The sequence below is a fragment of the Saccopteryx leptura genome, chromosome 3 (assembly GCF_036850995.1).
Source record: "Saccopteryx leptura isolate mSacLep1 chromosome 3, mSacLep1_pri_phased_curated, whole genome shotgun sequence".
NCBI lineage: Eukaryota > Metazoa > Chordata > Mammalia > Chiroptera > Emballonuridae > Saccopteryx > Saccopteryx leptura.
Window position 1 is genome coordinate 291190822 of NC_089505.1, and position 60948 is coordinate 291251769.

Genomic DNA, 60948 nt, shown 5'->3' on the forward strand with positions numbered 1-60948 from the left:
TGAAGATAAACAAACACTTCAACTGAATGACTAGAGGTAAAAAATGCACGACAAGGTGACCCTGGATGTGAGATCACAGGGGCAAGATTAGCAAGCTTGCACACATAGCAATAAACTGTACAAAACAAAATGCAAAGAAAAAATAATTTAAAAAACTGAATAGGGTGTTGGTAAACTGTGGGACAACTTCAAGTGACCTGATATACATGTCATTGAGTTTCCAAAAGCATGAGGGAGATGAAGAAATGATCAAAAATGTTTCAAATTAGAAAAGAAAGAAACCTTTGAAAACCCAAGAAGGAAAATGAAAACTAAGCACAAGAAACAAAGAAGTTTATCCCTTTTAAAAAAATTTTATTTAGAAAATTAAATTTAACAAGGTGACACTGATCAATAAGAGTACATAGGCTTCTGGTAAAGATTTCTATAGCATTTGAACTGTTGATTATGTTGTATACCTATCGCCCAAAGTCAAAGAATTTTCCGTCACCTTATAGTTGTCCCTTTTAAAACAAGTTATCCTAAGGCATGTCATCACTGGACTTTTTAAACCAGTGACAATGAGAAACATGAAAGCAACCAAGGGTGGGAAAGACACTTCACATACAGAAAAAAAGAGATAAAGCAGTTGTCACCAAAACAAGGCAAGTGAGAAGACAGTGGAGTCATATTTTTAAGTACTAGAAAAAATACATTGTCAATAAAAAAATAAAAAAAACTAAGTAAAGGAGAGAATTTTTAACATTTGGGCACTCATATGCTAAACAAAAAGTTTCACACCTAAAAATTAACTCAAAGTGGATCATAGACCTAAATATAAAACCTAAAACTATAAAAATTTTAGGAAAAAGTAAAAAAGAAAATCTTTATGACCTTACACTAGGCATAGGTATTTTTGCTACAACACCAAATACATAACCTATAAAAAAAGATACTGTTAAAATAGACTTCATCAAAAATTCTGATCTTTGGCCCTGATCAGTTGGCTCAGTGGATAGAGAGAGCCTCGGCCTGGCATATGGATGTCCCAGGTTTGATTCCAGGTCAGAGCACACAGGAGAAGTGACCATCTGCTTCGCTTGCCTCCCTCTTCTTCTTCTCTATCTCTTCCTCTCCTGCACCAGTGGCTCAATTGGTTTGAGTGTTGGCCCTGGGCACTGAGGATAGCTCTGTTAATTCAAGCATCAGTCCCAGACTGAGGTTGCCAGGTGGATCCCAGTTGAGGCACATGTGGGAGTGTGTCTCTCTATCTCCCCTCTTCTCACTTAAATAAATAAAAAAAATACTGATCTTCAAAAGACAGTATTAAGAGATTTAAAAAACAAACCACAAACTGAAGGCGATTATTTGCAAACCTGTGGCTTGGAGTGCTGAGTTAACCAGAATGTGAATAAAGAGCACACTGGGGGATGTGAGGGCTGGTATAACGAGTTTAATTTAGGGGTGAATTCAGTGAATTTAATAACCCAGAGTGTATGGGAGTCTATACACTCCCACAGCCATTAGCTTTAATGAGTTTCACACTGATCTGGAATGATTGGTGTGCTTTCGCCATGAACTTCTCCTCACCCCCTCTCTTAATTCCTCCCTACCAACTGGAAGTTCGAATGGCTGAACATAATTTTAAAAATATGCAATGCACTGAAGGTTCAGATATGTAATTAAACAGCTATACATCTTTGTATTTAACAACTCATAGTTTAAAATATTTATGGATCATGTACTATGTACCAGGCACTTACAGAACCGTGAAGAAAAAGAAAGACTTGGTCCTTGTCCTCACAGAACTTGGAACTTGTAGAGAAGAGATGTCACCAGTTAAGAGTGAAAGATACCACGACAGGGAATGCCCAGGGTGCCGTGGGGTTCCCTGGAAAAGTAATGTTTACTTGTATTTCCATATGACAGTCAGGAGTTACCCTAGCTAAGAGAAGGCATGGAGAAGAGGGAGCAGGTGTGCAAACACCTGGATAAAAAGGAGTCAGTACAGACAGGGCACAGAACACCAGAGCTGTGTACCAGAAGGAGTGGACTTGGAGAGAAGTCAGACACCAAACTCTGTGCTTTTGACCTTCGACCTGTACACACTCATGTCATTGATTAACTACCTATCTATTTTCAATTTCTTATTACATTTTTTAAAGCCTATTTTTTTAACTCATTGCTTGTATTGATGAGAAATTTCCACCCTGCGTACTTCGAAAATTTACAAAAGTCAATTGGGGGGAGTACAATTATAAATTCAAAGATATTAACATATAATAGCTTTCGTCTAGTCTGGTATTAATTCCAATTAAAATCAAGATGTGATCAATTTTCTGCCAGTTATTAGCCAAATTTAATTCCGAGATACAATCTCTGTTATCTGGGCCTTTAAACCACTTTATAAATAACTGCATGATCCATTTGAGAGACCAGACAGAGAAGGCAGGGGAGCTCAAGCTACTCGAAATCACTGCACAGACAGAAGCCATATCTCATGGGAGAGACCCAGAGCCAGCAGCCTGGCCGCCTATAGCAGGCAGCTCTCCAGCAGTGAAGCATGGAGGCAGGACAAGGCAGGCTTCCCAGAGAAGATGCATATGCATTGGATCTGCCTGGAGAGCCAGGTACTGTGGGGATGGCTTTGGAGAAAAGGGCGGAAACATACCATCTTTAGATTCCAGGATGAGAGATTTACATTCCATTCTTCATGTCTATGGGTACTCACTGACATTTTTTTTAAGGGAATTAACCATTTCCATCAGGGTTAAAATGCCATTGATTTACGAAGCATGCATATTGCAGAACACGAATTATAAGATGCATCGTACCAGTATCAGAGACAGTAACGTGAGAAAAAATATGGAGTTCAGTATTCATGAGAGTTATTATCAATGGCTCTTGCTATTGATGTCAAAGAAAAAAAGTTCATTTTTCTATCTTTTTCTCTCCATAAATCAGATGATTCTATATCTTTTAAAAAAGTGAAAGTACGGTTAATGAAAATGAAAATATTTGTGGTGGTGTTCACTAGCATCTGTAACTCAAGAGGTGAGATCATGGGTTTAATGAAGCCAAGGACTTCAGAATTATCCTAAGCTAGCCAGTTAGTCACCAAGAACATCATTTTTACTCAAACCACATACTCTTCACTAGATATCTATTTTGCAAATGCATACAAATACTTCTAACAAAAACCACCAGGCCAAGTAGAGTCACTGAACTGAAGAGCTGGGAAGGATCCCAGAAGTTATGAAGTAAAATGTCCCTCCCACCACTGCCTGGGGTCAGCCTCCACTCAATGTCCTCTCCAGCTGAACCTGAGCCCCCTAAGGAGAGAGGCTCTGCCTCATCACCACGTGGCCCCTGAATGATACCCTGTGCTCAGGAAATACTGGTGAGCCAGTGAATGGCTGTTCTTTGGGAGAAATGTACTAACCATACAGCCTATCTGTATGAAGAGCTCAAATTGGTGAAATAGTTTAAAAGACACTAAAAGTTATCTCTGGGACCTTCTAATGATGTCTGCCCGCCGCCCACATGCGAGCCTTGCAAATACTTTCTGGCAGCTTCTTTTCCAAGACCCATGTTCCTGTGTCACTCCACAGTCAGACACCTATCTTTGTTTCCAAGACTTTCTACTGTCCCCTCTGGGCTACATTGGGTCAGTTTCTCTAAAACTTGTGGCACCGGCCCTGGCCGGTTGGCTCAGCCGTAGAGCGTCGGCCTAGCGTGCGGAGGACCCGGGTTCGATTCCCGGCCAGGGCACACAGGAGAAGCACCCATTTGCTTCTCCACCCCTCCGCCGCGCTTTCCTCTCTGTCTCTCTCTTCCCCTCCCGCAGCCAAGGCTCCATTGGAGCAAAGATGGCCCAGGCGCTGGGGATGGCTCCTTGGCCTCTGCCCCAGGCGCTAGAGTGGCTCTGGTCGCAACATGGTGACGCCCAGGATGGGCAGAGCATCGCCCCCTGGTGGGCAGAGCATCACCCCTGGTGGGCGTGCCGGGTGGATCCCGGTAGGGCGCATGCGGGAGTCTGTCTGACTGTCTCTCCCTGTTTCCAGCTTCAGAAAAATGAAAAAAAAAAAAATTAAAATTAAAAAAATTAAAACTTGTGGCACCCAGGATGAAATATATTTCTTCCCCATTGTTGTCTGCCTGGCCCAGAGTGGACGTTTCTGTGACTAAATCTTTCCAAGTTCTTCACACCTCATGAAAATCACATCAAATGGCAAGATAACACGGAGGAGGCCACACAAGTAGGTACCACGAACTCCTCTCAGAAGCTGATTAGTCTGTTAAGGAACCTCTGTGAAGGACCAGGACATGGGGAGAGAGGTTCATTCCATTCCCCACACAATTGGACCCTCAGTAGGAGATCTCTGAAAGCTGCCTTTTCTGAATGGAGACTCAGTGAACATTCAGCCACCTGGGAAGTTGAGGCTCCCGCTGCATGGGGACTTGAACCGCAACAGTGATCAGAATGTCAATGCAGACACGGTAACTTAGCATTTGAAATGGGGAATGGGTTTGATTGCCCCCAGAGATTTTTTTTTTTGTAAATAAATTGCTTTTACTTTTATGGCAATATTGGATCACGAACCCATTTACCTTATCATTGCGTAATGAGACCTCTAAAACAAGCCATAAAAATACTTTGCTTGCAATGCTATTTTTAGAAACTCCAATCTTATGGAAAAATCTTTCTCACTATTAAAAACATTTGTAACTCTTCAAGAATCTTAGAAAAGAAAGAATTCCCATACACTTAAGATCCGATGATAATTATAAAAATCAAGGGATTGGAAGACAGTAGTGAGAAGTATTTTTTCAAGTTACTTAAAATCTGGCACTAAAAAAAGTAGAATGTAATCTAGAAATGGCTGAAAGTAGTCTGAAAAGAGACATTGTTTTGACATGACAGTCTGGGAGGTAGACCAATAATAGTTCCAAGAAAAATATTTTCCATGAAATTATATTTCTTCTATTGAAAATATATAGAATAAAAATCCTACCTTAAAACACTAAAAAGTAAACTTTAAGAATTAATAGTGAATGCAATTTAAGAGAAAAATAATAACCTATTTTTTTAACCATCAGATTATACAAAGTTGATAGCATTCATAGTTGATGAGAATAAGTCATCATCAGACTTTGTCATTTGAGGACAAGTTGCTACACTGTTGAAGAAATCACCTGGAAATGTGTAGTATAATATAAAAGATGCATACTACTGAACTAGCAGTACTACTTTTGTATCTAAGATGGGTGTATGAGGTGTTTGTTGCAGTATTATTTGTCCCAGTAAAAACTAGAAATAATCTGAATGTCTTTAGTTATTATGGTAAAGCAACGAAAAATATTATTTGACTGTAAAAAAAGAAGGTATAAATTAGACATTGATGTGAATACTGGATGGATGATCTTGAATTTAAAATAAGAAACTACAGAGTAATATAAAGACTGTAGTCTTTTCTGAAAAACCAAATAACAACAACATACGAGTGTAATTGTATGCTTGTACAAGCATAAGCCTTTGATGCTTATTTCCTCCGGTGGTGAAGGCACTAAGAAGTGATTAAAAAAGGGAGCTTTAGAGCCCCCTAATCAAGAGCTGCTCCATATAAATATGGAAAGAAGTAAGAAGACTGCTTGCTATTTGCACACAGGTCCAAGTCATCTATTCTTTCCATCTCTCCCCGCACTGTCACCACACCTAAATATTTCATGGAAATTCTGGAGTCACTGTAGCTTCAAAGACTTGATACAGGAAAGAGATTGCTTTCTTATATACATATCTATTTCTAATTTTAAAAATTATCATGTACTGCCTGACCTGTGGTGGCGCAGTGGGATAAAGCGTTGACCTGGAAACGCTGAGGTCGCCTGTTCAATACCTTGGGCTTGCCTGGTCAAGGCACATATGGGAGTTGATGCTTCCTGCTCCTCCTCTCTCTCTCTCTCTCTCTCTCTCTCTCTCTCTCTCTGAAAATTGAATAAATTAAAAAAAATATGAAACTCTAAAAACAAGTTGTGGTAGAACTATTTAGGAACACTTACAACTCCGTGTGAGCTGGGGTAGTGGCAGGGGTGGTGGGCAAGAAGGAAATTAGTTGTAATTGCCAAAAGGAATAGAAGTGTTAATTCCCTTTCCATTTGTTTGTTTATGTTTCCTTGTTTCCTCTGACCTTTCTGACTCTACTAAACCCAAGTCTAGGCATTGTTCATTGTAAGGACTAGAAAGGGTCAGAGTGCTTCTCAAAATCATTCCCTAGTCAATGCTTCCCCAGCCAGTCTTCAAGGTTTATCCGCTAGCATTGGCTTTCAAGTCCAGACAGTATATTTCTCATTTGAAGATCCTGCTGTGAGTATAGTGGAGATCAGTGCCTTTCAATGAATTATTTTTCCAGGAGTTCTGATGAGCCGGCAAAGTTATTGGTCTTCCATTCCCATGGCAGTTTCTCCTGAGAACCAACAGAGCCCACCATGCGAAGCTGTGTTTATTCTCTGAGCAGTTATATAACTCTAGCTTTAAGTCCACACATGCAGAGAGATTAGGTTTACACACCCATGGTAATTTGTGCAAACTTTCGTTATATCACTGTGTCTTGTTGTATGTCCATTTGGCTGTATCTCAATAAGTGTACGCTTTCAGAAAGCAAGCACTGGGTCTTTTACTTTATTATTTGCAGTGTCTTGCAGAGTCCTTAACATAATAACTACTCATAAATGTTTATTGGGTGAATGGAAATATAATGTTTATTTAGTCCAAGAATACAGTTTTATTTGCCTCTTGTGTAAAACAAGAATACAAGTATTGTTCTGCATAACAGCCTCAGAGACTAAATGTGCGAATCACTTAAGGTAACTGAAGAGCAAATTACTTGTGCAGTGCAAACTATTATGGAAAAGAGAACACTGTTGACATAGACCAGCTTTGAAATGATAGGTTTCTGAGGAAAAAAATACACAGAAGCAGTTTCCCAAATTCACTACGGGAAAGAGGCGTAGTCTCAGAAACATGAGTCTGAGCATAAAAATCAGAGCATGGTGGGTTCACTTTAATTCACGTGAAATCTGCATTGGCTGTATTTGGACTTCCTTTTGTGCTTCCACGTTGCTTGTGTGCCCCTGTAATCACAAGGAACATCTTCAGTGGACCTCAAGGTCTCAGAAGATTAAAAGCCAAACGCTACTTTAGAAGTATTTATGTAAACAAGAAATCATCTTAATATATCATTTGTTATATTAAAATGCATAACATGTTTTTCCAACTCTGATGGTAACTTCCAGTTTCTGCAAAACTCTTTAGCAGGACTTGCTCAGCGCAGAGAGAAGGGGGTGGGGTACGTGTGTTCAGCCGCCTACAAGACCTGGGCGGGTCACAAACCCACGCAGCTATGAGCTTGGACTAGATGCCTGGTTTTCCTTTGCTTTACTCTCTTTCCACACTCAAGGAGGTAAGCGCAAGATCATTTCCTTCTCTAACATTTTAAGATGACATGGTTTAATTCTATTACTCCCAAATTATAGTTCTACTTCAAGCGTAAAAGGAACATCATCCCACGGTTTTGGTTGGCCCAGCTTGTTCACACAAACCAGCCTAAGAAAGGTGTGTGCGATGGCCTCACAAGCACGAAGTACAGTGGCCACTGATGCCAACAACGTCGCTGTCCTCGTTCATCAGACCAATCTAATACTTACCGGGTTTCTCCCCGACTTCGTCCAGATAACACTTGAGTGTCAGAGGTCACGCTCCCACACGCGCGCACACACTCGCTAGGAGCACCGTTCGCGTGGGACCGCCCTTCAGCGGCTCTCTCCCTCCACCTGAGTCTCAGAACCTGTGCAGGTGCGTTATCTCCCTGCCATGCTCAGGATTGGGACGTTTTCTGGGCCAGGCGGACGCGGGGGGCTGAGTGTCCCAGCTGGGACCCCCGCCTGCTGCGCCAGGGAGGGGAGGGGAGGGGAGGGGAGGAGACCGGCAGGGCCGGAGTGGGCGGGGCGGCGGGCGGGGCGCGGGCGGGCGGGGCGGGGATAAAGGCCGGAGCCGCAGGGGACACGAGGCGCCGAGCCGAGCTGCGCTGCGCTGGGCTGAGCAGCACCGCGGACAGCGTCCGGCCCGCTGCCCCTGCGCGCACCGCCACCCTCACGCTCCGCTGCACCATGGCAGAGTCCCACCTGCAGTCGCCCCTCATCTCAGCCTCACAGTTTTTCGAGATCTGGCTTCACTTCGACGCTGACGGTGACTATCTCCTCTCTTACCTGTCTACCTCCGCCCCCCACCTCCAGCCTTCGATCTCATTTCCTCCCTTGACTTCCCCACCCCATCCCGCTCCCCAAGCTTGCCTCCCGGCTGGCACAACTGTCAGCTTGTAAGTTAATATGTTGCTTCTACGTTACTCCACACCATAAACTTTCTTTCCAAGAAAGTGGGGGCAGGGATTAGGGGACACTGCTCCCAAAGGACCCCTGGCCATGCTCAGCATCCCCACCTCCGTGGTAATCCAGGGCCGGGCAGGAGACAGACTCTGGGGTGTCCAGAAAGACACCCGTCCTGGACGTTGAACGGGGAAAGGACCGGGATGTCTGACACCTGGCGCCTCTGTCCTTGCAGGAAGTGGGTACCTGGAAGGGAAGGAGCTGCAGAACCTGATCCAGGAGCTCCAGCAGGCGAGGAAGAAGGCCGGGCTGGTAGGTTCAAGTTGCAAAGGAGGAAAATATAGTCTATGCTCTCATAAAGAACCAATGTGGTCCAGTGGGTTTCAGGGCATGCAAACCTCTATTGAGTGAGAAAGGAGAGAAAGAGGACCTTTCCAAACTGTGTAGGGGAAAGAGAAGGAGAGACAGACAGAGAGACAGAAGGAGAGACAAGGAGACAAAGGGAGACAGAGAGGGAGATAGGGACATAGAAAGGGAGAGACAGAGAGAGAGGGAGAGAGGGGGAAAGACAGAGAGAGCAGTAGATGTAGAGAAAGACAAAGAGAGTAAAGGAGAGAGGGAGAGATAGAGAGCCAGAAAGAGGGAGAAAGAGAGAGAGACAGAGGGAGAAGGAGAGAGACAGAGTCAAAGAGAGGAAGATTCGCTAACGGGAAGAACCGTGCCATCAGAAACCTAGTATTCGAGTCCAGCTTCTGTATGCACTGTATGCACTGCTTTAATAGGGCATAAGAGTAAAGTGTCTGTGTGGGAGACCTAGCAGGTCAGTACCTCCGAGACTGAGTTTGGTTAGGTCATTTTTAACTTCTCTTTAACTGTGTGAGAAGCAAGGGGGTGGAAAGGCATCTCTGCCCCTTGGTGGTCAGGAAGCAGGTCTGCAGATTATGCATCTTTTTTCTATTTCAGCTATTGCTGTTGTGATGTCGATGTGGTTGAAGAGATGGGAAAATGCCCTGTCTTGGCCTTCCTCACTTGGGGGGGGGGGGCGTTGAATGATTTGCAACATGACAATAAACAAGAATTTAGCCAAAAAAAAAAAGGTGTTTATTTCTGTCAAAAGAAAGAAACCCAAAAGTTAGGCCAAAAGAAAGCAAATATAGTTATATATAATGCACAGACAACAGTGTGGTGATAGCCAGAGGGAAAGGCAGGTGGGGGGATTAGGTGGATGTTGGCAAAGAAGGGAGAATAGGAATGGAAAGACGCTTTGCTTAGGGCAGTGTGCACACAGTGCAGTGTGCAGATGATGTTTTATTGAGTTGTACACTTGAAACCTGCATGGTTTTGCGAGCCAGTGTCACCCCAATAAATTCAATAAAAGAGTAAAGCAATTTTAACAACTGAATGTGTTTTTAAAAAGTGATATTCTGATGGCAATTGATGGCATTTTGAAAATAAGTTATATTTGTCAAGTAAAGCCACTGTTCATTAAACAAATGACAATTCTTACTAATTCTGATTACTTCTTTTGATCAGAAATCAACCTGTTAAGAAAAGATGTTTTCAGCATAAAAATAAATTATACCCAGCTTTAAATTATGGATGAGATGACTGTATATGTATAAAGAAAAATAGGTTAAGAATTTTATTAATCTATTGGGATTTATGTAAGACTGTTTTTTGGAAGCAGTGCTGGATTTGGGCTAGTTAGATGTTAATCTTTGGCTTTTTTGATTACCAGTATAAAAAGATTATAAATAACAGATTATATATACAGGATGGGGTAAAAGTAGGTTTACAGTTGTTCATATGGAAAATAAAACAATAAATAATAATACAAGAATAAACTGTGTCTTGTGCACTTACAACTGTAAACCTACTTTTGCCACATTATATACATACAGGTATGTGTGACCCTTAGCAGGTCATTGAGTTATATATAATTATAAAATTATGTATATAACTTACTAATAGAGTTACATTTTGTTCTATGTGTGATACATCTCTGTTAAAATATTTAAAAGAATCCCAGAGGACTTTGAAATGCCATGTATTACATACAGAACTATCAATTGCTAAAATCATTGACTGAATTTATATAAAATGAGACAAAGCTCTAGGGATTGTTCTACCCATATTTAATATTCTATAGATATGAAAGTATAATTGAATAGGATCAGATAAAATAGAAAATGTCTCATATATTTTTTCTCTCCACACCCTCCCTCACCCTACACATTACCATGTAAATAAATTCTTGTAATACTATTATTAGGGTTCTATATATCTTTGACCAATAAAGCAAAAACAAATCACTTTGTCATTTAAAAATACACATTTAAAATATCTAATTGGAAAAATATTACTTGTTAAAAAATTTCAAACTGAAACACTGTAAGATGCTTCCAGCAGCTAAATGATTATATTTTAATTTTTCTAGAAGTAATTTTAGTATTGATATTTATTTTTATCCTAGAAAATCAAATATTTAGAAATTACACATTTTTTCAGATTTTTCTTTTCCTCTTCCCATTTTAATATTTGTACCTTTTGGAAATAATGAGTTTACATTAGCATTTTAAAGATTTTAGAGCTTAATTATTATTTTTTCTACTGTCTGGACTTCAATTTTAAAATATTGGAAACTCTAATTATTAGATTGTAATCCAACACTACCACATCTAAGCCCAAGTTGCGGGATAGTATAAAGTTACCTGGGACCTTGTTTACTGACTGTTTTTATGGATTGTATATATAGTCTTTGGATAGTTAAAATCTAAATAAAGATCTGGAATGAGAGGTTCACATACAAGAAAAATAGTTCACTATTCTACTGGCCTCATTGCAATAAACCTACTTTTACATTCTTCTCTCTCTTTTTTTTTTGTGACAGTGACAGAGAGAGAGACAGAGAGAGGGACAGATGTTGTTATGAGTTGGGGGCACAGAGAGAGAAATCAGTAGATGAAACCATTGTGAACTAGCAAAGGACCACCGCTCGCTCAGGCAAATGGCACTGAGTTCCCGTTGTGTTCTATTTTTATTCCCAAGATTTCAAAACGCTTGTTTACTTAGAAATTGGCATAGCATCAAGCATAACCTTTACTTAAAGCTACATGGAATACATCTGCATGATAGCTTAATAACAATACAATATCAAAAGGCATTAACTGTTATTGCTTCTATGGTTCCCACAACATTCCTTTCTTTTATCTCAAGGGATAGCCTTGAAAGGAACAGAAATCTTATGAGAATGTTTTACTGAGAAAAAAGCTCAGCAACCGCCTTCAGTCACATAGACCTGTTTCAATGACTCGCCTTCAAGTCACAAAACAATTCTCTTGGCAAAACATTATTTTCTTGTTGGCTGTGTTCCCATCCAAGGCCATGCAATGGATTATTCCACTACAGACAGATAGGAACAGACAGACAGGAAGGGACAGAGATGAGAAGCATCAATCCTTTGTTGCATCTCCTTAATTGTTCATTGATTGCTTTCTTATATGTGCCTTGACCAGGGGCTATAGCAGAGCAAGTGACCCCTTGCTCAAGCCAGCGACCTTGAGCTTCAAGCCTATGACCTTTGGGCTCAAGCTAGCAACCATGGGGTCATGTCTCTGATCCCATGCTCAAACCAGCAATCCCACACTCAAGCTGGTGAGCCGGTGCTCAAGGCAGCAACCTCAGGCTTTCAAACCTGGGTCCTCTGTCCAACACTCTATTTACTGCACCACCGCCTGGTCACTGGTCAGACTTTTCTCTCTCTCTCTCTCTCTCTCTCTCTCTCTCTCTTTTAGAACATAAAGATTGACCTTATGAGCCAACTTTCTTTGCATTTCTGGAGTTAGGATAACATTGTTTGGCTCATCATATGAATAATGTGAAATTTAAAAAATTTTGCTAATATTAACTTATAAGTGAATATAATGTTAATGAAGTACAACAACCCAATATACCTTCTAGCTGTTTATACCAAACATATTTAGTTCTTAAATTTGCATTCATTTCTTAAAAGATTTAACTTATTAGCATTATCATTATGTTTTGCAGCATTTAAAACATTGATTTTGACACATTATCACCCAGAAAGCTGACAAACTAAATGTCACATCTGCTCTTTAAGCTAGTGGTATTATATGATTTCAAGATTTAAGAATGAGTGCTTTCTTTTGTTTACTTTAAGGATATTTATTTCACTTTAGAACTTATAGCCTCAGCCTTGCAACTTTCATTTTCTTACAGCTGTTGCTTACAGCAAGTTGAAATGAATCCATAATAGAAGAGTTTTTAAAAAGACTACATTATAATAAAATTGCTTCATTACTATCTGCTATCTCAGGTCTAGCAACAGTATTTACTTTGATTCATAAGGATTTTATAAAACTTGTAATGATATTCAACCTTGATATAGCCTTAAATTACATTAACTAGCTCATCCCTAGAACAAATGGCTGTTAAATACCATCATCTCTTTAGTTATGACACAAATGGAGACCTTAATTTACTGTGCAAGGACAGAGAGCAGGACATTAGTAAAGGCTGACCTATTTTAAACAGGCTTCAGTGAACGCAACAGGGCTGTTTTCAACGGGCTGTGTTGGAGCCTACGGGTCTACAGTCAACCTCTGACTACTAGCTCTGTGTTCAGATCACTGCTGCGCAGTTCATGGGTCTCTAACCTGTCCACATGCAGAGAGAGTGTAGACGCCACAGAACAGACAGAGGTGGGGAAGCCAAGTGACAAAAACACTTATTTTTGCATTCAAAGGCAAAATATAACTCAAATATAACATGATAAGATCCATTTGGAGAGGCTTATTTTGCCTAAATAACAGTCACTCTTCCACATGTCTCATTGAACTAGAGGTCACAGGTGAGAGAACATCAGCTCAGAAAAATGGAGACAAGGGAATGCTGGAACGGTGCACACGAAATCAGTGCCCTAAAATAAGACCACCAGTGTTGTCCATCTCTAATGAAAGCCTTGATTGGTCAAGTCTTTTTTTTTTATCTGCAACATAGTTTTCTGATCTTTCATTTTTTTACTTATTTAATCAATGAATGCCACTTTCTTGCTGGGAACAGTTTTTGCTTACAAAGTGAGTCACTCCTCAACACTCACCTTTTTTGTTTGTCTGAACTAAAAACATATATTATTATCTTCCACAGAGAAACATGTCGGAATAAGGACAACGCTATAGGAAATTAGTACAGCAATCTTAAAGACTCTCTTCTGAAGCAATGTTTAAAAGTCCATGAACAGTAATTATTATATTTAAGTTCACTAACGGTTATAAACTGAATCATTCTGATGACATTTTAAAGGATAGCATATTTTGAAAACTAATAACAGAAGATAAATCATATGATTGATTCAGAAATTATCATAATTATAACTCCTTAATTAGAAATCAGCAAATACTATATACCAGTTATGTCTTTAATTTTCATGAAATAGTTAATCAGTATACAGAATTCTAAATGGTTCCAATCCTGGTGTTTGTTTGTAATACAGTATTAACACCATCACAAGCTTATTTAAACTTGGGTTTTATTTTTACAGATGTTTTACTTGCTTTTATATAATTTTAGGAGTTATCACCTGAGATGAAAACATTTGTGGATCAGTACGGACAGAGAGAGGATGGAAAAATAGGAATTGTAGAGGTAAGAAACATGTATTTTTCAGACACACTTGTGACAAATGGCTTCATTTTGTAGCTGTGTCCAACTCAAATATAACATGATAAGATCCATTTGGAGAGGCTTATTTTGCCTAAATAACAGGTTATCTTTTGTTCAGAAATATAAGATCAAACACTGTTGGGAAAAGAAAGGAATCTAAGAGTCTGCCGAGTCTGTAGCCTAGATTTAGCATGCAGCAATGAGGCCCAGACCAGAGAAGGGACCTGCTCACCCAGGCCAGTCCCCCGCTCCCAGGCTCCCAGGTGCATAACCATCCCATGACCTTACCTGCCTCTCTCAACACCACACCTGCTGTGTGCATGGTTCCTGGGTTTTTCCTATCACTCAGCAGTGCAGAGTTTTCTGTTCAATCTAAAATGAAATGTTTGCAGTCCCTATGACAATGTCATGGCCAAAAGCGGTATCCTAGTTTCTGAAATTATATTATAAATTGGCAGTGGGTCTTAATGAGTATGTTATAATCTGTTAGAGGTCTCTAACAGTTCAAAATGTGGGTGTCAAATCTTATTCTATGAACCAAAGATGCAAGACCATGATCCCACACCAGAGTTTTCGCACTTTCCACCAGTCTTCCAAATGCTGGTGCCTCAGCGACTCCTTAACATTGCTCAACCTAGTTTTTATCTCTATTCCTATTACGGAAATTGAGTGGACAGCTTTCAGAAAAATTAATAAGCTCCTATTTTAAGATATGCCAAATCACAATCATAATTATGTTCTTTTTATATAACATTCTTAGTGCATTAGATTGTGACATCTGGATGTTAACAACACTTAGCTCTGATTTACCTTTGATGCAGAGAACTAACCTGGTTTTCAAGCAAGTGATAGGACAGCTGTGATGTCAATGTGAAATATACTCACTTTTAAGTAGATACTACAAATGGAGTTAAGGAAGGACACACTATTATTATCTTTGTAATTAAAGTATTTCCCTGGAGTCGGCACTTCCTCTTTGCCTCTGTGTAACTCATGACTATATAAAGAGATGGATTTGTAGTAATGGGACTTACAGGTTGAGAAAGAGGCCAGCTGATCCAGATGTGGGATCATGGAGTATAATAAGGCAGCTGAGACAGAAAAGTCAGAGGGAGACAAGTGAGATAATGGGATGGACTAGAAGGCTTAGGTATGCCAGCACATGGAACTTTTGCTAGATGAGACCATTGGGAAAAACTAGCCAAAATTCCTCAGGTTTCATGATGAGGAAACTGAAGCCAGAAAGGTCAAATGATGTGTCCGAGTTCCCACTGGCAGGGAGTGAGAAAACCTAGGTCTGACTCTAACTCCAGAATGTTTTCATCAATCTGCATTCATTCCCATAGGCTCAGGGGGTGGGGGGTGGGGTGGCAGGTAGAGAGGAGGAATCAGGGACCTAGAGGAGAGGAGGCAGCACAGGAGGAGGGGAGGACAGGGGTGAGATATGGTTCCTGTGAATGTCGGTTCTGCCCAGGGTGGTTAAGTTGAGGTGAAGAGAGAAAGGAGAGGTTCTGAAAACAAATGGTAAAAAGAGACTGAAATCTATAGATCACAGGTAGAAAGTGGGTCAGGGAGTGGGTGCACCTACACTTACAAGGTGCCCTCTGGTGTCACAGGGAAGTAGTATTAGATCAGGTTTATCACTTCTGTTTTTCAACCTGACATAGGGTGTCACTTGCTGAGAAATCCAATTTATAACGTGGGACACAAACACAGAAATCCCAGCCAGCTATGAAAGAAAGGAAAGCCCTATGTTGTCCAAAATTAGTTCTTACCTACCCACTCATATCATGCACCATAACTTCAACGTTTATAGGGGGAAAGGTTGGACTTGCGTATATGTTATGCCCACTTAATAGGTGACTTGTGGCTCATCAAAATTTAATCTAAGAAAACCAAATGACATTCATGCAGCAGTCTGCTCTCCTGGTGGGGACAGGCCAGACTGATTGGCTCTAACTGAAATATGTTGTGGGAAGAATCAGGAAACATGGTGGTTAATTTTCAAAGTTCTGTCCTGATAAGGGTGACTTGACACTCTCCAACAACATGTGTGAGATACCAGAAGCACATAAAAGGAGTGTTTTCTTCTGAAGTTTCTAATTACATATCTTTAAATAGATTTTAAAATTCCCACAAACACAATTCAGTAACAAAGGGCTTGTCAACATGAAGACAAAACAGGACTATTGAAATTCTGAGACAATTTAACAAATACCATGACAGTCAAAAATGCTCCAAATTGAATAAGACTAATAACTTTGTTGCAGACTCAATTAAAATAATTAGTGAGGAAGATGCATGATTTAGCAGATAATGGAAATTCTTCTCCCGTGCTTACATGAAGTGTATAGGTGCTTCCCTTGGTGGGATGTAGAATCTGCAAGCTTGCCCCGACCCCTGGGCATGAAGGCACCTAGCCACCTCCCTGCTCCTGTCGTGTCTGTTTGTCCAGGTCACTGCATCCACTGAATTGATAGATCTAAAAGCTATTTTAGTCTCAGAACTGTAACAGCCCTCCCAGGGAAGCCAGCATTCCTAGCTGTTCTCTCCTCCCACAGTGGATGTGAGCGTGTGAGTTCAAACACAGTGAAGGTGATTTTTCTGGCAGGTTATTTTTTTACCTGAGGACTTGGGGGCATGATGGTCAATGAAATCTGACTTAAAACTGCACTCTGGGTTGATTTTTTTAAATGGTTTATTCAGAAAACTTTTTGATGGAATGTTTTAACTGAGGGTGATGATGGTAAGGGACCAGCATCTCAAAATCAAGAAAGTGAGGCCGTCAAACTCCAAATCTGGCTCAAACTAAAAGCTATGTGATAGCTGCCCATCTGCCCTGCGAGCCTTTGTCTCCTGGGCTGTGAATAGGGGTGACATCTGAGTATCTACATCAAATGTGACAATACATGTCAAGCAAGTAGATAAACCCTGGCACACTGCAAAACTCAATAAATGCATTTGCTCTTGTTATTTGAAATAAAAATAATTCATTGGGAAATCTATTATATGCTTCCGAATGCTAAGCCTTTTTTCTACTTCTATATAACTTGTCAAATTATGAAATTTACCTTATCTGTATAGGAGATGGTCTGCCTTCCGCATTTCCTGGACCCGCTTCTCACTGACTAGAAAAAATGTCCCTTTGGTTCCCAAATGTAAAGCGAATGTTTTGCTGTTATGTGTGGGAGGAGGTCAGCACGTGCCGGGATTGTCTTAACCATTAGGGTCACGCCCTGTGTGTGTTGTGATGTGTCTCACTCAGTCCCTGTTTCTAGTGAAGTCGTCCTTCTGGTATTGAGCTCTCTCGCTCTACCTCCCTCCTGCTTTGACCTTTGTGCCTCCCTGTAAGAGTCTTCCCAGGGCGACAGAGCCCCCAGCACTGGGCATAGGCACAGCCCAGCCCACTGTCACAGCAGGACATTCTGCTGACTACAAATATAAAGGGACATGCCAACAGAAGAAGGATGTAGAGACCCATGGCAAGGTTGGGCTCGCTGGGAAGCAGGCCTGCCTTGAAGATGAGCAGTGAGGGGGTTTATCAGAAGTGCTCTTGGGGTCAGTACCTGTTGAGGGAGGATGGGGGCGGGTGGTGAGAGCAGGGCTGGGCAGAGGGCGGCGCTGGGCTGTGAGAGCTTTACAAAGACTTCAGCAGAGCTCACAGTGCACTCAAGCTGGGGAGATGTCCCAGGTGTCGAGTGAGAGGGCTGGGCCTTTACATGTCCTTGTATCTTTGGGGACACAGCTCTCTTCAGCACAGGTCACTTCCCAAAGAGACCTGACAGCAGAGGCCACAGCAACACACCCAGCACATGAAAGCAGCTATGGATGGTCTGTCCCTGTCCACCCTGCCCCCATCCACAGCTCAGTAATGTCTGCAAAGGGACTGGATGTCCCTTATGCTGACCATAAACAGAAACAGCAGCCTTCGCTCACCAGGTCAGTACAATATTATTGACTGAAATGTTTGCAGGTGCTGGCTAAGGAAACAGTAAGTGAGCACAGACCCTGTCCTCCAAGTGTGTATAGACTAGTAGGGCAGTCAGGCAAGTGGGAAGAGAGGTTTGTTTCCCCACGTTCGGTGACAGGCCACCCATCTTCACAGATGAGTCTCTGGGTGGCCACAGCTATCTGCCCTCCACTCATCCCCTTGACATCACCCACCTCTTCTCTAGCCCATGGACTTCTCCAGCCCATGAATGCTTTGGAGTTCATAAAAGAACAGACAGGCAGCCCAAGGACTAAGAAATCATTAATCTTGGGATAAGTAACAGGACATTTCTCTGGTCAGTAGTGACCTAGCAGATCTGAGACAAAGGCAGACCTGCTAACACCTGTCATGGGAGACTCTGTCCTCTGCAGATGTGGTCTGAGATGTGGGGCCACCATGTGGAGCAGCCCATCTGGAAAAGGTTGTGTGTGTGTGGTCACAGCAGCTCCAGATGACTCACATAGTCACTGGCTGCCTCTTCATGGCTGGTGTCTTATTATCTCTTACACATTTACAGTTAATGTCTAATGTCTATAAAACAGGGTAGTGCACATTCAGTTTGACATGAATAGGTCCCTGAGATCAAAGGATACCATATGTTACATGTAGATATCATGGGTTTTTAAAAAATAATTAAAACAAGTAGGACTAAATGGCATGGGCAAAGAAATGTACATTTACACTAGAATGAGGAATGATTTTGCCATTTCATTTTGACATTCGGAGATCTCTCAACTTCATGTGAGTTATATGAATTTTAATTTTGAAAAAAGATGGTTAAAAGTTTCCTAATTTTACCCTTGGTCACCGCTTACTAGCTTATTCTTTTGTTATTTCTTTTTTTTCATGTATTTGGTGGATTTTGATAAGTAGAATTTAAGAAAAATTATTTTTTGTTGTTCAAAAAATACAGTAATTATGAAAACTCAAGCAATACAGAAAACGACAATGAACAAACATAGTAAAACAAATTATTCGCTATAACTCATAGAAAATGGGTGTTTTCATGCAGTAAAAGTATCAGCCAATCTGCCGCATCTATGTCAGGCAGCCCCACAGGGCGTTCAGGGTGTGGAGACACCAAGAGTAACATCTGCCCTCCTGGGGTGGACAGTCTGGAGAATGTCCACCAAAACCTTGCAAAGTGAATCTCACAATCTCACAAGTCCCCTACCAACAACACAGAGGCTTGGCTTTGGCTAGTTCCTGGTTCCTAAATGAATGCTTATGTTAAAACTCGACCAGGTAGGGACCTTTGTTCAGAATAAATAAGCAGATGTTGTCTAACTCAGCCACACTGAACATCCTTATAGATGTTTGGGCCCCGTCCCTTAGTGACTATAAATGGAGTGGGTCTAATTGGAGATATTTCAAAGATCTAAAAACAAGGTAAGTTAAAGGACATTTTATACAGGCATATAGAAGCTGAAATTATTTGCATATAAGGTAGAATGATACATTTTATATTAAATTTTAAATTTTTAGTGGATGAAAAAAAATTTTTTTAAGTGTGACTCTCTTCAATAGTTTTGTAGAACTTCTGACTGTATGCTGACTGTAAGGTTAATCTAGACCCCAGGTTCTCGGTCTGACACCCAGGGAGGGATCAGGGTCCATGCCTGCAGTGCAGGGCTCTTCAGCTTCTGGAAATTACAGGTGCAGTGTGTGTGCATTCTTCAATTGTGATGATGCAGCCATTCCAACAGATCCCCACTGTGCTTTCGTACCCGCCACATTTGAGAGACGCTGGGTTCTATTTCAACTTCTTCTTTTAGTGATGAGGGTGGAAATGGCCCAGGGAGTTGTGGGGACCACAGCTAATTAGCAGCTGAGCCAAGAATAGAACCCGGGTTGCAGGGAGGCCATCCATCCACTCCCTCCCTCCCTGCACACAAGAGATAGATTATATTCATCTTAGAATGGAGCTGAGCCCTTTTTTCTAAAAAAAAAAAAAAAAAAAAAAAAGGAGCATTGAAGTTATGAAATGAGATCTAAGGAGAAATGTCACAGGTTCATGAAAGGGGGTTATGAAATAAGCCCAATCCCTGTGTTCAAGCAGCGGACGTCCCTGTCACTCCTCAGTATTACTGTTGATCAGAGTTGTCCTCCCCACCTCTTGCTAGAGCCTCAGAGTTGCCTTGAGCTCATCTTCCTCCTCGAATTTGGGCATATGCTCCTTCTTGGGGTTCCCTGCCTGCGTGCACACTTCTGTTTCTTTCCTGCTCCGTGCAGTGCAGGGCTCATGCACCCCATCCTGTGTACTCGAGAGGGACGTGTGTCAGAGCAGAGGGAGATGCCAGCCCCTGGCTGCACTGAGTGAGGTCCAGCAGGTGGAGTGGCCGGCTGCAGCCACCGCCCTGGCCGGAGAACAGCCCAGCAGGGAGAGCCTTGCCAGGAACACGGTGGCTTTCTAGGAGCAACGAATAAGGAAGGGACAGCTGAGTCCAACGTATCTCTTCTCCTGGTCTCTAGGCAGTGAAGCCACCCCCAGTGGCACGCCCACCAGGGGAAACTGGGCAGCCGCAAACACCACAGACGTGCCGCGGCCGCTCACACACTTCCTAAATCTTTTGCAGCTGGCTCACGTACTACCCACGGAGGAGAACTTCCTGCTGCTGTTCCGATGCCAGCAGCTGAAGTCCTGCGAGGAGTTCATGAAGGTAAGAGACAGAGGTCACGGGGCCGAGTCGGCGGACGCTGCTCAGAGCCCGGAGAGGGCGGGCTTGTTTTCACCTGTTCTTTTCCTTGTTCACGATTACAGACATGGAGGAAGTATGACACCGACCACAGTGGCTTCATAGAAACTGAGGAGCTTAAGGTGAGCAAGGAGGAACCTGTCTGAGTTTCTTCCTTTCAAACACAATTACGAACTCGGTAGCTTTTTAAACGCCTCCCATAAAAAAATAAAAAAATAAAAAAAAAACCGAGGGTGAGCAATGGCGCATTTCACATTGTTAATGGGGAACCAGATCCAAAAAGAGACAGCAGGTACTTGAAATTCTCTCCACAATGCAAGAAATAAACCCTTGCCTAAGCAGGTGGTGGCTCGGCGGATAGAGCGTTGGCCTGGGACACAGAGGACTGTTTCAAAACCCAAGGTTGCCGGCTTGAGCGAGGGCTCACCAGCTTCAGCATGGGGTTGCTGGCTTAAGTATAGGATCATAGACATGACCGCATGGTCGCTGGCTTGAAGCCCAAGAGCACTGGCTTGAGCCAGGGGTCACTGGCTCAGCTGGAGCCCCCCAGTCAAGGCACATATGAGAAAGCAGTCAATGAACAATTAAGGTGCCGCAAAGAAGAACTGATGCTTCTCATCTTTTTCACTTACTGTCTGTCTGTCCCTGTCTGTCCCCACCACCCCTCTCTCACTAAAAAAAAGAAGAAAAAAAAAGAAATGAGCCCTCTCTGTGGTGCACACAATTATTGTATAAAAGGGAGAAAGAGAACGGGTAGTAAGCTGACTACACCACTGCTTTCCATTGCAATTGGATAGTTTATTTTATAAATTACACACCTATATAAATAGACTTCTATCTCAAGAGAAAGAAAAATTAACACCAGCTCTGTGGGATCAGTTTTACTCCCAGGAGGGAAAGGTGAGGAGGGGTGTGAGGCCCTGGTGGCCTCACAGAAAGCAGACACAGGGCTGGTGCTTAGACCTGATCTCATAGCCTCACGGGCTGCACATCCCAACGCCCAGCCTCCTCTCCACAGCAGAGTCCTCAGATGTGTAACATATATGATTAATCAGACTGCTGAAAAACACAGCTTGGAAAACACATATTCGTTCACATCGCCCAGACCACAGAGGAGCTGGGGAGGAGGGAGGAAATACACGGAAAGGCCAGGAAACCTGAAATTGTCATCCTCTGGACAAATCCTTGCATCATTCTGTCTGATTTTTACATCTGTACTATGGGGGGGATAACGATGCCTTCCTCTCGGATTTATTGTGAAGCTCCTGTGACATGTTGCACATGAAAGATTTTGTAACATTCAAGGAATCATACATTCTATCAACCAGGAACCCAATAATTTACTAGCCTCTCAGACATATACAAGTGTCTTTCTTTAATTTCTTTACACTGACCCCAGGACTTCTCGGTCCAGGAGACCCTATTTCCACCATCTTCAGAATACGGTTACTCCAAAAAGTACCTTTATATTTATTGAGCACCTACTATGGGGCAGGCATGGCATGGGGTGCTGGAACTGTATTTCAACATGGAATCCTTACAGGAAATTTGCCAGGCAAGTGTTATTATGACCATTATACAAAAAGAGAAACTGAAGTTCAGGGATGCTGGGTAATTTTCAAGATCACAGAGGTGCTAGGAAAAGAACCACGTGTGGACCCAGACAGAATGCACAATGCTGTTATGTTTCCACCACCTCAGGCTGTCAGGCCTCTGGCCCACGAGCTGCCTTCATCTTGTAAATTAATATATTAGTTCACATATTAATATGAATATAAGCACAGGTTCCTGGTCATGTTGGGCATGGCTCATGGCACACACAGCTTTAGAGATGAGACTTGGACCTGCAAAATTGCTAAGACATGTCCAACTACAGCTTCTTAGAAATGTACATTTTTTTTAAGTGAGAAGAGGGGACACAGAAAGACATACTCCCCCATGCACCCTGACCAAGACCTACCCAGCAACCCCTGATCTGGGGCTGATACTCAAATCAACCAAGCTATCTTCAATGCTTGAGGCCAATGCTTGAACCAACTGAGCCACTGGCTGCAGGAGAAGAGGGAAAGAAGGGGGGAGGTGGAGGGGTAGAGAAACAGATCGTTACTTCTCATGTGTGCTTTGACTAGGGATCGAATCTAGGACGTGTGCACACTGGGCCAATTCTCTATGCGTTGAGCCAACCAACCAGAGTCAAATGTAAACATTTTTAATGCAAAATCACCAAAAACAACGTCTTTGAGAAACTTGCAATTTAGCAACTTAGAGCTCACATGGTGACAGCTAAGCTATTGTGTTTTTGTCCCATTGAATTCATATGAAAATTACTTCAAGTTCATAGCAAAAAGCTTAGCTCATTTCCAACCCTGACCTCCAAATATTCTTAACGTCTCCTTCTTTGTTCTAAATTTTATTTTCAGAAAGAGATTCTAAATAGAAGTCTGCCTCTCTAGGGAATTTTGCAGATAAGTTGACATTCTTTTTTAATGGATCTTTCAAGAAAGCTAATTTTAAGATCTATAATAAAGAAAGCATCACTTGCTCTCAGACTCGACTCTGAACCTCAGTCCCAAGATTTCTTCCAGGCTATTTTTGTGACCGCCATTTTTGTCTCTGATGAGGATATTTAACCCACTTAATCTCTGACAAAAGACTCCTAAGACTCAGAAATGAAATTCACCCCTAACAGATAACTTTAAATTTTCCATGCTTCACTTTGGATTTGAGGTAAAAATAAATTTACCACCCTGCCCCCCCCCCAAAGAAAGCCTCCTGTGTGAAAAAAATGAAGTTACATCAGCCTCGCTGAGCTGGTGCATTTGGGAGGGACAAAAACCTCTGCAGAACCAAAGACACCCCATCTTCCCATCAGGTTCGTGCACAGATCTGCCCATTTCCCACAACAGCATTAGTGTCTTAGATAAGGAGTCAAGGACAGAAAGTACTGGACAAGAATGAAATACTGTACGGGTACTTGCTCACAGTTACCCTGTCATTTTTATGACAAGCTTTTATACGTCTGTTAAGAAAAATTTACACTCACTCCTAACCTCCACCTGTGAATTAACAGTCATTATTTTCAGCCTCCCCGTATTCATCTCTGTGTTAATACGATCACATATCCTCCAGGGATGAGATGACATCCCCTTACAGTGCCCAAGGTGCTGTGACTACATCTGGAGCTGATGCCAGCCCTCTGGGGAGAGAAGCTCTGGCCGGCTATACATGATGCACTTGAAATCAGGGTCACTGACAGTCGCTCACACAGGTTGAGTACAGTGAGGGGCCTCATGTCCCTGCAGAGTCATATGAGTACTGGGGAGGGTGTCGTTACTTGGAGATGCGTCCACTGAGCTACCTGGGGTCGCAGGTTTTTGCTCAGGTTCCCCCACAGGGCACAACCCAGATACCCTTTCATCAAAATCATAGACATGAGTGTCACTCAGACCAGGATGGCCGCTCAGGGAAGGGCAGGCACTGTACCCGTCTAGGGCAGTGTTCCTGCTGGAGTGCCAGGAGGGCTACGTGGTCTTGTCTCCTTCCTAAGCGCCTCCACAGCCCCTCAGAAGGAGACATTCTTTGCACCCCACGGATGTTATGTCTCTCGGCACATGAATGGTAGCATGGCATGCTGTGTTACTGAGGAGACTCACCTGCATGTTCTCTGTTTTAACAGAACTTTCTGAAAGACCTGCTGGAGAAAGCAAACAAGACAGTGGATGACGCAAAGCTGGCCGAGTACACAGACCTGATGGTAAGACTGGTATGGTGCTGAGGGCTGCAGCCCAGAGCCTCGCGCCTTCCCAGGGCTGCAGGGGTGGAAGTCAGTAACCCATGTGGGCAGCGCATCACATAGGCACCCTCTCACTAGAGCAACTGAAGGCTTTAGTATGCCAGCACCCGGTCAGGCTCAGTGTGGCAGGCCCTGACTTCCAGTTCACAGACGAGCATTCCCTTTGTGGGGAGCTGGCAGTTTCGTCTATCGAAAGATCGTTTGTTTTTCTTAGAAGCCAGTGTCTTTTGGCCACTAAATTCTATAACTTACACATGTGTAAGTTACATTAGATATACATTATATCACAAAAGACCCATTTATTATAGAAGTTCTGAATCAATTTTTATCATGAGTTAGGACACCATACGCTTTGTTAGAGTTTAATGGGAACTTACATCTACCTTACTCACTGAGCAACTAAGAAGAGGTATTTCTACCTTTTCCTTTTGACTTTTGCTGTTTGAAAATATTATCCTGGTGGTTTGGGTGAGGAAATTAAAATATACATTTGTTCTGATGTTATGGTGAATAGTATGAGTGAGATCTATTGTAGAGCGTTGAAAATAGAGCCAAGAAAACTGCTTAAAACACAATGTTTTAGGAATGAAAGTTCCTGATAAAATCATCCTGTGCCCATGAATTTAATTTATTTCAAGTGAGTAAATGTTGCTAATTTTGACTCATTGTAGTGTTAGGACTATAAGGATTTTTCCTGAACTGCTTAAGCCAGGGACCAATATTTTGGCAACATTGTTTTAATTGTTTACATCTTGACAATTCTAAGTTTTATTACTCAGATCAGTATATGTTTCTATGTCCATGCTTTAAAGACTGTAAAGTTACAGTGATCCTTACCTCATGGATTTAAATAAATAACCCAGAAAACATAAGTGCATATTATAAAAATGATGTTGTATTAGATTGAGTAAAAAGCTAGACTTTTTAGTTACCCTAAGAAATTGTCTTATAAAGGATTTGATTGAATTTGACATAACTGAGGTTTACTTTAGCCTGTCAGGCTACTTTTATGTGGGGGAAAAAAAAACCCTGAGAGCTTAGCTGTTGCCTTATTCACTATACAGTGATATTTATTATAAAATGGGACTAATCTCGAGTTTCAAAACAACTAAAAAAGTTTTCACAGTAAGGAAGTGTCCTCATTTCATCGCATTTATCATAGCATCAGCATATAACTGTGTCACAGAGGGCAGATTTAAGCGCTGAGTAACTTTGGGGAAAAGGACAATAACCTACATTTATCAATTTTCAGTTTTGTGCCAATCTTATGGGATATCTATTTAAAGTTTCCTTTCCAGGCAGAAATTTGAAGCATCCTTTTAAAAACCACTCAGATGGGAGTTTTCCCCTGTTGGATTGGCCTGGCATATCTGATTAAGTGTCATAAACCAGTTCAAATCTGGGAAGTAAATTAATCAAGAACTAATTATGATTTAAATATATATGTGGGAAATATTTCCCTGTGGGACTAAACTGTGTGATCTGGTGTCCAGTGTCTTGGTACGGATATTAGTGACAATTTTAGACCTGTTGGCCAATGAATTATAAATTGTGTAAGCATCAGACCCTGAACAAGTCTTGCCTTCCACCACAGCACACCTTTCATTCTGTCCCTAAACAGACCCCACTCTGACCCTAATCACATTCCTTTACAAAGAAAGTTATGCACTTTTCCACATATTTAGTGTACATATTTGATATAATTCTTCTAATATAGCATAGTAGTATTTCTACCTGCCTCCTGGTGCAGGGGTGTGGGTGCTTACGTCAAGGGTGTCTGGGATGTGGTCTGCGTTCACATGCTGCGGGACAATTGGAGCCACTCCAGGGCTCCTAGCATCCAAGGGAAACTAAAACAATTCCAAATGACTCAAAATTTCTGTTCTCCAATGATTTATTCATAGTATCTTCCTATTGTTTCTTTTTGTACCCCATTATTCTCTAAAAGAGAAAAAAGATACTGATTTTCATACTATTGACAGCATCTCCCCCACACCTTGATACATATATGCACGTATTTGCAAAAAAAAGAAATGAGAGTATTCTAGAAGCTTAGCCAAGATCATTGCTACTGTCTATTCTGAATTCTAAATTGTGTATTTGGCAACTACATGAGTTGTAGAATTAAAAATCTCCACTGAAAGTTTAATAAATGCTACTTTCTACAACCTTGCTATCTATATAAGTAATTGGTAACTGAAACTGCTTTATTTTTTATTTTCTTCTTCTTCCTGAAATAAACCACTCTTCAATGGCTCCAATAATGACATTCCGTCTTCCAGCTGAAATTATTTGATTCAAATAATGATGGGAAGCTGGAATTAACTGAGATGGCCAGGTGAGTTTGGGGACTGTGCCAATGTTATTATTATAAGCTGAACCTTGTCAAAAAATCTAATCTATTAACGAATGTTTTTCTCTCAAAAGATTACTACCAGTGCAGGAGAATTTTCTCCTTAAATTTCAGGTATTTCTCTTTTTTCTTACCATCAATAGTATTTTCCTTAACAGTTAGAATGTGGGAGAGCTGAGAGAAACAAGATTAAACCTAAGAGCAGCATTCTAACCTCCGCTCTCTTCTCTTTCCTCCAGGGAGTCAAAATGTGCGGGAAGGAGTTCAATAAAGCTTTTGAATTGTATGATCAGGTAAAAGCTGTTTTTCTATATGGTTCTTTAGAATTTGGGGAATGCTGACTGAGGGAGAAACCTTCAAACACAAGGTCTGTGTTAAAAGTGACACCAGCTATTAAGTTACCCAGCCAGCTCATTCTCATCACAGGAAGTGTGTTGTGCTGTACCCCAAATTAGGTAACCTTGATGAAAATCTACACTGATTTACCCTCTGCAAGGCTCTGAATAAGATGCCCAACTCCTCTGTGCCTCAGTTTCCTCACTTGTAACAGCCACTCTGCAAGTGAGATCAGGGTTAATCTGGATGAAAATATGCAGTAGATTGTGTACGTGTGTATGCATGTGAATGTGTGCGCATGTGTGTATGCATGTGTGTGCAAAGGCTGTTTTCAAGGTCCTGTTAACCTCCTTTATTTGCTCTAAAGCAGGGGTCCCCAAACTTTTTACACAGGGGGCCAGTTCACTGTCCCTCAGACCGTTGGAGGGACCGCCACATACAGTGCTCCTCTCACTGACCACCAATGAAAGAGGTGCCCCTTTCGGAAGTGCGGCGGGGGGGGGGGGGCAGATAAATGGCCTCAGGGGGCTGCATTTTGGGGATACCTGCTCTAAAGTCTCTACTCCTGGACCAACCGGTGTGACAACACCAGGCTGGTCACATGGCTTCCCCAGCCCTCCATGTCCTTCCTCAGTCACATGAACACATTGGCGACTGCTTCCTTTAACAGGAGATGTGAACATGAAGAGAAACATTAAATGTGAATTCTTTGAAAAGTTCAAAGTATGTTACAAATGTAGTGTTAACAACAGGCAATTCAGATCTGGAGCAGCACAAATGTTGGGGGTCTGACAGAAAGGCTAGAACTCAACACAAAGGGGACTTTCTGAGCATTCCAGCTGTTTGCATTGTCCCTCACATGACTGTGCGGGACCTGCTCTGTTTCTCCTTCCTCAGGATGGCAACGGATACATAGATGAAAACGAACTCGATGCTCTACTGAAGGATCTGTGCGAGAAGAACAAGCAGGTAACTGGCGACCGTGTACTTACTTCCTGGGCGGACTTCCATGGGTCCATCCAGGAGCAACCAACCACACACCATGTTTCAAACTCCAAACATGTACAGAGGAGCAGAGGTAGATTTCCATTCCTAACCTGATTTGGTAACGGGAATTGATCAATTTTAAAACAACCTTGTGGTCACCCACATATGTGTAAGAATGGGACCCAGCTCCTCCCAATGGCTCCACATAAGGAGCAGTTTCCATGTCACATTTCATCCCTTGGCCACAGCTACCTCACTTCCCATGTAACCGGACCGCATGCCCTCTGTGTTCTGTGTAGGACCTGGACAGTAACAGCATCCCCTACTACAAGAAGAGCATCATGGCCTTGTCAGATGGGGGGAAGCTGTACCGGACGGACCTTGCTCTCATCCTCTCTGCTGGGGACAACTAGAGGCGACCACAGCCACTACTAGCGATACACCGTATCTAAAAATAACTGTGCATTAGGCTGTATTTCCTTTTATATCTGTAAATTTAATTGCGTATAGATAACTGTCCAGGGTGTGTGACACTATCTTTTCCGCTTGTTTCTATACTGTTTGTAATGTACAGTTTTTGTAACTACATGACTGAAAAGGAGATTATCTATATTTAGCCCAGTCAGTACACCTATTAAAAAAATAACCTGACATATTCTTGCTTTCATCCACAGAGCTGGACAAGATTTCCCTAAAAATTCCACCAGAATTAACTTCTAAAATTCTAATATCTGATGAGTTCACGCAAATATTTTTTTCTTTTATTTAGAGATTAAATATAATGGGGTGACATTGATCCATAAGAGTACATAGGTTTCAGGTGAACATCTCTATATCATACGAGCTATTGATTGCGTTGTGTGCGATTTTTCACCGAAGCATTTATTTCAAACAATCATAAGTCTATCCCAATTTCCTAGCCACATTTCCAGTTATTAGGAGAAATGTGCTTTTGCATCTGAAATACCAAAATATCCATCCATAGTTAGTTAACTGTGGCACTGTGGAGACAAGATGTAGCGAATCAGCAACGTTTCCTGCTTGAACCCTCATTCACCTCCTGGTTCAAGGTGATGTGATGATGAGGCGTGCTCGGCGAAGCACGGGTGTGTCTGATTCTGTGTCCACAATTCCAGCGAGCCCATGGTCGGAGAGAATGGCCTCTCCCATTTTCTAAGCTGTGTTCATGTTCTGCAGGTAATTATTCCAGTAAAACGCTGTTGTATGTCATGTTCTGTGTCATCTCTGATTAAATTACATGTGCTGAATATCCTAGTGTCCAGTGTGCGTCCTTCCTGGGTTTTCTTTCCACACAGAACTGCTCACTCCCACCACGCGTCTCTGCTGCCTCGGGAACATTTTCTAGTTGTAACAACTCTTTTTGCTTCATCACTGAATTCTAATGGAAAGTCCATAGCACTGGGATTGCTGAGTGTTACATCGATAACTGTGTATCCTGTGAATTCTCTATTTCGTGTTAAGGTGAGCATTTAAATTAATTGTATTTCTATCTGCTAATAGTTTCAAATGAGTTAAAAATAACACTTGGAGAGAAATATTAATGTAATCATTTCACCTGATGGAGATTTCGTACATCCTTTGACCCTGAATCACCGTCCAGGTGTCTGTCGCTAGAAGGTCCTACGCAGGGTACCACGTGGTGGTGGTGGTTATGACATTCTGGCTGTGAAAGTCGTCACATGCCCACAACTCTGAGTGAGTCCGTGGTCCTGAGTTACCTTCTGTGCCCCCATTCATGAATTCAGCATGATTTTTTCAATTCACAGAAATAACAGTAAAAAAGTGACATGTCTCTTTTCCTCCGAGAACGGACAGAGAGGACATCCACTCAGAAACGAAATTTATGGGACAACGCGGGAAGCCGGTGCTCCGCTGCTGGTGAGTCACTGACGACGAAAAGGACAGTGAAGCTCATCTCTTGTGTTTATGTTGAAACTGACTCTGCACCCATCACAACGGCCATGATTGGGGTTTGGTCGCCGAGGATGGTGTGTATGGGCATGAGGACACAGCCTGCTCAGGGGGACATTAGATGGAGAAGACGTTGGACCAGGTGGCAGAAATGCTGAATCTGAAAACCTGCCCTCACCCCAGCGTCCCTCCCAGTCGTTGGCCCCATGGACAAGGCAACTGTATCCCTCACTCACACTGGGAAGTTGTGACAATGAGGACGTACCTCTAACCTCTACACACAGGAAAAAAGCAGAAACGGAGAACTCAGTGTGATTCCACTGAGGTTGGCTCCCAGCAGCCGGCCTTGTTGTCGGGGCAGCACGGTTCAGCCTCAGGGACAGCAGGGTCCTCATGGGGACACAGCAGAGCTTCCACTCCTGGTGCCATTCTTTCCCTGGGCAGGGGCCACTCACATGTATTCATTTTGTGATAATTCATGATGTGTCCTTTTTCATCCCACATCAAGGAAAAGCTAAACCATTGATGGTGTGTAACCTCAGTGGAGGGGACAGTGTGCCAGAGGGAGAGTCTCCAAGATCTTCCCCGAAACCATATAATCCATATAGTCTGTCCTTAACCTATGATTATTTACCCCACAGTTGAGAAATGTGAGGCCTTAGGACAAAATTAAAGGGACTGATTTGAGAATGAATCTATAAAGTCTGATTATTTTCACATGCAGGGAAGAAAATAACGTTGATCAAGAACAAAAGAAAAATAATGGGTTTTTCTCCTGGAAAGACGTTTGCAATAGAACCACATCTCATGAAGACCCTATTATGGTTGGTTTAAATCAGGATCCCAAGAATCCGGTCCACTTGGGGAGAGATGAGCCCAGCTGACTTTGACCTCAGTAGGTCATGCCTGTGGTTCCCTCAGCTGTCCAGTCAAGGGGTTGAGAAGTATCTTCCAGGTGTTCCAGATCTAACATGCTATCATTCAACGTCACTTAAATTCCCACTCACTTAGTTTTCCACAAGAAGCATAATGAAATACCTGTTACTCCACACCTGGAACATTTCCTGGAGGTGATTTCATACATTGTCGGACAAGTGATGTTGTTGCCAGTACTCTCACTGTCACGTTCTGGATATTAACTCTTCCATCAGCACAGTAGAAGCAAGACTCATAGTGAAGGTACTAATCAGAGCAACAAAGTCGTGATTCTTCGGGTGAACACTGACATGGTTATAGCCCAAAGGTGGTATGCCGCAAAATACAGTGACTACATATCAGGAATGTTTCTCTGCTGAAGACATTTCTTTCTTGGGGACATGTTTCAGTCAATTGATATCTCATCCCCTCTCTGTCCTCTCCATGTTTGCAAACTCTGCCCTCTCACTCATCATTTGTAATAACTCAAATAATGAAGCAAATGCTAAGAGATGATTACTCCAAGAAAAAGTCGTATACAAACTTGGACCAAAAATTTTTACCCGGCCCTGGCCGGTTGGCTCAGCGGTAGAGCGTCGGCCTAGCGTGCGGAGGACCCGGGTTTGATTCCCGGCCAGGGCACACAGGAGAAGCGCCCATTTGCTTCTCCACCCCTCCGCCGTGCTTTCCCTCTCTGTCTCTCTCTTCCCCTCCCGCAGCCAAGGCTCCATTGGAGCAAAGATGGCCTGGGAGCTGGGGATAGCTCTGTGGCCTCTGCCCCAGGCGCTAGAGTGGCTCTGGTCGCAACATGGCGACGCCCAGGATAGGCAGAGCATCGCCCCCTGGTGGGCAGAGCGTCGCCTCTGGTGGGCGTGCCAGGTGGATCCCGGTCGGGCGCATGCGGGAGTCTGTCTGACTGTCTCTCCCTGTTTCCAGCTTCAGAAAAATGAAAAAAAAAAAAAAAAAAATTTTTTTACCCTTCCTCATTAAGGCACTGATAGGTAAAAAGGCAAACAGGACATTCACAAGTATAAGAAAGTTTTCAATAACTAATAGTTAAAGAAACACATGTTTAAAGGAGCTATCATTTTTTACTCATGAAACTGGTAAACAGTTTGAAAGTGAGAAGCCCCCACACTGGTAGGGACTAGTTGACACTGGCATTGCCATGCTGCTCAGGGCATCTGAAACCCACACAAACCTAAGCAGTAACAAGTTGGAAATGTACATCAAGGGTCTGTAAAAGCTTCATAACCTTTGGTGAACAGTATTACTTACAAGAATGCATCATGAGGAAGCAATTCTAAACTCTAAACTTATGCCCAAGTTCTTCACAGGTTTATATATTATATTGGTAAATAAAAATAACCTAAATCCAAGAATAATGAATTGAATATGATAAACAATGACTATGAAAAAAATATTTATGAAAAAAATCAGGATCTAATTCGTCACACAATCTTAACTATTCAAAGAAAAAGGAGCTTGCAAAAAAGGTATTTATAAAGTTATAAAGATGTGAACACAATATTAACCAAAAATAGGGATATAGTTATGTTATAGAATTAGTCGTGGGGAAGAGTATATACTGTAGGGAAAAAAAAGAGAAACAGTTGAAAGAGCTGAAAATGGTTACTATGGGAAAAGATCTTCAGAGTGGGCACTACAGTAGTACTTTCCTATGTAAATTATACAAATTACTTTCAAATAACTAAGAATTAAATTAAAAAGCGAAGGCTGAAAAAAACATATCAAGGTATGGACAGAAGCTTCCTTTAGAAAGTTAGTTTGTGGCCCTGGCCGGTTGGCTCAGGGGTAGAGCGTCGGCCTGGCGTGCGGGGGACCCGGGTTCGATTCCCGGCCAGGGCACATAGGAGAAGCGCCCATTTGCTTCTCCACCCCCACTCCTTCCTCTCTGTCTCTCTCTTCCCCTCCCGCAGCCAAGGCCCCATTGGAGCAAAGATGGCCCGGGCGCTGGGGATGGCTCCTTGGCCTCTGCCCCAGGCGCTAGAGTGGCTCTGGTCGCGGCAGAGCGACGCCCCGGAGGGGCAGAGTGTCGCCCCTGGTGGGCGTGCTGGGTGGATCCCGGTCAGGCGCATGCGGGAGTCTGTCTGACTGTCTCTCCCCGTTTCCAGCTTCAGAAAAAAATAAGAAAAAAAAAAAAAGAGTATAAAGTTAGTTATCCCTCCTATTTTGTGTTGTCCCGCCATCAGTGACACTCACGTCTCAGGAGCACAGGAGGACTTGCCTTGCAGGTGCATGTTTTACACTTTCCTGTGTTGTTACTTCTTGCATCTCACTTCATCCTCATAACAGCCCGTGAAGCAAAGGTTATAATCCTGCATTTACAATGATGAGACTAAGAAGTGACAAAACTAAAACAAGGTCATTTATGTAGCTCCCGGCACTGTATTTTTTCTACACTGCTACTGACAGCTTAAGGAAGAGGTGAAGACAGGTAAGAGTTGGGGTTAGTACTAAGGGGCTGGAGACTGAGCACCTGCACTGCGAGAGTGTGAAGAATAGGTGACATCCTAAAAGGCCATGTCAGAGCTGGAGTAGCGGTGAAGTCGAGGCCACTTCTTCCAAACCTAGAGCCCACTGGTCTGTGCACACAGCTAATGCCAGTGCAGGAAGGGTTTTCGTGTGGGCTGATATGATAGCATACACACACAAACAGAGGAACTAGGTGCCTGGGCAGATTCATTCAAAGGAGGTTGGGTGGAAGCCGGCCCCTCTCCTGGGCAACTGGGCAGTGGGACAGTCCGTCTGCTGAGTGTGCAATAAGTAAGTCCTGTGAAAGTGAAACAGACCTCTTTAAAACATGAGCTCAACAGTGGTAGAGTGTTGGCCCAGGGTATGGAAATCCCAGGTTCGATTCCTGGCCAGGGCACACAGGAGAAGTGTCCATTGCTTCTCCACCCTTCCCCCTGTCCTTTCTCTCTCTCTTTCCTTCCTTCCTGCAGCCAAGGCTCCCCTGGAGCAAAAGTTGGCCTGAGTGCTGAGGATGGCTCCGTGGCCTCCGCCTCCGGTGGTAGAATGGCTCCCGTTGCAATGGAGCAATGCCCCAGAGGGGCTGAGCATCGCCCCCTAGTGGGCATGTCGGTTGGATCCCAGACAGGCACATGCGGAAGTCTCTCTGCCTTCCTGCTTCTCACTTCGGAAAAACACAAAAAATAACAACAAAAACATGAGCTCAAAATTATAGCTACATAGATGTGAGACTGTGGCTTTCTCATGATTAGATTCTCAGGATGACACCTTAGTCAAGCAAATATGAACTAAAATGAAACAATACACAAAAATATCTTACAAGCTTTGTGAGTGTTCTCTAGAGAGAATCTGCTTTTCTTTTTCTTTTATATTTTTTAAAAGATGTATTGATTTTTACAGACAGAAGAGGGGGGGAAATGAGGAGTTTCTTCACTCTAGCTGTTCATTGGTGGTTTGTCGTATGTGCCTTGACAGGGCAAGTCTGGGGTTTCAAACCGGAGACCTCAGCGTTCCAGGTCAACGCTTTATCCACTGTGCCACCACGAGGATCTGCTTCTGTTTTGAAGCTGAGGTGAAGTGTGACCTCCTCAGTGTCACCTTCTGTGAACTTTGGAGACAGAATGCGTTGCCTCCTCCTGCACACACAATCACTGGTGGAATGGTATTTATCACAACACATCGTAAATAATTATTTATTGGTCTGTCAATCTTGTTAGTGAGTTTCTAGAGGGCAAAGGCTGTAAGTTAGTCATGTTTTATCCTCAGCACCAAGCAGAATGCTTGGCTACCTGACAGTTGCTAGTAAGATTTGCTTGAATTAGTATTGCGCTGTCCCAAAAAGACAATGCGCAGGCCCCATGGGAAGGAAACAGACAGGAAAGACACAGTCCTTCTCTGCACTGCAGATCCTCGCTGTCTTCCTCCCTGCCCCCACCCTCAACATTATGTGATATGTAGCTTAAATGCTACTTCCTTCCACCCTGAGTCTGACTGTCCAGGGTCCTGCCCCACGCTCCTGGGCACTCTGACCTCTGTCAGGGCCCTCGAGCGCTTTCCTCTTCTTACTTTAAAAATAATGTTGAAGGGAGAGGTCCCATCTCATGTCCCTTGTAACACACCCTGTCACCTGACATTGGCCTGGCACACAGCACATGCTCAGTGAGTGTTTGTTAATTAGCAATTTATTAGACTTCAAAGTACTCAGAAGATTATAGGCAGTTTATATCATTTCCATGGTAAGCAGAATGAAGGCCACAGCATCTTAGGAGCCCTTTGTCTTCCTGATGAGTCCTTCTATGGTGTCCCACTGCTCCTTGGTGACCTGACACAGGAAGAGAGAGAGGCCCATTGAATGTGGTTCCTGCATGTTCTGAGAGCTTTGTATCCTAGCTGCTAATGCTATATTATATTCACAAAATGGCATTACCTTCCCGAGGCTGTTGAATTCTCCTGAAATAAATGCTTCCTCTCCACCGTCAAATCTAATGACCTAAAAATAAAAATAAAAACTCTGAAACTAACTCCTTTTTAAAGTTTCTAAACCATGAGCCACTTTCCCGTACTTGGCACCTTCCATCAAATCCCAAATTTTAGAGACAGAACTGATGATTAAACCTAAACTGATTTATTTTGTTTAGAATCTTCTTTCCATCATCTCCACAATTTCAAGTTCTACCCACTCTTAGAGATCCCCTCAGAAGCATGTCTACCAGAGGAATTTTCATTGAATAAAATTAATTTATTGGTGAATCAATTCTATAGGCTAAACAATGATTATTATTTTGATATTATTTGAAATACTATTTGAAATGTTTTAAATATATTTACATGCAACATTGTCACAACTGGTTCTGCAATAGGCCATCCCTCCCTCGAAACCCACCTCCCTAAAGTGAAGAGGAAACAATGCTTACAGCCCCACTAATCCAGGAAGCATAATCGCTGACCAGGAAAGCAGCCAGATTGGCCAGCTCCTCCACAGTCCCCAGCCGGCCACAGGGGATCCTGTTGATCATTTCTTTCTCAAATTCTCCAGTTGGGTCTAGGCGGCTAAAGGCACCCTTAGATATTAAGAAAATAATTAGATTGTATTTCTTTTAATGCAACTCATTTCTGATTTAAGAAACAAATTTGCATAACATGGAATGTTCCTATGGCAGTGTGTTCGTACCTTAGGCCTTGCAAGCAACAAAGAATTTTGCCAGATTTTTCTTTAGAAGAATTTTTTTAACTTTAGCTCAAAACAGGTCATTTTATCTAATATTGACCTAAAAACAGCACTGGAAAGTGTAACCATTTAAATCTTATTTCTGCATCTGTAAAATCAGGATACCTAGCTCAGCTGCCTCATACAACAGCCAGAAGCATCAGATTAGAAAAACCATGGCTGTGCTCTGACATGCACAAGCTCAGGCGTGGGGGCTGGGGGCCACTGTCAAGGCAAACAGAGGTGATGACTCAAGTAGAAATGTGTAAGAGGAAAGTGCTTTTCTTCTCCTTTCTCCTCAAATAAGAGGCACGGAGGAAAACAAGTGTGTAGGGGTACTGATTCAGGTAGATCCACACAGAGGAAAACTGTAACTAAATTTGCAAATAATTCCTGCCTCCTGTGATGGTAAGGAGCAGACCAGGGTGTGGACGTGACCTGAGGGACAAGAGGCTTGGACTTTGCTGCACTGGAGACTGGAGGTGACAGCTGTCCTTGATGACACAAGTGATCCCTGAGCTACCAGCAGCCCCCGAGCAGGTGAGAAACACCAGGGACAAAGGGGGTGGCGGTGCCCATCCTGGTTCCATCGGTGCTGTAGGCATTTCTGCATTTTGTTTTTCTTCACTCTCGGTGACACTGCGTGTTTGTCATTCATCCTCCACTTCACACACTGTGACAAGGTTTCACCTCTGCACACAATCGGCCCTCAATAATCCTTCCTAGATTAAGTACTAGGAAGATGCTTCTGTGACTAGAGCTCATTTCAGAGCTCATTTCACATACCCTGATCGTGTATGTGTGGACAGAGGCTCTGGAGTTATTTCCCATCACCTTCATTAGACTGTTTATTGTCGCAGGGCCCAATGAGCTAGTCAGTGATGTTTCACTCACCAGGGTGGTTTTCCTTTACGTTTCCACTTTTTAAACGGCTGAGTAAACTAATCCAGCTGTCTCTGTGTTAACATTTAATACCCCAGACCACCTACCACCCAAATGCTCCTTAGCATTATCTTCCGTGTTTACACACCTGGGACAAGTTACTAAACTTCACCTTGGCCTTCAAACTACATTCCAACTGGGACTATAAACCTCTGTTTTACATGGAAACAAAAGGTGTGAGAGACATCACTGGGGTGGCGCGATAGAGCAGTGCACCGTCCGGGACCCTTCCGTGAGGACCTGCTGCGCATGCGTCTGCAGCGTGAGTGCCGCAGGAGAGGGCCACCAAAGGGCTAATCAGACGGCAGTCACGTGACATGCACAGGGAACAGGCACAGACAACGGTCACAAAATGCTACCTAGAGCAAGACCAGGCCTCCTCTTAATACTAAAAATAAACACTTTCACTATTTAAAAAAAGCATGTCAAAGTGAGATTCTTTAAAACATGGTAAAAGCTAAGAAGTATAAGACAGAAATAGATCTTCAAAGCAAGACAAAATGGCAAAAGTAATAGCATAAAAGATTCTGGAAGATTAAGACACTGAAACCGATGTGATGAAGTGGTCACACATGGCCAGACCCCTCCTCTCATTTCTCAGACTGGATAATGCAAAGCCCCTCTACCACCATGCGCCACACCCAGGCCTCCCCGGAAGTCCTTCACACACAGGCAGAAAACATCTGTCCACGTGTCCTTCCTTCACGGCTCACAAGGTGACAGCAAGCAAACCAAAACTCACTTTGGTTTTTATAGGCCCGGGCTGAATCACATTGAATCGCATTCCATATCGACCCCACTCAGCTGCAAGGGACCTAAAAATGAAAATGAACAACACAAAATTTAGACTGTATGTTACAAGGATAACACCTATGCCTGGTACACGGCAGAGACTCCAGCCCCAGGTACTGTCATCCACCCCATGTTGCAGAGCAGGCACGGGAGCACACAGGTCAGTCACGGGTCACTGAGGCCAGTGCTCAGGCTCAGGGCTCACTCCAGGTCGCACCCTTGGTCACAGCTGCACTGTCACGTACATGTTGTGTCTGTAACCACTCTGCTATTCACATGTCAGAACCGAGTCTAGTGTGGAACCCACGTCTCTAGAGCAGGTACAACACCTGGTGGAAAACCCTGAGGGAAGCAAAGCCCCTCGTGCTCGGGAGTCAGTCCTGCATTTATAGGCTCAGGGTAATTGGTGCGGCGCATGACGTCAGCAACCTCACAAACGCTTTGATGAAGTAAGGGATGGAAGACAAAGATGTAAAATGCTGACCATGGACACGGTGAGCTCAACTGGGCTTTCATACCATTGCTGAGCTGCATTCAAAAGGAAATAGTAGCCCTGGCCAGTTGGCTCAGTGGCAGATCATTGACCCATATGGATGTCCTAGGTTCAATTTCCAGTCAGGACACACGGGAGAGGTGACCATCTGCTTCCCTTCCTCCCATTTTCTTTCTCTCTCTCTCTTTCTTCCCCTCCTGCAGCCATGGATCAATTGGTTGGAGCATGTTGGCCCAGGCACCGAGGATGGCTCCATGGAGCCTCTTTCTCAAGCACTAAAAGTAGCTCAGTTGCGAGCATGGTCCCAGATGGGCAGAGCATCAGCCCCAGACAGGGATTGTTGGGTGGATCCCAGTCAGGGTACATGCAGGAGTCTGTCTCTGTATCTCCCCTCCTGTCACTTCAAAAAATAAAAAATAAAAGGAAATAGGAACCTAACCAGGTGTTGCTGAGAGCCCTGAAGTAAAGACAGCAGCAAAAGCAAACACAGAGCCTGGAACAACCTGTATGAAAAGCCTGCTGTGCAGACACATCTGACTTTGTTACCTATGCTTATGTGAGGACTTCATATTCATGTGTATACATTTAACCTAGCTCAGAAATGACTTGGGTAACTTATAAGAATACCTACAGCACAAACAAGGAAGAGAAGATCATTTGAAAGAAAAAGAACCAAGCACAGGGATCTGAAAGAACCTGACCTGAGTGTTGTGAGAGCCCACAGAATTACACCAGGGAGTCACGCACTTCCACATGCACTCCTTCCACAGTGTCGCATGGAAAGGTGAGCCCTGTCAGTCACGTGATGAAAGTGCCCATAAGAAAAAAGCAAGCCAATTTCTCAGGAAGAACACATGGTTTCTGATAAATGATCAGAAAAGCATTTCTCCCAGAAGATGTATACAAGGAAAACTGCAATAAAATACTGTCCTTAAGACAATGTCCTTTTGCAATAGATACAAAGGGATATGTTTTATGAAATTGTACCATACCCACTCATGTCCTGACAGCATCGCTTCAACGCCAGTTCTAGGGGGAGGGGTGTGTGCACCAAGCAGTCTGTCATCTGACTTAATCCTCAGGGCATTCAGAGCAATGAGTGTCCTGCATGTTGTCTGGACAAATTATAAATAAAAGTTGTTTCTCTGCACACTCCTCTGACAGAGTTCACGGCCTCAGCTACTGCTGCGAACAGCCGGGGACACAGTACCTTCACTCAACGGAATTCCTGGGAGGAACGAGTCCACGGCATCCTGTGAAATGCCGAGTGACCAGGAAGGAGACTGCTCAGAGATGCGCCAGGAAAGTCCGCTGAGTGCTGGCTCTCTGCAAAGAGCTGCACCTGAGAACAGTTGTGACACAAGGAGGAGCCACCACAGCTGCTTGCTCTGCTCATCAGGGTGCCAGTAAGCACAGCATGCTTAGCATATGTTAACATCACTGCCATTCAACATACAGATTCTCACTGCACTCACTACATGCCAGCCCTCAGAGAAGGTCAACCCCTGCTGTCAGATTGCATACCCTCCTTCTCAGTTGTATGATGACTCAGTTGCTGTCCTGGGAACTGAGTACCGTGCATCATGACTATTTCAAGGAAGAAAGTGCCTAAGTCTACTGAGAGAGACTGGAAGGCTTCCCTGAGGAGGTGACACTTCAACAGACACTTGAAGAGGATCAGAAGTTTGGGTGGGGCGAGGGTGAAGGACAGGGTGAGAGGAGACAGAGGGTAAAATAGAGAAGAGGAAAGCAGGCATCAGGCCATAGGAATAAAGGACAAAGGGGCAGGTAGCATGCAGGCCTGGGGGCCGACCAGCCTCAGCCAGGATGACCGTGTACCACACACAGGAAGAGAGGGCTGCCAGGATGCAGCTGCAGAGAGAGGCACACATCTCCTGAGCACCCACTCTGGGAAATCACTATGCAGTGATAAAAAATTGAAACCCTGGAAAAGACTGAAAGGCCAAACAAAACAAGTATTAATATTGCACAAGCAGTGCCGAATTAGTCAAGGTCCAATCACTTACTTCCAATACCATCTGACCTAAAGAAAGGTAATTATCTGTTTTGATTCCATTTCTTTTTGTCTGAAACAAGTGTGTATGATTTAAATGTTAAAAGTATGTGAGACTGCAGGAAAAGCAGCATGCAGTCTGCAAGCACTGGCTCGCTGTGTCCCTGTCCTGCCACCATGAGTGTGCGTAGGTGAATGGATACACGTGACTGTGGGAAGGTCTATGCTCTCATGGCACCTGCAAAGCTGTCCCCAGAGCCCACTCTGTACCCTGCCGGACTGGTCCATGGCTTGCATCTTGGAATCGACAATACTGGACGGCCTTTATTTCTTAGGGTGTGAGTCTTCCCACTAGATGGGAACAAGGTTTTCAGGATGCACTAAGCAGAGAACAATCAATTCTGTTCCAGAGAGATGAGAGAAGACACCCAGAGGGGTGACATGCTGCAGGGTCACAGCAGGCTCCAGCAGGGCAGAGCAGGCACAGAGATATGACAGCGGGGTCACCCTTACGGAGGCGTGGAGCAGGTGAAGGGGATGAGAGCCAAGATGACTGCGATGTGAGGACGCGGGTCAGGTGAGGCGGTGGTGCCTCTGCCTGCGTCCCCTTACTCCCTCAGTGTCCAGCACACCGCCTGTACTGTGACCACTTACCAGGTAACTCAACGAGTGGACTGGGCTGGGAATGCCATACTGAGTTTTGGCTTTCATTCCAAAGAGTAACGGAAAAATGAGGTATGGCTTTAGCAAGGGAGTACCATAAGCAGATACATGTTTCTAGAAAAATGATTCTGATGGGAAAACATTAATTAAACAGAATAAGGAAGGAGATGGTCGCAGAGAAACATATTACATAGGGTGACAGTCAGTCAGACAAGCACCAGCGAGATCCAGCATCATGGCAGACAGTGGAAAAGGCTGGAGGAGAAGACTGAAGCGGCCACAGGACCTGGCACAGGGTCGCTGGTCTCTGTTGACCATTAATTTCACAAAGAATGATGGAGGGGTGTCTCAGGGGCAGGGAAGTACCAGTAAAGGTCCAAGGAGAACAAAAAGCCACAGTCCTGTGCTAATACAGCAGCCGCCACAGACAAGACTTTGTCATTTTAAATTTAAGGTAATTAAAGTTAAATAAAGTTCACTTTCTCAGTACAGAAGCATCGTTCACTGTGGCTCCTGGGCAGTGCAGACATATGGAGAAAGTCCCACTGGGCGGTGCTGCTGTGGACAGAGGACTCACCAGGAGAGAGGCCGTCTGTCTCCTGGTGAATCCAAGTTAACTTCTGTTTCACTTTTCTCCAGATAGAAACCACAGAAGGAAGAGCCAACCATGCCACCACAGGTCAGTATTTACCATGACGACAGGAGCAGTGCGGGTGTGCTTGCTTGTTCAGGTCAGTATTTACTGTGAGCGATGGAGCAGTGCGGGTGTGCTCGCCTGTTCAGGTCAGTGTTTACTGTGAGCGATGGAGCAGTGCGGGTGTGCTCGCCTGTTCAGGTCAGTGTTTACTGTGAGCGATGGAGCAGTGCGGGTGTGCTCGGCTGTTCAGGTCAGTGTTTACTGTGAGCGACGGAGCAGTGCGGGTGTGCTCGCCTGTTCAGGTCAGTGTTTACTGTGAGCGATGGAGCGGTGCGGGTGTGCTCGCCTGTTCAGGTCAGTGTTTACTGTGAGCGATGGAGCAGTGCGGGTGTGCTCGGCTGTTCAGGTCAGTGTTTACTGTGAGCGCCGGAGCAGTGCGGGTGTGCTCGCCTGTTCAGGTCAGTGTTTACTGTGAGCGACGGAGCAGTGCGGGTGTGCTCGCCTGTTCAGGTCAGTGTTTACTGTGAGCGACGGAGCAGTGCGGGTATGCTCGCCTGTTCAGGTCAGTGTTTACTGTGAGCGACGGAGCAGTGCGGGTGTGCTCGCCTGTTCAGGTCAGTGTTTACTGTGAGCGATGGAGCAGTGCGGGTGTGCTCGCCTGTTCAGGTCAGTGTTTACTGTGAGCGATGGAGCAGTGCGGGTGTGCTCGCCTGTTCAGGTCAGTGTTTACTGTGAGCGATGGAGCAGTGCGGGTGTGCTCGCCTGTTCAGGTCAGTGTTTACCATGACCGGAGCAGTGCGGGTGTGCTCGGCTGTTCAGGTCAGTGTTTACTGTGAGCGATGGAGCAGTGCGGGTGTGCTCACCTGTTCAGGTCAGTGTTTACTGTGAGCGATGGAGCAGTGCGGGTGTGCTCGCCTGTTCAGGTCAGTGTTTACTGTGAGCGACGGAGCAGTGCGGGTGTGCTCGCCTGTTCAGGTCAGTGTTTACTGTGAGCGACGGAGCAGTGCGGGTGTGCTCGCCTGTTCAGGTCAGTGTTTACTGTGAGCGACGGAGCAGTGTGGGTGTGCTCGCTTGTTCAGGTCAGTGTTTATTGTGAGCGATGGAGCAGTGCGGGTGTGCTTGCCTGTTCAGGTCAGTGTTTACTGTGAGCGATGGAGCAGTGCGGGTGTGCTCGCCTGTTCAGGTCAGTGTTTACCATGACGGGAACAGTGCGGGTGTGCTCGCTTGTTCAGGTCAGTATTTACCATGAGCGACAGAGCGGTGCGGGTGTGCTCGCTTGTTCAGGTCAGTATTTACTGTGAGTGACAGAGCAGTGCGGGTGTGCTCGCTTGTTCAGGTCAGTATTTACCATGACGGGAGCAGTGCGGGTGTGCTTGCTTGTTCAGGTCAGTGTTTACTGTGAGCGGCGGGAGCAGTGCGGGTGTGCTCGCTTGTTCAGGTCAGTATTTACCATGACGGGAGCAGTGCGGGTGTGCTTGCTTGTTCAGGTCAGTGTTTACTGTGAGCGGCGGGAGCAGTGCAGGTGTGCTCGGCTGTTCAGGTCAGTGTTTACCATGACAGGAGCAGTGCGGGTGTGCTCACTTGTTCAGGTCAGTGTTTACTGTGAGTGACGGAGCAGTACGGTGTACTCACTTGTTCAGGTCAGTATTTACCATAACGACGGGAGCAGTGTGAATGTACTTACTTGTTCAAGGCTTCCACTCCAGATTTCGCAGAAGCACTGGGCACCACAAAGCCCGACCCCGTCTCAGCATAGATGGTGGTGATAGCGAGAAACGCTGCTCCTGAAATTTTAAAAGGACACAGAATGAACAATGCTGCTAATTCTGACATGCTCTTAGCAATGTCTTCTCGGATATGTCTCCTTGGGCAATGGCAACAAAAGGAAAAATAAACAAGTGGGATGACATTAAACTGAAACGCTTCTGCACAGCAAAAGAAACCAGCAGCAAAACAAAAAAAGACCTTACTGAATGAGAGAAGATATTCACAAATGACATATCCAATAAGGGGTTAATATCCAAAATATATAATGAAATCATACAATTCAGTAACAAAAAGTAAATCTGATCAAAAATGGGCAGAGGGCATGAATAGACATTTTTCCAAAGAGGACATACAGATGGCCAATAGACATAAAAAGATGCTCAACTGCCTGACCTGTGGTGGCGCAGTGGATCAAGCGTCGACCTGGAATGCTGAGGTCCCCAATTCAAAACCCTGGGCTTGCCTGGTCAAGGCACATATGGGAGTTGATGCTTCCTGTCCCCCCACCCCTTCTCTCTCTCTCTCTCTGTCTCTCTTCTCTAAAATGAATAAATAAATTTTTTAAATAATTAGAAAAAAAAGATGCTCAACTGTCACTAATCATCAGAGAGGTGCAAATCAAGACCACAATGAGATACCACCTCATACCTTTCAGAATGGCTATCATCAATAAAACAACAAACAAGCACTAGTCAGGATGTAGAGAGAAAGGAACCCCTATACACTGTTAGAGGAATGCAGACTTATGCAGCCACTGTGGTAAGCAGTATAGAGTTATCTCAAAAAATTTAAAATGGAACTGCCTTATGACCCAGCAATTCAGGTCATAGCATTGATAACTGACAGGAATCTTGGAAGACTAAAAACTAGTTTCCCTCCTTTGAAAAGTTTTAGCAAATATATTTTTAATGAAGCCCACAGAATTTTAATCCAATGTGAGGAACAAAAATAGATTCCAGTCTGTGTTAAAATGAAAAGACAATGATGAGAGAAGAAGGGAGAGTCAGAGGGAAAGCAGGGTCACGGGCTGGCTGGGAAGAGTAAGAGAGACTGAGAGACATGAAACTCAGAGATGAGAGATGGAGAGAGAACCGAGGACAAGGGACAAGCTGGGGGGGGGGGAGAGAGAGAGAGAGAGAGAGAGAGAAGGGAGAGAGAGAGAGATGAGTAAGATGTGAAGAGAATCAGAAGGAAGGAGAAGAGACCCAGAGAACAAGGTCCTGTAGCAGAAAGTGGAGAGAGGGGTCAGTCCATGCTTCTATCTCCCTTCCCTATAACCCATCCCTTTTGAAAAATCAAAATCAAAAACAAATCACTCAAATTCCGACCGAGATCACATTCCCTTTGTGCGCTGGGAATCCTGGTGAAAGCCAGGACAAAAGGCAGGAACTCTCAGCACACATGGGAAGCTGGACCAGCCAGCGCCCTCTGTCTGCCCCAATACCTTCCCACCGAGAGCTGAGAACTACCTGGGATGCTAAGGAAGGAAGCTGGCCAGCCACGGGTGTCCTTGAGCCCCGAGGGATGTCCTTCAAAGAACACAGGACCTTTCCCCTTGGAGCTTCTCAGAATAGTCACACCTCTGTGAGAAAATCCCCTCTTCCTTCAACATCCCCCCCCCTCACTGCTCAGGGACAATGTCCGGTCCTCCTGCATCACCAGGGCTGGCTCACGAGCATCAGCATGTGTTAGATGAACACACACACTGAGACAGAGGCGGATTTTAACGGCGGGCACACCGGGTGCATGTCCTGGGCCCAAATTTCTGAAGGGCCCTGCAAAACCCCAACTTGACACTTTTTTCAAATGTAAGGGACCCAATATTTTCCTCTGCGCCCCGGGCGTCAACCGATCTTAATCTGCCTCTGGTTCAAGATACATGTGTACACCTGTGCTACACTTTGTACGCATGGATTTTCATCCAGAAGTTTGTTCACAGGGCTAACTCAAATGTCCTCCCTGTCACTCCCTAAAACCGAGTGCCCCTCCAGTGTCCTCAGCCTCCCCGTGGTGATCCTCACCCAGATGACTCATCACGTAAAACCCCCTGATCTGGCCAGTAAGGCCTCCTCTAAACACCCTGATTTATCCCTCATGCCATCCATCCATGTGCCAGAAGACACTAGCCGTCCCTGAATGGTCCCCTCATCTTTGCCACCCCCAGTGTCGTCATAACCTTCCCAACCAGCCACATCCCTCATGAGATACCTTCAAGAGATCCTAAGGAAATAACACCATTTCTTTCAGAATCAACACCAAATTTCCCCTGGGAATGATTCCAATTATACCCAACCTGTCTCCCATCCCATTTCCCATTGCTCTCCCTCCTGCCTCCAACTACATCTAAAAATTCGGCTCAACCTGACCTTTATCCCAGGGAGAGGGGGTCTCTCCTACCCTGGAATGCCAATGCTCTTGACACACAGTGATCACCGCTCATGACTGCACGTGAGAATGACCAAAGGACCCTTCCTCTCCATTACATTATGACTGTCCAGTGCAGGCACTGCCCCAGTCCAGGCCCCCGACGGCACACAGCACCTGCACAAGAGACCCAGTGAATAGGGAAGAACACACAATCATACCTTTCTGTTTTTTAATTAGTTGCTTCCCAATTTCCAGGGTCACAAAGGCTGTGCCATTCAGAACTATGTCGGTGATGGTCTTCCATGCATTAGGGGACAGTCTTTCGGTGGGAGAGATAAAATTACCTGCTGCGTTGTTTATAATGATCTAGTAAAAGAAGACGGCGAATTAGAGGACCTTTAAGATGAGGAACATTCTCCCTCAAGAGTTTCAATTTCTGAAACTTACTAATCCAACTGACATAATAAAACTAGTCTGCTAGGAAACATCATGAGGTCTGAGCCTATGAAAATCTCCTGTTATTTTACCAAATTTCAGAATCCTAATTCTTTACTCAAAATCAGGGTAGAGTCTATTACTGAGAACATGAATACAAATGAAGCACTCACCATGTGACTGCATTTTATTTCAAGGAATCTCAATTGAAATGCCTTTAATTTAAGTGCAATTTTGGTGTAGCTCCTGGCTGATGACCCTGTTTTGTCACTATCAATAAAGACTTCACTTAGTCCTTCAGTGGACTCAGTATTATCACTGTCTGGATATATCTTTAACATAAACATGAGCTCTCTGAGACTACAGGAGGAAATGGCTTCCTCCCGATATGGGACCCTAACACAGTAACGCAGGTCTCACAGGGAGGAACCTGGACATTCTCCTAGGCTCCTTGTCTGTATTCCTCTCCACTGAGAGGGATGGTCAAGGAGACGCAAAGAGCATGGATCCTTTAAGCTAGACACTGCGTTCTTCGTAGTTCACAATCTTATCAAACAAAGTGAAATCCAGCTTGTGCTACATGACTGTAAATGCATTTTTAAAGTATTCCTGAAGGGCCATGGTGTCGCTGTCTGTTCTAATCTGGCCCCTGCTTCTTGAAGGGACAGAGAAGTGCTCCAACAGGATTGTGGTGACCCTGGTGGACAACTCCAACACCAAGGCCTCACCCCCAGGACTCACGTCAGGGTGTCCTGCCACTTTGATCAGCTCTGACACCGCACTTTGTACCATGCCAGGATCCCGCACGTCACAGGGAACCACGTGAACCTGCGAAGTCATGAAGATAAAGGAATCCTACATTTTTCAGACTTCCTAATGCAAAACTTTGAGTGGACTACTTAAGCATGTTATAATTTTTAAATTGGAATTAAGTAACTCTTTTTAATGTACCTTGTTTCCAGTTTGAGAAGAAATTTGTTCTGCAGTGGCTTTTAAAACATCAATCTTTCTAGAAATAAACACATGGTATTTTGCATGAGTTCTAAAATTATGTCATATTTGTTTTTCTTTCATAGATTAAAAAACAAAGAGAATCTACAGTTTTTTGAGAAAATACAATAGCTAAAAAATCAGTTTGAGGCCCTGGCCGGTTGGCTCAGCGGTAGAGCGTCGGCCTAGCGTGCGGAGGACCCGGGTTCGATTCCCGGCCAGGGCACACAGGAGAAGCGCCCATTTGCTTCTCCACCCCTCCGCCGCGCCTTCCTCTCTGTCTCTCTCTTCCCCTCCCGCAGCCAAGGCTCCACTGGAGCAAAGATGGCCCGGGCGCTGGGGATGGCTCTGTGGCCTCTGCCCCAGGCGCTAGAGTGGCTCTGTTCGCAACATGGCGACGCCCAGGATGGGCAGAGCATCGCCCCCTGGTGGGCAGAGCGTCGCCCCATGGTGGGCGTGCCGGGTGGTTCCCGGTCGGGCGCATGCGGGAGTCTGTCTGACTGTCTCTCCCTGTTTCCAGCTTCAGAAAAATGCAAAAAAAAAAAAAAAAAAAAAATCAGTTTGATTTTTAGTTGCATCAATTTTCTAGAAGTTTGATTCAAGCCCTGGCCAGGTAGCTCAGGTGGTTAAAGCATCATCCTGATATGTGAAGGTTGCAGGTTCGAGACCCAATCAGGGCACATAATCAACCAATGTTCCATAAATAAGTGGAACAACAAATCAATGTTTCTCTCTCCCCTTTCCTCTCTTTCTAAAATCAGTCAATATATTTTTTCAAAAGTTCAAACAATTATGATACTAATGTATTGAATTATTTACATTTAAACCAGTTATTTTGTATCTACTCATGGATTTTTTTTAATTACAATCACTTATATCTGTTCCCAAGTCTGCTTTAGAAAGAAAGCATATTCATGGTATAATGTAAGCTTATATTATACCATATAAAATATATGCTGTGCATAAAATCTGATAGTAGATTTTAAACCATTTATAAATAAAATGCATTGCATGCATTCAGAACCTCATACTTTTGAAAGAAACATAAAAATAAACCATGAGTATAAATTATGTAGTGCTACAAAAACATTTTAACTCTTAAAAATATTACAGCATAACAAATGTTATTTTTTGTTATTATGCTGTAACATCTGAAGGAAATTCCCTTGTAAACTATATAGTGACTGTCAATCAGATGACTACTTCCCTACTTCAAGTGTTTACACCATGCAAAACAGAAGGAAGGGGTTGACTTTTGACCAGTCTTAAGTTCTTACAGTCAGCCTCAGTAATAAATTCCTTCCACGTGGTCTCACCTTCCTACACTTATCACAATAGACGTTTGAAGTATCTTCCCATCTCATGGAAAATTGAAGGATTACGTCCATCGTCCTCCTACACAGCTGTCTACTGAAGCAGTCATTATAACTCCTTCCACTGAGAAGAAATCAATGCAATACGTTTTTTAAATTATTCATTTATTTTTTAAGTGAGAGGAAGGGAGATGGAGAGACAGACTTCTGTAATCTCCGTGACTGGAATCCACACAGCAACCCGTCTGGGACCAATGCTTGAATCAACTGAGCTGTCCTCAGTGCCTGGGGCTGACTGAGCCACTGGCTGCGGGAGGAGAAAAGGGAAAGAAGGGGGAGAGGGAAGGGGAGAGAAGCAGATGGTCATTTCTCATGTGTGCCCTGACTGGGAATTGAACCCAGGATGTGTGCATGTGGGGCCGATGCTCTATCCACTAAGCCAACCAGCCAGGGCCAATGCAGTACTTTTTAACTTCATTTCCAGGTACAGAAAAAAAGTCTATCCCTGCAGTTTGGAAATGTGCTCATCAACCGTTCCATAATCAATCATTATTTCTATTATCACAAGTTGTAACAGGTTTTTCTAAGAAGATTCATTTAAATAAGCTAAAGGATATTTCATAGAAGATTAAGATGCAAACCAAACCACTCTGGCAAAATGTTTTCAACCTTGAGGCACAGAATGGTTGTCTAAAAGGTTCTCTCTGGGTACGTGTTGACTGACTCACCGGCTGGCTATCACGCACTGTGCACCGAGGCTGGACAGAAGACTGGTCATTCCTCTGCCAAGGCCAGTGCCTCCCCCAGTAATGAAAGCCACTTTCCCCTGAAAACTGTTAGGTGGCAGCATCGCTTTTTGAAGGGGTGGAAAGAATTTAGACTGAAAAGCGTCACTGCTTTGATACAATGTTCTCGTTCCATAACTGAAAAACTAGAAGAGAAAAAAATGAATTGAAATTAGCACATATATATTTCCATGAGATGAGTTTGAAAAAATATTGCTCTTCAATATTATGCAATTTCTTGGATTAACACAGACTCGCTGTAAGCATGTTGGCATTGTGATTAATCAGTGATTACTCTTTTCTATCGGAATGTTAAGTGACACAGGGAAATGGTTAAAATCATGGCCTCTGGATAGAGACTATATAGCACAGAATTTTCTCCCCAATTGCACAATCTTCAGCAAGCTGTTTAACTTCTTTCTGCCTCAGCTTCTTCTACAAATGGGGATAATAGAACCTTCCTGACAGGACACTGTGAGGATTTTGTAAGCTGATGTAAGTAAAATACCTTTAACACTGTTTATCACATATTGAGCACTCTATCAATGCTAGCATTATTATTTGCAGGTGTTTTACTTAAATTTAACTTTAAAAAACTAACATAAAGCATATTTGTCTTTTAACAAAAAACATTTTGGATTAAAATCACATACCACCTTTGAATCTTATATTTTACAGCTTGCACTCTCATATTACTTGTGAAAACCACTGCCATTTTCTCACATTTAATTATAAAAGCAAGCTTTAAGTGTTGAGCATAACAACAAAAAATAAACAGCTAACACTCATTAAGTGCTTATAATGTGTCAGGATTAGATATCAAACTGACTAATTCTCCCCACCCCACAAAATAGGTATAATTGTGACTTTGTTGTACAGGAGGGGCCCTGAAGATTAAACCTATTGCCTGCATTGCAGAACTAAGATTCCAACAACACGGGCTGTATATAGCACCTTGATAACCACCTCTCTCCCCTCACTGAACTCCTACTGAACTCAATAATCCCACCAAAGGCATGGGATATTCTGGTAGTACTCCAGCCCTCTGGGAACTACCAGTGTCGCGTGGAAGAAACCTACTAAACATACAAACTTATGTCAAGAGGAAGAGGGGCAGATTTGCCAAGGGAGGCAAAGAAGACCTCCTGAATCTCCTCCTCCCTTAGCTTTTATTGATCAGAAGCAGAACAGAGGTAACAGGATCACAAGGGAGGGAGGCCAGGTGATAAGGGGAAAGAATGACAAGTGACCGGCCCTGGCCGGTTGGCTCAGTGGTAGAGCGTCGGCCTGGCGTGCAGAAGTCACGGGTTCGATTCCTGGCCAGGGCACACAGGAGAAGCACCCATCTGCTTCTCAACCCCTCCCCCTCTCCTTCCTCTCTGTCTCTCTCTTCCCCTCCCGCAGCCGAGGCTCCATTGGAGCCTCTGCCCCAGGCGCTAGAGTGGCTCTGGTCGCAACAGAGCGACGCCCCGGAGGGGCAGAGCATCGCCCCCTAGTGGGCGTGCTGGGTGGATCCCGGTTGGGCGCATGCGGGAGTCTGTCTGACTATCTCTCCCTGTTTCCAGCTTCGGAAAAAATACAAAAAAAAAAAAAAATAGAATGACTAGTGACCATTTTGCTGACATGGACAAAGGGCTAATTTGGGTCAGTACATTTTTTTTCTTTTGCTAATTAACAAGCACAAAGGAAGGGGCAATCTAGAACGTGGAGGCTAATTTTCTAAAGCTCATCGTATGTATTCCTTTGTGTCTGCACAAAGGTCACTCACTCACACAGCTTCTCGGTGTTTGGATCCAAGACACATTCCCTCAGGGCTTTTAACTCAAGTTCGCCTTTCTGAGTCAGAGGGTTCAAGGTTAGATGGGCGATTCCCTACATGTTCCCACTGGGTCATGGGTACAAGTTTCAAACTCCAGAGTCTATCTTTCCTGCTAGATTCCCTCGCAAGCCAAGTGGCCCCATGGTTAATCAGGACATCTAGAAATTTACTCTACGAAAACAATTAGAAATGTGGTCAGTAGTTTCGAATAAGGCTGGTCATCAACAGGATACTGCACAAGAAAATGCTTATGATCTAATAATAAGTAAAGGAAGAAATACCGAGTATGTTCCTAACTATATATAAAAATACATACATGCTTAGAAAAAAGACCAGAAGGAAACACCAGGAAGCAGTTATTCAGTATCACATGCCAAGGTCTACTAGACTTTCAATATGTTATCTCATGACAATGCTAGAAGGTAAATTCTGTCAACATGCCCATTTTATAGATGAAAATATTGAAGCACAGAAAGGTCAAGTCAATAATTACAAGAAAGAACTGACTCAAATCCAAGATGTGTGTGATTTGCAAGTCTTCCGTTACTTCACCCACTGGTCATCTCTAGGTGAGGAGGTTATGGATGATTATTTGCTCTTTTTGGGTAGTTGGTTGGTTTTTAGTATCTTCAAAATCTATTCCATAAATATAATTCGATTTTTAAATCAAGAAGAAAATGTTATTGTAAGGCCAGTAGCCATGGCCACCATCACAGCCGCCTGGCCCATGCAGGTTCGCATTTGATTCGAACAGACGGTAATGAAACAATGGACCAAGAACTGGTGGGCCATTACATTTAATCCTAGCTTGCACCTGGTGGGCGAGAAATATACACAGTGGGAAAACACTTCCCTTTCCATTCAGGGCTCCCAAAGCCACTGACTCATCTGAGTATTCCTAGAATCAAAGGTTTCTACCTCACCAGCCTTATTCACCTCTGTTCTCCATCTCCTCTCTGCACAAACTCGGCACAAATTGGCTTCTCTTTCAGCACTCCTCCATCTTGGCTGCCTCTCCTCTGCAATGCTAATTTCAAGAACCAAGAGAGAGAGCCCCTGGTCTCCCTTATTTTATAGTGTAGAAATTAAAGCCTTTAAGACAGTATACAAATAAGGAAGTCTCTGATACAAAGCCACTTATCTGAGGCATAAATGAGATTCCTCATAAGGGTGCACACCCCACATCATGCAACAGTCAAGGATGTGGGGAAAAGCTTAGTGTTGAGAAAATCTTAGTATTAATAGGGTGAGAAAGGCTTAGTCTTAAAACTAAGCCTTCAGCTATAAGGACCCTACCTGCTTACAGCTGTCCCCTACACCCAATGCAAACTATAAGCAAGCAAACATATACATCATATTTGCAAACTTTTTTGACCCACAGATATTGAAAAACAAAATCCAAGGAGTATAAAATAATTTGGTGAGGATACATTTGCAAATCTGGTTATGCTCCACACTGGCCATTTCATTTCCTTTGGCCTCATGTTGACAAAGCACTTTCTTTTGTATCCTTTTGCCAAAGCATGAAGTCCACGCAGGCCACAGTAATCTTTCTCCATTTAAGCAGCAGCTTTACCTAAGACTGCCACTGCCTCTGAGCAATTCCATCAGGATGATGAATTGGGAAGTTTCCGCGTGTAGGCTGGTGAGTTGGTCATTATCAAGTAATAATGAAAAAGTGTGCTCTCATTTTCTACAGGCTCTACAATAAATTTTTAATTATTTAATGTTGATTTGCATGGCAAATTCGATGTGGTGTTTTATAAAAGATGAATTAAGCAAGGTATTTGCATACAAACTTATTTTTTGATTTAAAACATTTTCCAATCTCCTAACAGGCAGATGAATGACTATAAAGGTTAAAAAAAAATCACATTTGATACTAACAATTCCCAACAAGTGTCTATCCTATAACAGATGTCAACCCAGCACCATTTCACCCACTGTATCTGAACTGATCTGGTCAATACTAATCATGGCCCCCCTTCACCATGATGAAAAGAAATTGACATGCTATTTTAATTCACATTACCTTGTTAAAAAAAAATCACATTTGATACTAACAATTCCCAACAAGTGTCTATCCTATAACAGATGTCAACCCAGCACCATTTCACCCACTGTATCTGAACTGATCTGGTCAATACTAATCATGGCCCCCCTTCACCATGATGAAAAGAAATTGACATGCTATTTTAATTCACATTACCTTCTGCTAACTCACAGCATGACAGTTGTTGAATATTCAACTTGAGCCATCTGTTTGCCTATAAGCTAGCTGATTTCAACATTCAGACCCACAGAGAGGAACAAACCTCAAAGGATCTTACTGTATTCAACCTCCTATTTCTACAAAGGATCCTGAATACACTGAAATGGTATTTTGGCCATTTCATTCGAGTCATAAAAAGTGGATAGGATATAGTCCTTTATAGATTTTTCAAATTTCAGTTTGTAGTTTTTCTGGATATAAGTTGTTTCTGAGAATATAAATGACACCTATACGATCAAGATTGATTCTTCTGGAAATCTTTAAATCTCTAAAATTCTCCAAATGAGTCTTTTATATGGGCAATACAACTTTATTTTTTTTAAGTAAGAAAGTTCTAAAATCTTCCAGAAAAACAAAATTAGCCATCATTTGCCTCCCCATCCACACTCCCCACTTGCCTACATTGTATAAACTGTGTCTTCCTCCTTCATGTGGCCTTACATTCCATTATCTAGGAAAGTGATCCTACCACTCAGCCTCAAAATGCAATTCTGAGAGTCTTGAATTTCTCTTCCCTAGTGGATGAGCACTGAGATCGATGAAACTGGTTCCTAAAATACTTAAGTATGTTGGCTTACCTAAAATGACTAGAATAAACATCTAAAATAGAGATAGATTGGTGAGCAAAGGCCAAATGCCTTTGCCTAGGCCTGCCTAGTGTTTTGAAAAATGTGAGCCAACATTTTGACCTTGGGAGAATTCAGAAAACAATCAGAAGCTCCACCAACACTTTGGTCCGTCTTCCTACCTGGCTGAGATCAGGAACCCTTAAGATGAGGCCTGGGCTCTGTCCAGCCCAGTCACACCTTGTCACTGGATGGTCTATCAATACAGGACCTTCAGGGACCCAAGACGTGTGAGTGTGTGACTCCTATCTAAAACCCAAGAAACCAATGCAAAAAAGAAGGGCGGAAAAGCGTGGTGTATATTTATACCATAAATAAGTTTAATATAAAACAATTATCTGTAAACATCACTGTTTAACATGCTTGGTGCATTATTCTGGAAATCCTTTCAAATCTGCAGAAAATACATAATAATAGACCGTCATAGGGAAGTTGTGGGTCTAACTAAATCCATATTTAAATAATGCTTAGCTTGGCTATTTCCCCATCATCGTCATGTTGCTGTTTGCTAGGCCTCTACATTAAAATCTCATCCCCCAGAAACATTAATGTCCTCTAGTCAAAAATATAAAAATTAAGCTCATTAACATAGCATTTGAGCTGCTGGACAACATGGCCTCAGCTACCCTTTCCAGACCCCCTCCCCCAGCTCCCCAGGGTAAGGGAGTAGTCTGTGCTCACCAACTGCTCAGCATCCCTGACACTCACTGAGCACTTTCACCTTCTGGCCTTCACCTCTGCTTTCTCTTCAGCCTCAACCACCTACTTTCTTTCTCAATCTGGCAGAATAAGACTTCAAAACCATGCAAAAGTGTCAAAAACTCTGTTGACACTTTAAAACTGGTGCCTCTTTAAAAATGGGCTGAGTGACTCCCTGCAACAGGGTGACAGGCTTCCACACTCAACTGTGACACCAGGAAGGCAGAATTGTCTCATTCCCCCCTGGGAATGGGGTTTCTGACACCAGAGCCTTCAGCACATGCTTATGTGACTGGCTGTAACTCTGATGATCAGGCTCCAGTGCCATAACTCAGGAGAGCAAGCAAGTGGAGTCACATATAGGCATGAGATACAAATCCAGCTCTTTTATTTTTTTTCTTATTTATTAATTTTAGAGAGAGAGGAAGGGAGTGAGAGAGAGACAGGAACATAGATTTGTTCCTGTATGTGCCCCTGGGCAGGGATTGAACCAGCAACCTCTGCACTTCGGGACAATGCTCTAACCAACCCAGGTATCCAGCCAGGGCCAAATCCAGTTCTTTGCCACTTGTCTTAACAAGTTAAAATAGATATTTTCAATTCCAATAACTTCAAATATTGGCATCTTTAAATTAGTTTACATCTAGGAAAAGAAAATCCAAGTTTATTGATATGAGTATTAAGAAGCCACTTGCAAGTAGAAAAACTGGGCAAAGAGCTTTAAAAGGTAGTCCTCACAAAGAAAATACATACAAACATATTTACAGCTCAAAAATCACATTTAAACAAAGGAGAAGGATATCTTAATAAGAAACAGTTTATTAAAGTCATTTTTACAATCTGTTGATATGAATTAGGACAATGTCTTTGGAGGCCAGTTTGGCAACATTTATGAAAATGTTAACTATAGGCCCTGGCAGGTTGGCTCTGTAGTAGAGCATTGGCCCAGCATGTGGATGTCCCAGGTCTGATTCCCAGTCAGAGCACACAGAAGTGACCATCAACTTCTTCACCCTTTTTCCTACCCTCCTTTTCTCTCTCTCCCCAACTCCTATAGCCATGGCTCAAATAGTCTGAGCAAGTTGGTCCTGGTGCTGAGGATGGCTCCATGGCCTCGCCTCAACTTGCACATCTGGTTATGCTCCACACGCGCTAAAAGCAGCGGCTCTAGACAGGCAGAGCATCACCTGGTAGGGGGCTTGCCAGGTGGATCCTGTCAGGGCGCATATGGGAGTCTGTCTCTCTGCTTCCCTGCCTCTCACTTAATAATAATATATATGTTTTAATGTTAACTATAAATATCATTTGAGCCACTGATTCCATGTTTGGGAATTTTTCCAACAGATATATATTCACTTATTTAGGGTGGGGTGGGGGAGAAGCTATGTTCAAAGACATCCATTAAGATGTAAATAAAATTTAAAGAGCAATTTCATTTATAACCACATTAAAAAAATACTAATAAATTTAGTAAAAGCAATGCAAGAGTTATAAAGACACTCTGTGTTCTTGAATTGGAAACTCAATTTGGTTAAGACGGCAAAACTCCCCAAGTGATCTACAGATTCCATTTCTATCAAAGTCCCAGTGGGCTTTTTGCAAGAGTTGACACACTTATTTTAAAATTCACTTTCAATTATTATTTTTTTAGGGACTCGAAATAGACCAACATACTCTAGCAAACACTATTTGTAACAGAAAAGACTAGGGGGAAAAATCTGCATTTCCATAGGAGATATAATCAGTTAATCAGGGCCCATCCATATAACAAAATACTGTGCAGCTATTAAAAGCAAGATCTCACATGCTTAATAATTCTTAATATGTATAAACATTGCTACATCTACAGTCATTAGGGCAGAGAACCAGTTGTTAAATTATTTGAATCCCACCACTGGAACCATTCCAGCCACTAATGCCAACAATTTTTAAATGTCACAAAAATAAGAGACCAAACTAATACCCCATGGCTTGCCATAGGCCATGTGAACCTCCTGCCCTGTGCCTGTGAGGATTGCCGGAGCTCCTCCATGGGGCTCCTTAACTCAGGGTTCTGCACAGATGCCTTAAGCTTCTGTAGAACACAGAGACTTTGTTGCCACAGCAACGTGAAGGTCCAGCTGAGCAAATATAAAAGGAAGTTATCTGGACTCCAGGCTCCAGTAGCCAGGCTAAATGATGCAGCTATTCCCAACAGCAAGGTAGAAATGACATCTTTGAGTAATGACACATCTTATAGTCATGAACATGAGGCCTTGGGAAAGTAGTAGCTATGTGCTATAGGGTGTGCTTCCTGTTTCTTGTTAGTTATCTATCTGCACTTAGACGTGGACCGAACAGATACTTCACCAATGTATATACTTCTCTGTACAATAGAGAGATGAAATCAGATGAATTCACAGGCAGTTTGAAATATTCAACTGGGGTCTTCATGCCTGCTGGCCTTCTATTCACATCATCTCTTATTTATTCCCTATTACATTAGCCAAAACTAACACGACTCTTTTGTATTAGTCATATTAGTTAGAAACAGAAACCCTGCTCTTGAATAGGGTTTATTTTGATTTGGAAATGTGCTTATAAAAGCAGCAGTGAACAAACTAGATGAAAATCCTTGCCTCTAGGTCTATATTCTGGAATTTCTGTTTGGGTAAAGAAAGAGTCCTTATGCTTTCCAGATGAAAAACACAAACAAAGAGGAAAAATCCAGTCAGCCTTACACTTGTCCCTGACAATATTCAGTGTCAGAAGACAATGAACCATTGTTTAGTTCTAAGGAAAAACAAATGTGATACATCCAAGTCAAATTATGCCTACACACCGGTCCTTTTACCAGCACAGCAGATGTTTGGAATGATGGTCACCAAACGATAACCATAGTTAGTTCTGGGTGACCAGTGTAAGGTCCTGTGTTACTTTGTTGTTGTTTTTTGTTTTTTTGTTTTTTTTTAATTATAGATCAGCTTTTAGAATTCTTTTTTTTTTAATTTTATTCATTTTCAGAGAGGAGAGAGAGAAGGAGAGAGAGACAGAGAGGGAGAGAGAGGAGAGAGAGACAGAGAGAGAGAAGGGGGGGAGAAGCTGGAAGCATCAACTCCCATATGTGCCTTGACCAGGCAAGCCCAGGGTTTCGAACCAGCGACCTCAGCATTTCCAGGTTGACGCTTTATCCACTGTGCCACCATAGGTCAGGCTGTTGTTGTTTTTTAAATGTATTTAAATGTATTACCTGAATTTATATTGGCCAGGTATTTTTATAAAAGCAGCAGTTATTACTGTTAATAAAAACAAAAGAAAAAGCTTGGCTGTGTGTGTTACAGATCATCAAAGAATAAATCTGCAAAATAGCAAATTAAAAGAAAGTCTCATGGTCCTGGCCATTTTGCTCAGTGGATAGAGTGTTGGCCCAGCATGTGAAATCCTAGGTTTGATCCCCGGTCAGGGCCCACATGAAAAGCGACCATCTACTTCTCTTTCTCTCCAGCTCTCCCCCTTCTCTCTCTCTCCCTTTCTCGCAGCCAGTGGCTCAGTTGGTTTGAGCGTGGTTCCAGGTGCTGAGGATAGCTGGGATGTGGGCCTTAGGCACTGAGGATAGCTCCATTAATTCCAGCATTTTCCCCAGATTGGGGTTGCCGGGTAGATCCTGGTCAGGGTGCATGTGGGAGTCTATGTCTCTATCCCCACTCCTCTCACTTATAAAAAAAGTCTCATAAAGTAAACTTAACCTTACTACATGAGATGGATTATTTTTCTTAGACTAATTTTGCTCTTAATGCTGTTGATTTTAAGGTCCATTTATTGGTTACCATCCATAGCTTTAAAAAAGTACATAGGACTCAATGACAGTAGACATCTTTTTCAACCAAGGAATGCCAAAGAATGCCCAACACTCAGTTGGCACTTAATTGGCATTTCCTGATGAACAACTGGAAAAGCGAATGTTTCCCTCAATACAACTAAGGACAGGGTTTTAATTTAATTTTTGAAATCTTTGTTCCCGGGTCCAGGTACAGAGCCAGTTATTGAATAAACATTTGCTTTGTAGCTAATCACACAACTTAACATAGCACTTCTTAAACAGGATGTGTAGAAGAAACATTTCTCTTGGTTCTTGGTAACAAAAATACTCAAATAAGGGTGGTTTTTTTTTCTTCTTTTAACTGTATCAAGTTGTATTTGCACTCAAAATCAGGTTTCCGTTTCACAAACATGTAGGCAGACTTGTCTCCTCCCAGGAATTCAAAAGAAGGGACTCACACCCCCCCTCCCCCCACAGCAGGGTCTCTGCCTCCAAACCCCATCCTCAAAATGTTTCTTTCTTTCTTTTTTTTTTTTGAATTTGGAAACGGGGAGGCAGTCAGACAGACTCCCGCACACCCACCAGGGGGCGATGCTCTGCCCATCTGGGGCGTCGCTCTGCCGCAATCAGAGCCATTCTAGCGCCTGAGGCAGAGGCCACAGCACCATCCTCAGCGCCCCGGCCAACTTTGCTCCAATGGAGCCTTGGCTGCGGGAGGGGAAGAGAGAGACAGAAAGGGAGGAGAGGGGGAGGGGTGGAGAAGCAGATGGGCACCTCTCCTGTGTGCCCTGGCCGGGAATCGAACCTGGGATTCCCGCATGCCAGGCCGACACTCTACCACTGAGCCAACCAGCCAGGGCCTCAAAATGTTTCTTAAGCAAAAGAATTTCAAATTGCAATTAATTTCTAAACGAGTTATTTTTTCTTCCTCTCAACCTATGGTGTCCAGTGGTCTCAGAGGAGCTGGGATGCAGTCTGTGTGACCTTATCACCACAAGCCTAATGATCTATCTGTGTTATAAAAGAAAACGGAGCTTTTTCTACCCCAGGATGTTTGTAGGATTGGAATGAGAAATACCCAAATACCCGTGAGAAGGAATCAGAAACCCAGAAACCCGGAGCTTTGCCGACGACATGTAACCTAAATCCTCACAGGCAGAGGAAACAGTATCAGCAAAACTACAGCCTTGAACAAATATGACTTTTTAAAAGAAAGTTCTGCTGCGTGGGAGACTCGCCAGACCATTTCCTCGTGTTCCACCGTATCTGGAATTTGTGCTCTCAGGAAAGAACACTAGGGTGCCCATTCCATGAAACTGTCAAAGGCGTAGTCACAGTGGACAGGTTATTTTTCTTGTACCTGGCTACGGAAACTGTGCTTAGTTGAGTCTAAAAGGCTCTTTTAATTTAGTCGGGGGAGGGGCTACCTTGGACACTGGCTTCCTTTCACTTTTTGCCCTTCGCTCAGCCAGTGGCAGTCCTCGCGGGCACGCTGTCCGGGGCACAGGTGGGCGCCGCCAAGCGCCACTCCAGGTGGGGCGTTCCTACAGCGGGGTGCTGTTCTATCTCTTTTCTTTTGTGAATGTGTCTGTATAAATGTTTACTCGCACAGACAGCACGTGAACGAGTGTTCCTCATTAGAAAGGGCTGCAAATTCGGCCAGCGCGCCCGGGCCAGTCCCCCGCCCGACCCCCAGCCGCGCGCGCACGGTGCCCTTTCACCCAGTCTGCTCACAGCAGGGAACGTGACGGCTCTGAGAACCGCGGCTTGCCCTCCCACGCAGCGCGCGTCAGGGACCCCCCACCCTCTCCTGCGCCCCGGAGGCGGCGGGCATTAGCCGCTCCTCCAGCGCCGTCTTACCCGCCGAGGACTGCGTCCCCAAGCAAAGGAAACGCAGCCCAGCAGGGTCATGGCGGACACAGCACGGGTCAGGAAACTCGGGGGCCCAAGAGCTGGGGAAGTGACGTGACGTAGCTCGAAGAGTGGCTGGGCCCAGGGGGCGGAGTCGGGACCAGTCTAATGCAAAGAGGGCAGAGCCAGGACTAATCTGACGCTAGGGGCCAGGCGGGAAACAACAGCGGAGTCGTGCGGGAACGAAGGGGCTGAGTCAGGCGGGTCTGAGACCAGGGGGCGGGGTCAGGGCGTGTCCGATATTAGGGGGTGGAATCGGGCGGAGTTGGGGCGTGGCCTAGACCAGATATAGGGGTGGGGTTTGGGGGGTGGTTGGGCTTTGGCTGAACTAGGGAACGGAGTCGAGGCGTGGTGTGGAGCAGAGGGCGGAGTCGGGAC

At 43.7% G+C, this 60948-nt stretch overlaps 2 protein-coding genes across 2 annotated transcripts; one reads left to right on the plus strand and one right to left on the minus strand.

Annotated features, from left to right (window-relative positions):
* The first annotated feature begins 8064 nt into the window (after nt 1-8064).
* CALB1 (calbindin 1) lies at nt 8065-29469 on the plus strand. Its single transcript, XM_066378763.1, has 11 exons — nt 8065-8224; nt 8597-8673; nt 13951-14025; nt 20611-20694; nt 20796-20852; nt 24407-24484; nt 26806-26861; nt 26951-26990; nt 27116-27169; nt 28110-28181; nt 28499-29469. The coding sequence occupies exons 1-11, from the start codon at nt 8146-8148 to the stop codon at nt 28610-28612; spliced, it is 786 nt and encodes a 261-aa protein (XP_066234860.1). The 5' UTR covers nt 8065-8145; the 3' UTR covers nt 28613-29469.
* A 5734-nt stretch (nt 29470-35203) lies between these two features.
* DECR1 (2,4-dienoyl-CoA reductase 1) lies at nt 35204-60675 on the minus strand. The gene is made up of 10 exons (XM_066378764.1): nt 60520-60675; nt 49388-49590; nt 47308-47365; nt 47098-47184; nt 46140-46287; nt 43472-43571; nt 37931-38003; nt 35954-36100; nt 35467-35529; nt 35204-35361 (listed from the first exon to the last, which is right to left on the minus strand). The coding sequence occupies exons 1-10, from the start codon at nt 60568-60570 to the stop codon at nt 35302-35304; spliced, it is 990 nt and encodes a 329-aa protein (XP_066234861.1). The 5' UTR covers nt 60571-60675; the 3' UTR covers nt 35204-35301.
* Nucleotides 60676-60948: the final 273 nt, after the last annotated feature.

Bases quoted from the DNA above. Each gene is read 5' to 3' on its own strand.
- CALB1 (XM_066378763.1), top strand. From the start codon at position 8,146: ATGGCAGAGTCCCACCTGCAGTCGCCCCTCATCTCAGCCTCACAGTTT. The intron at 14,026-20,610 runs GTAAGAAACATG...AATCTTTTGCAG, and splicing joins GAAAAATAGGAATTGTAGAG to CTGGCTCACGTACTACCCAC. The intron at 28,182-28,498 runs GTAACTGGCGAC...TGTTCTGTGTAG, and splicing joins TGTGCGAGAAGAACAAGCAG to GACCTGGACAGTAACAGCAT.
- DECR1 (XM_066378764.1), bottom strand. From the start codon at position 60,570: ATGACCCTGCTGGGCTGCGTTTCCTTTGCTTGGGGACGCAGTCCTCGG. The intron at 47,366-49,387 runs GTGAGTCAGTCA...GTTTATTTCTAG, and splicing joins CAGTGCGTGATAGCCAGCCG to AAAGATTGATGTTTTAAAAG. The intron at 47,185-47,307 runs GTACATTAAAAA...ATGACTTCGCAG, and splicing joins CTTCTCAAACTGGAAACAAG to GTTCACGTGGTTCCCTGTGA.